This window comes from Tachysurus fulvidraco, chromosome 23 (genome assembly GCF_022655615.1).
Source record: "Tachysurus fulvidraco isolate hzauxx_2018 chromosome 23, HZAU_PFXX_2.0, whole genome shotgun sequence".
In the NCBI taxonomy this organism is placed as follows: Eukaryota; Metazoa; Chordata; class Actinopteri; order Siluriformes; family Bagridae; genus Tachysurus; species Tachysurus fulvidraco.
In genome coordinates this window covers 9,971,254-10,043,342 of record NC_062540.1, presented here as the reverse complement: position 1 = coordinate 10,043,342, position 72,089 = coordinate 9,971,254, and the positions used below count along the sequence as shown (strand labels likewise).

General features: G+C 37.3%; 1 protein-coding gene across 1 annotated transcript; it reads right to left on the bottom strand.

The window, feature by feature from the left end:
• Positions 1 to 19,834: 19,834 nt before the first annotated feature.
• On the bottom strand, positions 19,835 to 41,809 carry oprl1 (opiate receptor-like 1). The gene is made up of 4 exons (XM_027144731.2): positions 41,459 to 41,809; positions 40,932 to 41,153; positions 23,797 to 24,149; positions 19,835 to 22,167 (listed from the first exon to the last, which is right to left on the bottom strand). Exons 2-4 carry the CDS (start codon positions 41,141 to 41,143, stop codon positions 21,638 to 21,640), a joined length of 1,095 nt encoding a protein of 364 aa, XP_027000532.1. The 5' UTR covers positions 41,144 to 41,153; positions 41,459 to 41,809; the 3' UTR covers positions 19,835 to 21,637.
• Positions 41,810 to 72,089: the final 30,280 nt, after the last annotated feature.

The following is a 72,089-nucleotide window of genomic DNA, read 5'->3' as shown; positions in this document are numbered from 1 at the left end:
CATATGATTTCTTCTCTACAACATTAGAAGGACTCGGCCATTTTTGTCCACACAGGCTGCTCAGGTACTTGTTCAGTCTCTTGTCATTTCTAGACTGGTTTAATGCAAATAACTGCTGGCAGGACTACCTATGAACACAATCTGTCCTCTGCAAATGATCCAAAATGCAGTTGCCTGGCTTGGTTTCAACCTGCCAAAGTTCTCGCATACCACCCCACTGCTGCGATCCCTCCACTGGCTTCAAAACACTGATGCTGGCCTACAAAGTCAAAAATGGACCAGCTCCCTCTTACCTCAAAGCCCTCATCACTCCTCGCACTGCACCCCACACCCTCTGATCTACCAGCACTGCTCGACTGGTCCAACCATTTCTCAGGGTAAGAGGCAAGTATACTACAAGACTCTTCTCTGTTCTGGCACCAAGGTGGTGGAATGAACTTCCCCTAGAGGTCCGGACAGCCGAGTCACTATTTTCGAGCTGCAGTTCAGCAGCTTATTCAGGAAACACTTTGAGACTTTTTCATTGTAACTTTGAACAAATGTTTTAAACTCATGGTATCTTAAGTATGTAACCTAGTGAACCAGCATTAATGTATTCAGTGTTAGAGATTTAAGCACTTATGTATGTCGCTCTGGATAAGGGCGTCTGCCAAATGCTGTAAATGTAAATGTAAATATGGCATTGAGTTCAGTAAAGTTTCCAAGTTACAGAAGTCTCTTCCATTTATTCAAGTATCTTACACTGGTGATGAGGATATTCGAACAGACTGTGTGCAGATAGGTCTATGACACAACTGTAAAAGTGGATGAAATACACCGCCATCTAGCTGCAAACATGACTATGCTCGGCCATATTGAAAACTTTGATGAATGCTCAAGTAATCTTTTCAAGAAATATATAGAGACTGGAATATTTTTTTCCATGCAAATAACATCGAGGGTGAAGCAAGAAATGTTCTGTACTGCTCAGTGTGTTTGGTGCTATAACATATTCCACCTTATGTTCAGTGCCCCCCCCTAACAACCCTCTTCTGTGACTTATGCTAACAGTGTAACTGCCTTAAAACGTGCCTTAAAAAGCCCAAACAGCCCAGCACCATCAGAGATCATCCAGTGTTTTCATTTCCACAACTGTAAGAAGAAACCTATATCTAATTTGTAAAGCTTTGAAATTTGTCTATGTACTGCAATTTTGGAGATCAGCTAGATGCCATGCTGCATGATAGAATCATGTGCGGGGTTGAGGATGAGACACTACAACATCACCTGCTGACAGAACCCATTCTCACATTTAAAGAGGTGGAGTAAAGGGTATTAGTCACCAAAACTGCATTGTTAAATGCCCATCTACTTCATCAGCAACAACTTAAATCACTGCCTGAAGAAAATGTTTATTATGCAGCCCGTATGCATGCATTAGCACACAAGATTGCAGCTACAAGTGAAAATCAATCAATGATAAACCGTGCTACATGTGTGGAAGCCAGCATCGCTTTCTTGACCAGTCCACTACTTGGCAGTTGACTGTAAAACATGCGACAGTGTATGCTCAAGTGAAAAAGTTCACATTATAATAAAAAAAACTGCCAGTGGTGTGTGATGCCTCGCCCTATGGGCTTGAAGTTTTATTGTTCACATGGACCGGGATGGCCAAGAGAAACCCATTTGCTTTTTCTCTAGAACAATGACCACCACTAAGCAGACTTATTTCCAGATCGATAAGGAAGCATTGGCGGTTGATTTCACTATCAAAAGGTTTCACCAGTATCTTTAAGGTTGTCACTTCATGATTTTTACGTACCACAATCACTATCTTTGGCTCTTGCACCATTCAAAGCTAATGCCTGCCATCCTTTCACCACAAATGCTATGTTGAAGTTTGATTATAGGAGCTTACGATTATGAGCTGTGCTACTGACCTGGCTGTGCTGTGCTGCTGATGTGCTGAAATGCCTGAGTTACCACCACCTACAATAGAGGTAGACAACCCTGGTGTGGATCTTGCTGGGGCTGAGGGCATGACAGAGATCCCTCTTCCTCCTAGGTCATATGCCTGTTCTCTTGTCTCTCTATTTCTGTGTGGTGCCAGGCATATGCTTTAATGCATATCATGTCATCCCCTCACAGTAATATGACATAGATAAGGTTATATACTTTGCTGGCATGCTCTTCACATGACTTCCTTGGCCAATAGATTGGCATGATATCATACAGAAATGTGATTGAAACCTACTGAAAGCTTGTGATGAACCTTCAAAGCTTGTGATGATCAGACAACCTAAATGTGCAGTTACAATCAGTATTGATTATAGATTTAGTTGATCTGATGTGCCAGTGTTTTACATTACTTGGGTTGGGAATGGGGAGATTGGAGGCAGGCTTGGGAAAACTCAACTATTGCTGATATACTAGTCTGATTAAACAGTAAATAGATATTCTTGCCAGAGTCCCTCCCTGCACTTTGGACACAATGCACATTGTCTTGAACCATTTTCTCTCTTTCTCTGTTAAGCTACTTGCAACTCCTAACTCCCCATGTTCCAAGTTCTCAGTGTGACTTCTTTTTCTCTTCAGATCTGCCTGTTACACACTACTGTTGGGGTTTGCTCTGTATGGAAAGTCTGGAAACCCATGGGACTGTTATAGGACTGCTTGGAGACTTGTGCCAGCTTTGAACTTTCATGCACTTAAAGTTAGTGACAGATATAATAGCATAAACCAAGGCAGTTATCACACTAGCAAAATTTTATAACTGTCCTTTTTAAGGACAGTGATTTTTTCCCCTGAAATATAGTTGAGTGTAAATGTTTACTGCTGTTTATTGCTCATTCAGTAATGACTCAATGCTCTCAAATCTGTTCCTGACCATTTAAAAGCAATACACTTAAATTATATAACAATTTACATTTTACATATTAATTAATTAATAATGCTGCACTTAGTACTTTGCGATGGTTGATGGTGTTCAATGCACCATTTTGTTACACTTCACCTAATACTGTGTCCATGAAAAAGGGAGGAATCTAAGGACACTCCTATGTACAGTCATTAGTGTGTGTAAAATTTAGTGTGGAAGGGGGAAATATATTTTTCAATTATTGATATGTAAGATATGTATGATATGAGTCAGACTAATCCCTAACAAGTTTTTATAGACTCTGCATATTTGTCAAAATCAGTCTTATGGTCTGATTTATTTAAACATTTCAAATGCTTAATTTAGATTTTTTTACAGCAAAAACAGAAACTAAACACAATTGCAATCATTTTTTGAAGCTCCAGACACTGAAAAGCAAGCAATGAAGACAAACTTTAAGAGATTAACATTCAATAAGGTACAAAAAAGGAAAATAGGACTGAAATATCTACGTTTGTATTAATAATTTTCACTAGATGGCGCTCAATCCATACAAACTGCTGGTTAAATCTATAAGCGTTAGGAAGATACCAGTTCCTAAAAGCACAAAAGCACTATTTATAAATAAATAAATAAATTCCCAAATGCTAAACTGAATTTACCAATCACAAATCTACATACAGTAATTACATAAAAGTGCATGGAGAGAGCATTGTTAGACATTAATATTTACACTATATCAAACACCAGAGCTAACTGATATTGACTTTCCAAAAATGAAAACATGTTCCATGCCCCATCTCTTTTAGACAAACACTGGAACAGACACCATAAGTCATCGCCCACACTTTACCCCTTCGCAGGTCAGTGTCATTTATTTCCTATGGGAGAGACAAATATCCTAACAAATAAATCCTTTATAAATTTTCAGCAATAGCCATACTGTCAGATACTGAATTGCTCTTTTTCTTTTAGGTTTTGAGGGTGCATTTTGAGATGGCTGCATATCAATCAATCAATCAATCAATCAATCAATCAAATTTTATTTATAGAGCACCTTACAACAGCCAAAAGGAGCACAGGGTGCTTTCCAGTAAAACAACAATAGACAATAAATATATAAGAACACAATGAACATAACATAGCATAAACTAGCAGTTTAACAGGGGCTACGTGTTAAAAGCTTCTGTGAATAAATGAATTTTCAACTGTGATTTAAAAACACTCAGCACAGTGATGGATCGTAAGTGTGCTGCAGAGGTGGCAAAAGTACACACATCCTTTACTCAAGTAGAAGTACAGATACTCATTTTTTAAAAGACTCCACTAAAAGTAGAAGTAGTGACTAAAATCTTTTACTCAAGTTAAAGTAAAGAAGTATGGGCTCTGACATGTACTTAAGTAAAAAGTCGCCGTTCCTACTACCTGTTTAGTGTCATGCTGGTAAGTATAAATATATATATATATATAAAGAGGGTCTTCTTTAAATTTTGGAGTGTGCCGATGGATATTTGTGTTCATCAGCCACAAGAGAGTTACAAAAGTCAGGCACTGATGTAGGTGAGGTAGGGTGGAGTCAGTGTTCACTTTCATTCATCTCAAAGGTGTTCAGTAGGGATGAGATCAGAAAACAACCACATATAGCAGGAAAGGTCAGGTGACCCAATACTTTTGGAAATATAATGTATACCGTGTATCACCAAGGCCATATCCCAAATTGTAGGGAAATTCCAGCTCTGTCATTGAAAACAACTCAAAATGATTGTGATGTTTTACAAATGACAAAATTAATGAGAGTTAACCTGTGCATTTTATTGAAATTAAAACAGGAAAATTTTGAGAAGAAAAATTATTAATTTATACTTTATACTACCTCTATAGCAGTTTTACAGCATACTGTATAGAAACTATCGAACTCAGATTTCAGATAACAGTTCCATATTACAGAAATTAAGTAAATTACGAACATATTATTATAATAAAATAGCACCATGTGGCAGCATCCCTTATATAAACATAAACAAAATTGTAGGGGAAAAAACTTTAGCCACTCCAAAAACTGGGGCAAGGAATTTAAAGGCAAGGCATACACAACAAACAATGAGAGCCTTCTTTTTAGCCTTCTTTTTAGCCTTTTATAAACTTGGCATTAAGCCATAACTTTATTAACAAAAGTCTTTGTTTAGCTTGAGAAGCAGTTGATTTTCAAAGTTCTTGGAATCCATACATGCTCTTTTTGGTGTAAAAATCAGTCCTGCAGTACTGAACATTCACTCACAGGCAGCTGAGGCTGGAAGCGGAGTTTTTAAGCCTCAATGACAAGTGGCAGAGTGCAGAGAAAGACTTTAGTATCTCCAAAGTGTCAGAGGGACAGTTGAGGTAGGTCTCTAGTTGGCTGGTGTCATCTCGAGAGTGGAACTTTTTTCATCGCTGAAAAAAAGTCATCATCTTCTGAGGAATGTGTGGTCTCACCTTGATGCACTGCCATTTGTTGTTTCAGGTGGTTTTTAATATAGTCAAGACCTATCGAATACAAAATCAAGAAGGATTTTTTTTAATGCCAAGATGGTTAGGTAAAATCATTTTGTCCACTCCTGCATGAAAAACAATTGCTCACTATGTTTTTTTTTTTTTTAAATGCCAAAATGTATGTAGTTATCTTCAGCAGTAAAGCATAAAATAAACTGTTCAAAGCTTACCAAGTTTCAGGACACATTCATCACTTGTTCAGCACGTCTTAAATTTGGGGAGAAGAATCGCAGCAGCGATTAGCTCTGGATCAACAAGCATCTGTCCAAAACGTTTTTCGATTCCTGCTAGAAGAGCATCAACCAAAGGGGCACAGAACCTGGAGGAAAGGCGAATTTGCTGAAGCTTTGTCTTTAGAAGTGTTACTGTAGGTACCAACCACCCCATTTGCACATTGGTCTCTCCCTGAAGAACACTGAGTGCTTTTGCACATGTGCTCATTGTCTTTGCATATTCTTCCAGAAATGCAAGCTCAGCAGGAGTGAATCTGTCAAAAAAATAAATAAAAAAGACTGTCATTCTTTGTTGCAAGTTAAAACAAATATCAGATTTTATTTTGTAATGTTAATGAGTAGTACTATATCATTTATACTGTGTGTGAGTAAGAAATTAAAGTTTACTTTTTTTTACTTTTTTTATATAAGATCCAATCCTAAATAATGTATTAATCATACTACAACCAATAGGCTAAGTTCTGAAAATGACGTGGTACTTACATGGGAATTTTTAATGCACTGCAGACAGCTGTATTGGCTCTTTCCCTTGTTCCCTCACAATTCTCACAATCCTCTCCACAGCTAGAAAAAGGGAATTCCACCTAGTGTCATTTGGCCTCAAGAGCTGGAGTTTGCAGTTTTCTTTGATTATCTCAGCAGCTGTGGTGGATCTTGCACTTTTGTGCCACAGACTTGAGCACTTTGCAAATGCTGAGCGAGACAGACGTTTGTAAGCTGAATTGAAATTGGCTTCCAAAACATCAACTGTAGACACCAGATTCAGGAGGTGGCAGGCACAGCGATGGTGTTTAGGCAATTGATATTCTAGGCCATCATCTTGGTCCAACATTGTTCCAGTTTCAACAAACTCAACACCCTCATTGTTTTCTTCCTCTTCATAGTCATCATCATCATCACCAGTCTCTCTTTTTCCCACTCGACTTTGCCTGGCCCCTTCCACGGTTTCTGGATTATTGTTTTCTTCAAGCTCACCATAGATTCTGAATGCTTTTAGAAAATTTGAGCCGTTGTCAGTTGTTGTGCGAACAATCTTGTCACAGATGTTAAACTCAGTGTGAATTTCATACATGGCACATGCAAGTGCAGAAAAAGAATGTGTGCCTTTTAGTTGTTTACATGCCAGGGCACCATAACGTCTCTGTAGAGTTTCTGGATCTATCCAGTGTGCCGTGACACCTATGAAGCTCTGTCGGTGTGCTGTCCAACAGTCAGTGGTGGTTGCAATGAACTCAATTTCACTCATGGCTGCTTTCAGATTGTTCTTCATTTCCTGTGTTGCCTTTTGAACTTTGTTTTTTAAAGTACCTCGAGACATTACTGCAACACTTCGTTGTAAGAGATGCAGAAGGGATTTAAAACCCTCCTGTTCAACAATACTTAGTGGATGTAGACCTTGAATGACAAAGTTTACAATAGCTTCATCTACGCTCTGCTGTGAGACCCTCTTGGTTTCCCACAACTTCATTTGCTTTGATGAGGGGCCTTCATCTGACAATCTTCTTTTTAGAGCAGTTGAAGTGAGCTGGGTATACCTCTCCAAGTGATTGGTGTGCTTTCTCTAGAAGTGACAAGTAGATTTAAGAAACAGACAGACACATAGGACATAGAAAATTAATTCAACTAACAGAATTACAGTTCCTTAAAAATAACATTATGCACCCGAAAGTGATATACTGATGGTGAATTAAGTTAATTAATATTCCAATAAAAATAACAGCTAGCTAACATTACAAATGTATAGCAAAGTTAACTAACATTCACTAATCAAGCAAACACATGCCTGAAATGTGCATTCATAAAAAAATATGCTAACATTACAGACATAGCAAACACTATTATTACTGAAAACATTAAAATGGCTCATGACAAGAAAGATAACAATAAAACGTTAGATTACCTCTATGTGCTTTCTCAAATTTAATGGCGAATTCTTGAAAGCCAGCACTTCGTGTCTTTTGGGTTGACACAATTGGCAACGCATTCGCCAGGAATCCTTTTTGACGCCGACAATGTCAAACATCTCCCTCATATATGGCCATGTGTGTTCAGGAATGTCCTCGTTGTTAGTTATTTTAAGTTCAGTGACTCCCTCTGAATTAACCTTAGCCATCCCTTTTTTAGGTGGGCTGCTCATTGTTAGCTCCGCTATCCTATTGCTATCTATGTCTGATAGCCAGTAAATAATACAGTATACCAGTCACATGGGGAAAAAGCCACACAATGATAGGATGATAGGCTGGAAACAGCACCCAATGAGAAGAAATAATACTAAAAGTAACGAGTCCGTTTTGAAAATATAAGAAGTAAAAAGTACAGATATTTGTGTAAAAATGTAATGAGTAAAAGTAAAAAGTTGTCCGAAAAATACATAGTGGAGTAAAGTACTGATACCAGAAAAATGTACTTAAGTACAGTAACAAAGTATTTTTACTCCGTTACTTCCCACCTCTGGTGTGCTGGAAGTGCGTTCCACAGATTTGGTCCCTGGATGGCAAATGACCAGCCTCCAAACCTCTTATATTTGTATTTGGGAGTGACCAGAGAGGTATGTCCAGAGGAGTGGAGAGATCTGGCTGGTTGATAGACCTTTATTAATTCGCGATTAATTGACACCGTGGATCATGCCATCCTCATCTCTCGTCTTCAACATGAAGTGAAATTGACATACGGCTAAGTATGGTGACCCATACTCAGAATTCGTTCTCTGCATTTGACCCATCCGAAGTGCACACACACAGCAGTGAACACACACACACCGTGAACACACACCCGGAGCAGTGGGCAGCCATTTATTCTGGGGCACTCAGGGAGCAGTTGGGGGGTTTGGTGCCTTGCTAAAGGGCACCTCAGTCGTGGCTGGCCCGAGACTCAACCTTAGGATTACAAGTCGGTCTGCAGGGTGCGGTGCTAAATTGGTTCTCATCATATCTCACTAACAGAACTTTTTGAGTAATGTTTAATGATTATTCTTCCTCTGTTGCTCCTCTGTCATCTGGTGTGCCTCAAGGATCTATTCTTGGAAGTGCATACTTTTGTCAAAGATAACACCTAGGTTATTCACAGTAGGTGTTAGAGGACCAAAACTAAGAGAACTGCTGGGTGAATCTGGGCTAAACAGGATGTACTCAGTCTTTTCTTCATTCAGCTGAAGGAAGTTCTGGGAAAGCTACTGTTTGATATCCTGAAGGAAATTATGGAGCGGGTCCAATGCAGAACGATTACTCAGAATCACAGGAAGATAGATCAGCATAGAAATGAAATTGAACGTTGTGATTGGAGATGATTTGACCAAGTGGCAGCATATAGAGTGAGAACAGAGTAGGACCAAGAATAGATCCTTGAGGCACACCAGATGACAGAGGAGCAACAGAGGAAGAATAATCATTAAGCATTACTGAAAAAGATCTGTTAGTGAGGTATGATGAGAACCAATTTATCACCGCACCCTGCAGACCGACAACATGTTGAAGACGAGAGATGAGGATGGCAATAACACCAAAACCACAGAGTGTTTACCATCCTGGGCTCCAAGAATGTCATTATGGACCCTCAATGACGCTGATTCAGTGCTATGTCTCAACCTGAAACCGGACTGAAATGTATCACCAATGCCGTGCAGTTGAAGGTGAGACTGAAGCTGCGCGAAAATAAGCTTCTCCATCAACTTAGACAGAAATGACAGGTTAGATATAGGACAGAAGTTGGAGAGTATGGAGGAATCAGTTGGGTTTCCTGGCAGGAACAGCATCTAGAGGGCAGGTGGTGGGCTTCAACTCGTGGACAGTTTTTTTTTGTCCACGAGAGTAACTGCATCAAAGTTCTCTAGCACGCATTGCGCCGCACGAGTAGACATTGACAACAACGGGGACTTGTGTAATGGTTTGCCTAACAGACAAAACCTTGTCCAAAAGATGTTGCTTGAATGCATTACATGTGTTTACAGATACATCATTCAAGGTGACAGACACCGGATTTGTAACAGAATTGATAGTGCTGAATAAAATTCCAGGGTGGTGGCTATTGCTATTGATGAGAGCAGATAGGTACTGTCCTTTAGCTCCCTTCAGTGCACTCTGATAGGTGGCAAGACTGTATTTAAACATCTCCAGTGACACCTGCACCCTATCCTTCTTCCATTTTCGTTCAGCCTTTCTACACCGGCGCCTGAGGGACCGAGTTGTATCATTGAGCCAGGGGTCCAATGGACCATTGGTCGACTTATAGGGCGCAACAGAGTCCATAATCTGGGAGCAGGTGGTATGGAAGGGGGCGAGGAAACGGTCCGGGAAAAGAGGCGATGCCAATTCAACAGTAGAAGCGAGATCAGAAACAGAGAAGGCAGCAACAAAATCATCGACTGTAGATGAGGTAATAATGCGACGGCAATGGAGGGCAGTAGATGTTGGTGCAGGTGGAACAGCACAAATGTCAAACCGTATGAGAGAATGGTCAGAGATGGGAAAATCCATGACCTCATAAGTTGACACAATCACCCCACGAGAGATAATAAGGTCAAGAGTATGACCTAACCCATGGGTGGGACAGGAAATGGATTGAGCCAGATCTAATGAGTCTAAAAGTGCCTTAAATTCATTAGCAAGTTTGTCAGCATATTGCTATAGCTTTTTTGGCAAGCACGAACACAAATCTTTAATAAAAATATATCCTAATATTTACAGCATTATGTACATACAAATATATGTCAGGGCTGTCAAGTGTCACGCATTGAGAGTAACAGTCACGCATTTGGGTCTTTTCTCACGCTCTCCCGCCAGACATCATATTTCTCATGCAGAAAAACTTTTTGACTATTTATCATATATGTAATAAGCCGCAGTGCCCAAAATGTTTCTGTCTGCACTGTTCTCTCTTTGAAACCAAGCACATCTCAGTTCTTAGTCGAACCTGACACTTATCAGCCAATCAAAATAAAAGAGGCTACACAATAGCCAATCCAAAAATATCACGATAAAGATTTAACGCAACAACCAATGAAAAAAAAAATTTCAGTAGAGAGGGTTTTTCTTTCTTTTTTCTTCGGGGAGATGTCACGCTTGCCTGTCTTCAAAACTTGAGAGCTCTGATATGTAATGAATGATTGTTTACAGCACTGGCACAGTGTCCTGATTTTACTATTGTAGCCTCTTTTTTTTTCATTACTCCATGTACAGATTCATGGGAAGATTTGAGGCAGGCTTGGACAACACACAATCGCTTTTCAGCGATATAATTTAGTTTTGCAAATATGTATACATAAAATAAATTATATATTTATTTTGATTACCTTTCCCATACTAAATTTATCATAATATGTTGATCATTGTAACAGAGTACACAAATAAGTATGATGATTAAAAAAATTAGTAATTTTTAAGAACTACTGGGACAGTTCCATGCCAGACCACCAGGCAGGTGGTTTTGCTCACTTAAGGTTATGTGTTTTCCCATAAGTATTGTCACCTGTTTCTTGTTGTTCTTAATTTGTTGTTTATACCTGCTGTTTTGGACCTGTCTTTGTTGGTCATTGTTGCATATTTAGTTTGGTTCAAGGTACTGGTGTGTCATTTATTGTTGAAGTTAAGACATGTTAAATGTTTTATGTTAAATTAAAGCAAGGAATGCTGTCCTGCATATTCTGAAAAAAAAAAATCCTGTGTTTTATACCCTTCCCGTTGTTATGACCCAGTCTAGGGCTGCACAAAATTATTTGGTTGGATTTCAAGAAAAGAATATCCTTATACAGGGAACAGAATGACAAAAGGCAAAATGGTTTCCACAAAAATGGAAATGATGTTGTTTATAGTGTAAATAAGGCCAGTATACAGTATATACACAACTGTACAATGGTGTGATACCAGGGACCAGGGGAGGGGACGCTGAGGTAGCAGAAGTGTGGCAAGCAGGCGGGCATCTGTGCTAGGCTAAAATCCTAGCTGGTCCGCTCCCCCATACTTTTTTGTTTCAGGCCTTTGTTTCACAGTCCATTTTATTTACCACAGGAATTCAGCATGGTTTTTATTGTCAGAATGTACATTCCCCAGCGCTAAAGCTAAAGAGTGCTCTATGTGAACTCTATGGGGCTATTAGCGATCTGCAGAATGTTCACCCCAACAGAATGTTAATTATCTAGTGCTGGTTCAAAGTTGGTTCCACTGGCGAACCTTCTAGAGCCATCACAGCGCCAAGTGTGACGTCACTGTATATGTGTCACGTGTCCCAGCAACGTTAGCGCAGCAGCAGCAAACACAAACACAACAACAATGGCGGATATTGCTTTACTGTTAATGCTCATGGCTTTGCGAACCTACATTGGCATCCAAACGCAGCGAATAAAACGTGTACGTGCAGCTCCATGTAATCTGTATAAACGGAGGTTGTAATCGATAAAGTACATAACGTTATGTTATCGTTAACACAGAAAAAAATGTAGCCTTAGCATGTAGCTACCTACTATCATATGTGCTGATATCATATCACGGTAAAGTAAAAGTGTATTAAACATTAGTATACATAAGGTACATTATCAAATGCGCTAACAGTAGCCCTGCCGCCAGCCCCGGACACAAGCGGTTCTTAAGTCCAGACCAGCAACGTTTTGGTGCTACTTAAGAACCACTTTTCCTGGTTCGGAGCCGGTGCTTTGGCGGTCGAAACAGAAAGAACTGGTTCTAAATTAGGCTCTGGCTCTGAACTAGCACTCGAACTGCCTCGGTGGAAAAGGGGCACCAGACCACATCTCTGTTCTGCTAATTCCAGCATACAAACCACTCGTCAGACGCTCTTAACCGGTTGTGAAACAGGTAAAACCCAGGCCAGCAGGAGCCAGCTCTGCTCTTCTTTTGCTTTGAGTGCACTGACTGGAACATCTTCAGGGAGGCTGCAACCAACGATGACTCCGTCATCTTGGAGGAGTACACGGCATCAGTGTCCAGCTACATTGGCAAGTGCATTGATGACATGACCATCTCCAAGACCATCACCATACGCTTCAACCAGAAGCCGTGGATGACTGCTAAAGTGCATGCACTGCTGAAGACTAGAGACCTAGTCTTTAGAGCAGGGGACAGGGCAGCCCTAAGAATAGCAAGGGCCAAACTGTCCCAAGCCATCAGAGAAGCAAAGTGCACACATGCCCAGACAATCCACAGCCACTTCCAGGACAGCGGAGACACCCGGCGCATGTGGCAGTGCATACAGGCAATCACGAACTACAAGACAGATTCACCTGCCTGTGATAGTGATGCTGCCCTCACAGATCTGCTGAATGACTTCTACTGTATGCGGTTTGAGGTGCAGAACAACATAGTGGCAAGAAAGGCCATCCCTCCAATGATCCGGTACTCTGTCTATCCATGGCTGGCGTGAGGAGAACACTATGCAGAGTTAACCCATGGAATGCGGCTGGACCAGACAACATTCCTGGCAGGGTGCTCAGGGAATGTGCAGTAAAAGTTAGCTTCACTGACATCTTCAACAATTACCTGAGCAGCGTTTGTGTTCCTTCATTTAGCCCTCACCCACCTGGACAATAAAGACACTTACAAATACTATTCATAGACTTTAGTTCAGCATTTAACACGGTCATCCCTCAGCATCTGATTGGGAATCTGACCTTGCTGGGACTGAACACCTCCCTCTGCAACTGGATCCTGGACATCCTGACTGGGAGACCTCAGTCAATCCTGATTGGGAACAGCATCTCCAGCACCACCACGCTGAGTACTGGAGCCCCTCAGGGCTGCATGCTCAGTGGACATAGCCCAGCAGCATCTCTGTTTCTTAAAAAGGCTAATAAAAGCCCATCCATATGGACCATTGAGAGCATTCTGAGCAGCTGCATCACTGGTTTAGGAACTGCACAGTGGATCACAAGTCCCTGCAGTGAATAGTGAGCACAGCTGAGCAAGATCATTGAAGTCTCTCTTCCCTCTATCATGGACATTTACACAACACGCTGCATCCGCAAGGCCAACAGCATTGTGAATGACCCCACACACCCCTCACACACACTCTTCACCCTCCTGCCATCTGGAAAAAGGTACAGAAGCATTCAGGCTCTCATGACCAGACTATGTAACAGTTTCTTCCCACAAGTTATCAGACTCCTCAATAACTGAACTGAACTGAACAGAGCACAATACACACATACACACAACATGCACTATATGCACTGCAAATGACAGTCTTTACATACAGTATCTACACTGGTCGGCACTGTTTTTGTATATTGTCTTTTGTGTATTGTCTTTTGTGTAATGTCTTGTATTTTTTGTTTGCTCTGTCTTTGTGTTATGTAGCACCATGGTCCTGGAGAAACATCTCATTTCACAGTGTATTGCAACAGCTATACCTGTATTTATGCGCAGACACTAATTACAATTGGTCACAGGTGTAGAAAGTTCCCTTTAATAGCCCTTTAATTTGAAACCTCTGTGTGTCAGGAAGTGTATATATTTGTTACATTCTGTTAATAAATCTTCAAGGAGAATGCAAAGGTATGGGAAGGCGTCATGGAGGTACTCGTTCTACTTAGCTTCTCCATGGCTATAGGCTGCCACTATATCTCTATTTCCAATTTTATGCACTCCTCCACTATACGTAAACACAGCAGAGAGTGTTAAAGTGTCTAGACAGGACATTAGAAGGTGAAAACTGATCTATCACTGTTTGAAGTGGCAAGCTTTAAACAAGGTTGCACAATGTGTGCAAACCTAATATGTTGCTTACAAACCTTACACCTATCTGCCACACTAGAATTGGTGATTCCCACACCTGAATTTTTATTTTGGCATTGTGCATTTCACACTCACACTCCCGTATCAGACAGGACATGAGTGTAAAATATTAATAAACGGCCTCCAGCTCTTTGTAACTGGAACTCAACAAACTAAACAATTCTGCATTTATTTCTGAATATAAATAAGAGTGGATGATTGTGGTCTTCTTTAGACATACAATCAGTGGTACAGAGATATATTCACAGTGTCACTTTTATGTAAACTAACAGTAATACATTCAGCATCCAATACTTTCTTGTATTTGCAACTACCATAGACCTATGCCCTTTTTTGTTACCAAAGTATTACCAAATTTTCTATACAAAATTCCTGTTGTGATGACGATTCTTAAATGTAATACCAAGCAACTAGAGCATTTTCAGCACAGGGGCCATGGGAGAGAAATTTTATCAGTGTTCAAAATTCATTCACTACAGGCTGTGGAAAGAGAAAGGGGAAAGTAAGGGGGAAAAACACAACATTTTTTTCTGTAATGACAGCTGTACAGTACACTGCCGTTGTCATGACGCTGGCTAAGGAAGCGGACCCAAACGCAGGATAGCAAAACAAAACAGGGTTTAATAGCAAAAGAAACACTAAACATGACACGGACTAAACACAGGACAGGACAACAGTAGATTCCATGATGCACAAGGCAACGCGGCACAGTTATATAAACGGGGTGATCACAATGGTAAACAGGTGTGTAGACAGGGAGGAGCAGACGAAGGTGGGGCAGACACGTGACAAGGAACATAAACAAACAGCTGCACGTGGCCAAAGTCCGGGCTGAGTCATGACAGAGCCCCCCCCCAAGGCGCGGCTCCCGACGCGCCAACCGGTCTTGATGGTCCTGACGGGGTCCGGGTGGGGGGAGCAAGGCACACGGCGAGGCAGGTGGGGGGAGCAAGGCACACGGCGAGGCAGGTGGGGGGAGCAAGGCACACGGCAAGGCAGGTGGGGGTAAAGAGCGACATCCACAGCCGAGCAGGGGGAACGAGCGACGTCCACAGCCGAGCAGGGGGAACGAGCGACGTTCACAGCGGAGCAGGGGGAACGAGCGACGTCCACAGCAGAGCTGACGGGCTGAGCACCGCCCCCGACACACCGTGGCCAGTCCCACCTCTGACTATCTTACAAAACGACAAAACGACCATCAACACCTCCCCCTGCCTCCCCCCTACTGTTCCTCAGCCTGTACTCAAGATCTGTGAAGATGATGTGCGCAAAGTCTTTAGCAAACATAAGATAAGGAAAGCCAAGGGCCTAGATGGTGTCTCTCCAGCATGCCTCAAAGCCTATGCTGTCCAGCTATGATCCACCTTCACATTTATCTTCAACAAGTCCCTTCCTGCTACCAAAAATCACAGGACTAAATGACGACAGACCTGTTGCTTTAATGTCTGTCATTTTAGAGGCTGGGGTTGGACTACTTGAAGGACATCACTGGACCCTTGCTGGATCCCCTTCAGTTTGCTTATAAAGTAACATGGGACTGCACTATATCTTCCAACATCTGGACAAACCAGTGACTTATGCAAGGATCCTGTTTTTGGACTTCAACACCAGCATCCCAGTTACCATCCTGAATAAACTGACACAGCTGTCTGTACCCACCTATCTGTCAGTGGATCACAAGCTTCCTGACACACAGGCAGCAGCAAGTGAGGCTGGAAAAACTCACATCCAACATCCACACCATTAGCACTGGAGCTCCTCAGGGCTGCACTGTGGCTGCAGTGGAGTCATTCACGCCCCTTCTGTCAAGCTCCTGAAATTTGCAGATAACACAAAAGTCAATGGTTTCATCCAGGACATAGACAAGTCTGCATACAGACAAGAGGTTGAGCAGCTGTCTGTCTGGTGTAGTCACAAGAGCCTGGAGCTGAACATGCTCAAAACTGTGTGGATGATGGTAGACTTCAGAAAAAAAAAAAAAAACCCTGCCCTTCCCCCACTAACCATCATAGACAGCACTGTGGCTGCAGTGGAGTCATTCAAGTTCCTGGGAACCACCATCTCCCAGGACCTGAAGTGTGACATTCAAATTGAGAGATTCTATTGTGAAAAAGCCCCAGCAGAGGTTGTTTTTCCTTCGTCATCTGAAAAAGTTCAACCCGCCACAGGCACAGACAACAGAAAGGATCATTGGTATACACCTCCCCAACCTTCACCCCACCTCAGGCACAGATGACACAGTTTTACTCAGCTGTTATTGCATCGGTTCTGTGCTCTTCTCTAACTGTTTGGTTTGGGTCAGCCAGCAAATCAGATTCAAGAAGACTGCAACAGACTGTCAGGACAGCAGAAAGGATCATTGGTATACAACCTTCAGGACTTTTCTTAGAGTGAAGAAACGGGCAGGCAACGATATGGCTGGGTTTACTCATGGGTTATAATATGCGTAAATATACTATATATTCCATTTCTCTTTAAGAACTTTTTTTTTTTTTAATAAATCCTGGTTTTCCATGGGAAGACAGTTATGCATAGATCAGATCCATTTTTGAGTACCTACTCTTTATATATAACGTCCCTCTCCCATAAACAATATTTATCATAATATTTTTCATAAAACTTTGAAAATGTGAAAAAGGAACTACTTGAACAAAATGTCGTTTTCATTATCTAATACAATATAAACAATACACACATGAAGGCAGAAATGATCTATGGTATATTCACAATACAGGAGAAATAATATTTCAAATCCTGTTATAACTGCTGGCTCGTTAGTTTCAACTGTAAACTGCTTTGGATAAAATTGTAAGCCAAATGAGCAAAAATGTAAATGTACCACTTGTATGTATTTCCACTAACAAATGAGAGGTCCACCTAGAAATTATTAAAGATAACTGATGTGTAATTTCTTGAATTAACATGTTTGTATAGGTATCAAAAATTAATTATGCACATTAAATTAAGCACAATTTGAGAGTCTGTGCTATTTCCTGTACATCTGACCTGTCTGCAAAGGTTGACTAAAACTCCAGCTTTTTAAATTGTCCATAACAACCAGGATGTATGTCTAAAAAGATCTGAATACTGATTCATGGGCCCTCTTCAATTTGTACTGACTTTGGGAGTCTCAATGCATTACAATAGTACTATAGCCACTTTGGCTGCCAAAACCCTGTTTGTAGTTCCTTAAGGTTCTTTCTTGTCCTATGCCCCCCTGGTTAAAATAAAACAAACCTCAGGTAGTATAAATAGTCCACTTTGCCCTTTGTGCACAGCAGGCACACCATTGTTCCAGTAATGATGAGTTAGTTGAACATTAATTGGGTTTGTTGTGGGTACAAGAAAGTACATGGGATTGTTTTGGCATCTCAAGTGAGATTTCACTCTTCTCCCATATTGACCATGATTTTGTTTTTGCATCAACTTAGGATCAACTTTAGGATTTTGGAACTTGGAATTTTTTTCAAAGTACTCGATATCTGATTTTTAAGGCAGATGTGCTGCAACCTTCAAATTGATGATTATGCCCCTGAAGACAATTAAACCTGGTACACAGAGATGCCTTGAACTGAAATTGGTAGCATTACAGATGCCTGTACATTCCCAAATGGAATAAATTTTCCTCCAGTGTTCTACACAAATACAGCAGTCCCTCCAGAGCCACTGAGAGGTCCCAAGAAGGGAGACACAGTCTGCAGGAAAGCCTCAGCTGCCTGGCATTGTGGAGAAAGTGAGAGGCCAGAGAAAAGGCACATGACTTTCAGCAATGGCTGTCATGTATATATCAATGTAGAGGGTGATAGCTCCTCAAAGATGCATGTCTGCAGGAACTCATCCTGATGATGGTGATTACACCAGAGGTGAAATTTCAACATAGCCCCCATAACCTTGGTTAGGAGTCTAGGAGCTGGTCCCCCTCGGGGCCAGAAATGGAGCTTCCAAATCTGAGCAGAGTGGAGAATCGCCCCCTGTGCCTGATAGAGGAGGATTCCTAATAGGAATCTCCCAAGGAGCACTGCCCAGAATGGAAATTAGGTTTGCAAGCCAGACACAGGAGCCACCAGTATCAGGTTGTGGTGTACCCTGGCTATGCCAGTGCCTCGGCTACATTTGCATCATGGCATCCAGCCCCAGAGGGGCTGTTGTAAATAGAAAGCCACAGCGGGCTTCAGAAAATCTGCATGCAACCAGAGACAGAAGCTTTCTCTACCAAACAAACAATTCAGAGAAAGTGTGCGCTTTCTGAACTGTTTGCCCGACAACTTTTCTAATTTTTTATATGCATTCCTCTCAATTACATGACCTACCTGGAGTGATTTCACACAGAGCTTCAGACACAACTTCCCATATTGTCAGCCATGACGCAGTGTCAAGTTTCCTTGAAAGGGGACTGAATTTTCCACCACCACTTTGAGTACTGTGTCATGTAATATGGGCTTCAGTTCCTGCAGTATTTCAATGTCTTATCAACAATGTATTATCAACAATATATATAGATATATATTAATAAAATTAATCACAGTTTAGCAAAATCATGTTATCTATGTTATCTCATGACAATCCTATCTTATTTTAGGCTTCATTATATTCCAGAACAGACAGGATAGTATTATTCAGGAAAGGCATTATCCTTTAACCTATTATTTTTTTTGTGTGTATCCATCTAACAATGAATCCTGGAAAATTTTTACTTCCAAGATTAGCATATATGGTAAACACCACTGGAAATGAATAAAGACACATTAGAAGGAGCACAACAGTAAAAGGAAACATATACTGAATGCTAGGAAGCACTTGGCCCTGCTGCATTCGCCTATCAATATTTTATGTTTTCATTTTTGTTGCTATGGGAACCTTTTTACCAGCCCCTCCTTGTCTCATTTTTGCATGTAGATCTTACCAAATCTGTGTGATCTAAAATTAGAATAGTGTGGTCCACAATTTGATGTTTCACTAGTGACAAAAAACATCAAATTAAAGAGAAAGCATAAATAAAGTAATGCATGCAGATTTAATCAAATAAATAATTTATTTAATTATAGGGATTTCAATTTTATATTATTACATAAATGGATATTTATGTGACCTGGCCAATGCTATGTATAATAATATGAAAGATATTATAAATGAAATATCCTACACTCAAATCTAAAAATGTTCCACAGCAAGAAGCCTTGTTAAAAATGTATAGGCCATACAGACTGCAGCAGTTGTAGAGATTCAATGGCTTAACAGATTCAACGGACAAGATTCTGTATGCATGTGTAAAGTTATCTATGCTCTATAAAAAAGGTTAAGATTAAGATAGAGTTGTATACTGTATACTTCATGAAAACCTGTCAACAAGAAGCAGTTTTGTTGGCTAAAATTAATACATCATCAAGGGTATTCTGCTGTAATGTTCAATAAATCAGATGCAGAGTTTCTTAAAAACTAAATAAAACAATTAATCATATATTTAAATGGTAGAAATAACCAGCTGTCTTTTCTGTCACAGATTTTTTAAGTATTATAGCCAAAGACATGTGTACAAGTATGAACTTTTTTTTTAAAGCCAAAAATAATTAAAAAGAAAATAAACCCCAAAAGTTATGAATTGGACATCAGGCGATCAGAGGGCTAGAATGCTCTAAAAGGTTATACACTTTACTGCGATTATAGGTGGCCCAATTATCACACTGCTGCCTGATATAATTTAAAAAAAACTTTACAGTTTAGATTCAAGTACTTTCATCAGGCACCTCTACTAAAGAAAAGTCTGGCAAGATCAAATATAATATAACTTTCCTTATGTAAATATTAACACTACATTTTGAAAAAGTCTCTCTGTCATATTCTAGTAGATGGGTGAATAATATTGCAATACATGGTGCACAGCATTAAAATAGGGGCACCATTTAAGTTTTTACCAAGGAATTGGTATAGATGGATTTCAGCTGTTACACCCCATGTTTCACAATTCCACACATCAACACATCATAAAAGATGTGGACAATTGAACTGATTCATATTTAGCAATGCTATGATAAAAGATACCTTTTCCATTTTAAATACACTCCCACTTCATTTGCTTTTTATCGTGTTTTTGTACTTGCTGAAAAAGTGGTAAAAAGAAAACCGGATTTATAAAAAAGGTGTGACAGACGTTTGCAATACCATTTAATGCACATACATACAGAAAAAATAGATAGTATTTGCAGTATTAAGCTCAGAATATAGTAACTGTTTAGACTCCATAGTGATAACTTACATGACAATTTCATCAGCATTTGTTTGTTCAACAATTTGCTTGATTAATAAATAATTCCAGAAATAACTAAGTAAACCAATACATTTCAGCAAGTGAACAAATCATTACAACATTAAATACAGCGTACATGAAAAAACTCTTACAGTGTCATTTCTAGACTACTGTTCAGAGAACAATTCTACCTTTTTATAACTTTTTTTGGCTTCTTTAAAAAGTCATTTGACATTCAGTGGTCATTGATGTAAACTGATGAGAAAGCTTACTTCTTGTTTCTGACTCACCATAACACGAGGTAGCGAACCAAGATGCTGGGTACACTCAAAACATTCAAGAATATCAGAGGTATGATTGACAGATGACAGTAAGAATACAAAGACTCATGCTAATTAACTTCATTGTATGCACTGATTAATATAACACTAAATGCACTATAAATTTTCCTTCTATACAAATTATGCTAGAGGATAATCCTGCCAAAGATGTTTTTTTCTTTTTGTTGCAGGAAAAACAGGCTTTTCAACATAGCATTTTTAAATAAATATACATCTGATTTTAACAGAGAAGTCTCTGTTTTATGTTTTCAATGGAATGTGGTTATATCTGAAGGTAACATGTTTAAAAGCATGTGAGATAAGCTCCATCGATGTCACTCAGGCTTCGACTTGACTTTAAGACAGTTTATAATCTATTTAAGGCAAGTAGTCCCATTGAAATAAACAATAAATGCTGACAATATTCAAAAGCATCTCTTTTGTGTTACCAGCAAGTGACAGGGATCTCTTTTTAAAAATCAAGCAAAAAATGAAGATGTTAATATCTAATCTGCAAAAGACTAAAAAGTGAGCCCCTTTGCCCCCAAGGTTAGGTGTGTCATTGATTTTGACCTCACCCTGGGTCCTTGTACTTTCCATTCCTTCATGCCTAGACAGTGCTAGAGAACAGTGATCTGAGTGAGCTCTGAATTAGAATGTCCTGTCCCTGGATTTGGTGGCTGTTCCGGGCTGACCAGGGGCAGCTCCACGCCTAGTCATGCCGCATTACTGTTTGCCTCTGTAGTTTTGCAGTTGTAAGCAACATCTCGTGCCACGCTGTGCATGCGGCCCGACTGCTGCTGCGCATGCAGGCTGAAAGGTGATGGTGGTTGGCAGAATTCGCGGAAGCAGCGCTTAAAGTTCTCATCCAGAAAAGCATAGAGTACTGGATTTAGGCTGCTATTGACATAGCCAAGTGCAATGCAGAAGTGCATGAGCACCACAGTGTGCACACTGCCCAGGTTGACACCCAGTGACTGTGCAAGTGCCATAATCTGGATGGGTGTCCAACACACCACAAATGCTGCCACCACCACCAACACCATGCGCGTTATGCGCCGTAGGTTGCGATCCTTTTCCTTGGAACCAGACAAAATACGAACATTGCGCAGGCGCTTCACCATCAGGCTATAACACACACTAATAATGGCCACTGGAATTAAGAAGGAGAGCAGGAACACACATGTGCCGAATACTGGGTCCCAATAACTGCGTGGTTCTGGAAGGACCAAGATACACTCGATTCCTGCAGAAAGTAAGAAAAATAAATAAATATTTTGATTTGTGCATAAACAACTAATAAATAAATAAATGCAAACCATTCTTTAAAAGGTTGTGTTATGATAATGAAGTGTTTCAGAATATGACTAACAACATTATGTCAGAAAATATAATACATTTCAGACAGCCCATGAGCAGACAGTCTAAGAATGAGAGTAATCCAAATTTTTGTCAGCTCTGTTGAGTCAGAATATTCAAAGCTGAGGGAAAGAAGTTTAGCTTGCACACTATTTTAAGGCACCAGGATCACCTTAAATACTAACTCTTACAAACTGAAACAATTACTGCCACAATTCTGTCCAATACTCCATATTTGTAGTGACCTAATTTCACAGGAACAAATAATGGTTTCCTTATCCTTCATCTCATTCATCTTTACATACCCTCCTACCCTAAGCCACACCAACAGCTTCAGCACCAGAAAATGCTTAATGGAATATGGCCGATTTTGATACCTTTATTAAGTATAAACAATGGGTTTAGCTGGCTTACACATTGAACCCTCAAGGAACAAACCATTTTCCAAGATTCCCAGTATTTAAGCTAGGATTCTCTTGAGAAGAATTAAGATAAATCTCTATCAGGGACTATTTGTTTCATTAAATATATAGAATTAGATAATATATTGTTATTTTAAATCAGAATACAAAATGCATGTTATTAACAAATGCACCATTGAAAAGCAAAAAAGTAAAAGATTGAAAGTTTGTTACTTTTTTATAAAATATTTCAATGTGTTTATTTTCTAGTTTTATGGGTAAAACAGTATCAACAAAACAAACAGCTATTGTCATTGTGTCAGAGGCATGCCCAATTCCTTATTGTCTTTTGTCACCATTTAATGATTGAGCACCTTTTTATAAAAGAGCTTAAGTGCACGATGCCTAATGACCAAATCAATCATCAGAATCCAAACATAAAATTGTAATGCTTTGTGAGGAAATGACTGGGTGGTAAGAGGCAAGTATACTACAAGACTCTTCTCTGTTCTGGCACCAAGGTGGTGGAATGAACTTCCCCTAGAGGTCCGGACAGCTGAGTCACTGGCTATTTTCAAGCGGTGGCTGAAGACCTACTTATTCAGGAAACACTTCAACTAGCACTTCTTTGCTTATCTTTTGCATTTAAAAAAAAAAAAAAACACAACCTTTGACATATTTCATTGTAACTTTGAACAAATGTTTTAAACTCATGGTGTCTTAAGTATGTAACCTAGTGAGCCAGCATTAATTCAATGTTAGAGATTTAAGCACTTATGTACGTCGCTCTGGATAAGGGCGTCTGCCAAATGCTGTAAATGTAAATGTAAAACATGAAAAATTAAGGTTTAAATAAAAATTTCAGAAATTCATGTTGTCAGAAATTCAGCTTTTTTTAAAGAAATTTAAGGAGCCATTCATTATTCACAAAAAAATTTATCCAGGCATGATATGATATGCAGCACTTGGCATGGCAGTTCCCTGACCTTCTTGCATTAGAACATGTTTTAATGGAGATGACAAAAGTCACTAGTTAAAGATGTTTGCCAAATGCTGTAAATGTAAATGTATTTCTACTAACAAAGGTTCATTTATACACAAGCGCACACACTTACCATGGTCATACTCAACATCTCCAAGCACCATGGCCGGTACCCCAATGGCAGAGGCCAATAGCCACACACATATGTTAACCACCTTGGCCTTGTGGGGTGTCCTCATATCCAGGGCTTTGACAGGATGACACACAGCCACATAACGGTCCATGCTCATTACAGTAAGGGTGAACACACTAGTGAACATGTTGTAGTAGTCGATGGAAACCACTGCCTTGCACAATTTATTGCCAAAGGGCCAGAAACCTAGAAACACATCTGTGCCCTGGAAAGGGAGTGTAGCCAGGACCAGAGCATCAGCCAAAGCCAGGTTAAAGATGTAGATATTGGTGGCTGTTTTCATCTTTGTGTACCTGATAGCCAAAGAGATTGAGAAAGAGAGTAAAGACAAGAAGTAGACAAGTTCCATTAATTTAGAATTGTCCAGCACACAAAAATATAAGCAGATATTTCAAGGGTCCTTGTTCTTTTCAAGTAAATTATTTCTGTAAATGTTTGCATAATCCAATTTTGAAAAAAATGTGATTTTGTCATACTCACATATGATGTATATACCATAACATATCTAATATCATAACATTTAATTAACACTTAAAACTTCAAAAAAAGACAGGTGGAAATATTAAATGCTGCTAAATGGTTAAAGAAAAGCAGAGTGGAAGATATTTTGACTTAAAAATAGGGCAGCATTACAGCAGATGAAATGTTAAAATCTAGAAATAAAGGTAAAGTGACAAGAAAATGGTGTGACATACTGTAAAGGAGAAAAAAGATCTACACAGTACCAACATAATTATATATTGAATTATGTATGCTAAACACATCATACAAACAGCCATTTTAACTGTAACAAGAGCACAAGCACTGCAGCAGAGGGACCCCTTGCCAGAATTCTAACCACGGCCGGTTCACGGAGATGCACATCCAGATGCACATTCTACTTCTGGGATTGCGAACATTTAATCTATGCTTGATGTGGAACCAGCCCCCATGTGCTTGCACAAACTGCACACTACCTGATCTTGGAAAACTGGAACCCATGCAGATCGAACGTACCTGGGTTCCCCTGGAGGAACGCTAACACCTTCAACAACAGCAGCTATTCTTCTTCTGTGGCAAACCCGGACACCACTTCTCCATCTGCCATGAGAAACCTGCCACCCTAATACATATAGTGGTACTGTTCATCTTGTCTCAGTCATAATAGACTCTAGGTCGGCTGTCAACATTATCCACCAAACAAAACAATGAACTGACACATAAAACTTCAAAAAAGTACAGATGGCTGGAAATATGAAATGCTAAGACATTTTAACTCAATTCTATGCCAGTAAAAATAGGGCAGCATGACAGGTTACATACTGTAAAGGAGAAAAAAGATCTACACAGTATATGCTAAACACGTCATACAAAGAAACTGAGAAACTGCCATTTTAACTGTAACAAAGACACAAGCTACAGGTAGCAAACACCAGAGGGACCTCTCATCGGAATTCTAACCAGTTGTGGTTCACAGAGATTCGCATCCGTTTTCTACTTCCGGGATTACAAACATTTAAATCGTGCTCATGTGAGGCAAAGTATATATACAAGCCATTTGTTTATGCTCTCAATTCAATGCTCTCACAAAATGTGCATTTCAAATGACCCTGCTCCTGGGAAGGGCTCTGGCTTGGGCTGCTCCTGTTTGGGATAATGACACACAAACATGGACCTTGTACTGTTCCTGTTATTGTTCCCAAGGACCCCTTCAACCTTCCTTGTTGCACTACATCAATGGAAGCTCCCAACAGCTTATGAACTGTGAACATTCCTGAGAAATACCAAGGACCTCAAGGAGACCTTTCAGCAAGAAACACGCAGCCCAACTACCCCCTTATCACCCATGGGACTGATGTCCTGAATCATAGCTTACATGAACTATATTCTAATTTACTCTGAGGACTACAATTCTCACGTTTCTCAGGTTCACCTAGTATTGAAACTCCTCCTACAGCATAAACTCATTGCCAAGGGTGAGAAATGCCTAAACTTCCTAGGATACATGATAAGCAATCGGAGTGTAGAAATGGATTCAACTACTGTACTGTACTAAAGTACTGGCCGTGGCAGACTGGCCTAACCCTTCCACCACCGACCTGCAGCATTTACTCAGGTTCAGGTTTACTCAAAGTTTCATTCAGGGATACCATTGATTCATTCAAGGTTATAGTTCTGTTGCCACCCGTCTTACAGCCCTGCTACAAGGAAAGCCTAAAAAACTAAATTGGACCGAGGCAGAACAGAAAGTGTTTGAGCAGTTCAAACAACGTTTCACCATTCCAATTCACTCCAATTCACATCATAGGTGGGCATTCTGCAAGAAACGGAATAAATGTCATCCTGACATCCAGTTATCATCCCGTGTACTTATGAACATAATGCAGTCAGGAACAGAGATGGAGTGAGTTTCTACCATGGGAGGAGTTCAAAATTCAAAACTCACTCACCCGAACCTTCACCAGCCTCATGCCTTTCAAGTGCATTCTAGGCTATCAGCCTTATTTCCTTATTTATAGGGTTCTGTAACAAGAGCACAAGCTAGCAGCTACCAGAGGGAAACCTTGTCAGAATTCTAGCCACTTCCGGTTTCTATTTCTGAGATTAAGAACATTTAAACCACACTCATGCCACGATACAACGCAATGATGACTACAGAATCACAAATGGCTTACTTCTGACAGTAATGACAGCAATAATTAAATTCTTCCAAGGTAACTATACAATGTGACAGAAAATGTGTATTCCGTCATTAAATGCTAAGGTTTCGATTGATTTTCATTATTGGGTGCCATATAAAATTTTATTTTTATTTTGTAATGTAGCTAATGTATCCCATTCAATGTCATAATGTTTAGGTTTAATATATAATTTATATTAAATTTTAGTTATTTCTGCATTTAAGCAAAATATGTCAACGTTCTATGAGAAACTGGAAAGTTTTTTAAGCTTTCAGCAAAGTCAATTGACATTAACAAGATAAGTCTATTTTATAAACCAGTTGCCTGGAAAATCTGCTTTGATTTCCATGCAGTTTCCTGGACTGACTCTATTTTGCACGTCTTTATGAGTTTGTGTTCTACTGGCAGATGAAAGCTGAGAAATAACATTTTTATGAACAACTTTTTACGACACTACACGGTCATTCATGGGTTACTGTACTCATCCTCGCTCTTCTCTACTTGTCTGATCATTTGAATTTCACTCTTTGCTTCTTGGGTGCTGTGTGAAAATGGAATTAAAAGGATATCATCAATCATAGATGACCATCATTCCAAAAATAAAGCATCTTTTTGAAACAAATTTGACAGACAGAAATGTGGATACGGAATTTGTGTCTATGTCCCATACCATGGATTTTCTAATATGCAGTATTGCTCTATTAAGATTGTAACGTCTGTGGGGTCAGACAAAACAAGCTAGCTTTGGCTCACAAAGCATAAATAGACATTGGATGCCCATGACAGTGTCAACAGTTGTCCTTTCTTGGACCATTTTTTGAAGGTACTATCCACTGCATCCCCCACATGACCTGCTGTTTTAGAGATTTTTTGAACCAGTCATCTAGATCCTACAATATGGCCCTTGTCAGATCCCTTTTTTATGTTAACATTTGTTATGTTAACACAACATTTTAATGTTATGGCTGAACGGTGTATTCTAAAATGTATATTAGTTAACCTAGATAAAACATGTTTGATTACAATAACTAATTGAAGTCTATGTAATACTGAATTTTATATAGTTACTGCAAATTATATACTTGTATGGATAAGGTATATCCGTAGGCCTACACACAATTCCTAAAATATAATACAGTAAGGTTGTCAACTAGATTGATGATTTATCCATCAAACAATATCATATTAGAACAGCTCTATAAGAAAATACAAAGATATAGTTTATTATCATGCTACTAGTTAAGAACAAACTTTTCTATGGATTGTTAGTAAATGTAAACAAAATACAGAATAACACCTACACAAAACACCTCTCTGTCTCTCTATGAAACATTTATTTCCAACATACTTCATGGATATCTACAGTCATGGTCTGAATGTGAGGGCAGGTCTCAGGTCATTAGCTGCTGCTAAAGAAGGAAAAAGAGGGGGAAGCTGATGAAAAAGGATATGAGATTTGAATGATCTACTGGGGTTATAATAAAGATGCAAGCTGTGCCCAGGGAAACCAAATAAGCAACAAAAAATAAGGAATCAATGTGGGTGAATTGTTTTAATCCAATTCATATCCCTTAAAAAAAAGTCTTGTATGCAAAGTAAACAGCCTGCATACATTCATTGTCAAAATTATAAGGAACACCCATACATTTACAGAGTTCACCACAAAATACAAACAAACAAAGAAACAAACAAAAAATTAAATACATCACCTAATATTCAAACAACGAAAATGAAAGAAGGGTGTGATCTATATGTGATGTACGCACTGCCTCTATGTCTCACAATATCATAAATTGAATGAAGCCAGTTTCAAAATAGCACTTTTGCTGGCAGATTACATGTCAGAATATGTGTCAGTCACTGCTTTAGTAGCCAGTTGAACTGCTGATAAAATTAAATGGTTATTCTGAGTGATCATCTTTATCATTTAAAGAAACACTTCTATCCGTATGGTAGTGGTCTCTTCCAGGGACCACTGGATAAATGATACAATTGAAAACAAAATTAGGGTCTCTGAATCTGTTTTAGTAGTGGAATCTGGTTGGTAGAATTCATTCACATTATTTCTATGTCAAAGTAACAAAGGCCCTGAATGTAGCAAATGTGGTTTTGAGGCAAACTAAATTTCTGATTGACTACATAAAATCATACCACAGATTTGTGTAATATTAATCATTTTATAAATGAAATCCGCTTGTTTAAATAAGCAGACTAAAATCCTTCATCTACTGCCTATTGATTCATGAAGACTGTGGTAAAAGATTAAAATGTCATAGGTTTAAGATAATGTTAAGGTTTAATCTTTATGTTTTATGGCAAAGAGCTGCTAGGAAAGAAAATGTCATTATTACATTACTAACCCTTAATCAGCAGCCAGCTAACTGGCTAATAAGTGGTTGACTACAAGCAATGTCAAGACAGATTAGATTTTCCAATAAACAAAAGACAGGCAATTTTTTCATCATGGAACATAAACATGGAAATACAACCTAAGATTGTCATGACAATCTGTGCAGGATCTATATGTAGATTATAATCACGTTATATGTGTTTGTGTGATTACATAGATTTCCATTCAGTTTATTTATTGCACAAACTGAATGAAAAACTGGCAGTGAAAAAATATAGACAGCTACCTTAGATTAAACTGCAGTTTGTGTTGTGCATTGAAAAAAATGCTTCAGTGAGAAAATCATCCTTTCATCCTTTTTAATGATAATAGAATTTCGTAACACTTGGTGAATATTCCAAAATAAATGTCTGAAGAAAGCAAAGTATACATGCAGTGTGTACATGATGTATAGAGCCATTATTTTTTTTTAAATTAAAGATATATTGCAAAGACTGAAGGAGAGAAAGCAGGATTTGGGGGAGGACACTGTAAATCAGAAATGTGTGTATATCCATGCAAAAGCTTATAAAAAAGAAATATGTGTCTCCTGTTTCCTGTACCTGAATATTTGGGCCTACTTTGTGGTCTTTTGTCTTTTATTTAGTTTTGAGATTTATTTAAGTTGGAAATTTTGCTAGCAAACCAGGTTAATGCTATTTGCTTCTATGTGCACCTCTCACATAACAATAAAAAGAGATCTGTAGTATCAAAATGAGTCATTAGTTGCTGGATGACTTTGCATGTTCTAGTTACAAAGGGGATAATCTCAAAATTCACAATGGGCTTTAGTTTCATGGGCTTTAGTTTCCAATTGGTGCAAAATATTTGTGAGCATCAATTCGGAAATTATTCTAAGTCAAATATTGTTTCAAAAGCAATCTGTGGGGGCCAAGATCTCCTGGTAAAGTGTAACCCTAGTGGTCAGTTCTTTCCAAGAAACATAAAAAGCCCATACATGAATATACTTATCAGGTTTTGTGAAGATAGCTCAATGCTAAACGCAAACACTTGGCTCATTACAATAGGAGGCAAAATAACAGCCAGCAGTAACATCAGCAGTATCTAGAGAAAGACAGGATGAAACAAAGGAGCTTAAATAGGATGAATAATGACATAACACAAAACAGATGAGCATGCTAATGAGGGGAAATGGAAAACAGAAGAAGATATTCAGACATATGTACAGGGCTGCCCTCTGGAAGTCTGGGTGGGAAATGGCTGGTCTCCAAAAGGAAAACAAGCCATAACACTAATCATAACATTATTAATTAAGCCATAGATGCTTATGGTTCTTAAAAACAGCTAGTTTGACTCAAACCCAACCTCCTATAGTACAACTACTTATACAACCTCACCGTGTTATTGGTGTTGGTTATTGGTTTATTTTTATCGATTTATTGGAAGAAATGGAATATAATGGGTAAACTGATTATGAGGACATCTTTTTTCCTCATATTGTCACTCATGGGAGTATAATTAGGAGTCTAAGCACCTTCAGATACCTAACAAAACTTGATTGGTCCTAGGATTTGTGCCCGGATTTCACAAGTATGCTGTTAAATTACTCAACAAAGTGTGAATTAAGAAATAGGACCAAAACAAGCATATCTCTTGAAAAAAAAAGTGTTTATTTATTTGTATTTATTTATATAAACTGGCCTTTTGAAACTAACTTATAATTTATGAATTGTCCCATGGATTTGAACCAAACTGGAAATATGTGCTTGCGATCATTGTCTTGTTGTATGACCCATTTTGTCTTGCGATTTAGTTCATGGACAAATTTCCTGATATTTTCCTTTAGAATTCACTGATATAATACTGAATTAATGGTTCCATCAATGATGGAAAATCATCCTGCAGCAATACAGGCCCAAACCATTATACTACCACCATCATGTTTCACAAATGGTATAAGATTCTTATGCTACAGTGTAATGTTTTCCTTTCGCCAAACAAAGCAATCCTCGTTTAAACCAGAAATATGAAAGATTCTAAAGGATTCACAAACTTTCAAATGCCACTGTAAATATATGCACATCCTCATGTTTGATCCATGAAATCCTAAATTGTAAGAATTTTAAAAGATTAAACATTGTTACAAAAATATCGTATAAACATTGAGTCTGCACTAAGTGTAGATATCGGAAGGCAATACCACACTTTTTTTTGGAACAATATAGGTTAGATCATACGGAAGCATATTGCATTCACTTGAGGAAAAAAAACCCTACTCTGTTTTTCTGAATTAACGACTTAATTATCTCAAAATTATGAGAATAATCTTCATGAAAAAAACTATTTTGCTCTGTTTTTCTGAATTAACGAGATCCCTTAAACTTGAAAGGCGGGACATGTTTACTTCCATGCAATCCACCTAAAATAGAGCTCCTGGCAGGATTTTGAGAGATCAAGCAGATCAGAACGTTCTTTTCGTCTGAACAGGCGCAAAGTCTTGAGGTGTCTGCGCAAAGTTGACGCACTAATAACATTACCATTTATATTACTTAAAGACAGCAGTATCTCCCAATGTCCCAAACCCAAAGTAAAATAAAACCGGATTAAACTTGAAAGGCGGGACATGTTTACTTCCATGCAATCCACCTAAAATAGAGCTCCTGGAAGGATTTTGAGGGATCTCATTAATTCAGAAAAACAGAACAATAAATTTTTTTTTATGAAAAATGATCTCATAATTCTGAGATAATTAACTCGTTAATTCAGAAAAACAGAGCAAATATATTTCATTTCAAGAAAAAAATATCTCATCATTTTGAGATAATTAAGTTGTTAATTCAGAAAAACAGATCAAAAAACTTTTTATTCATGAAAAATTATCTCATAATTCTGAGATAATTAACTCGTTAATTCAGAAAAACAGAGTAGATTTTTGTTCCTCAAGTGAATGCAATACGCTTCTATAAGATGATGCCACTGCTTCAGCAGATATTAGATATTACACATCCTTTCAGCACAAAGCATTATGCAATGGCAACAACAAGCAAATAGAAAGAAATTGGCTTGTACCCAAACAACATACAGTGTATATAAAAATCTAATTCAAATAGCAGGTTTCTTTACTGTAAAAAATTAAACAAAAACATCGTCAGCTCTATTTCCACATTTAATGTAATATAGCAAACAGTCTCCCATCTTAACACATATTGAGTAATTTTATTCAACTCTTTATTACAAAAATACATGCTTCCACATGGGTTTGGGTGATAAGCTGATTTGTTCTTGTGCCAAACATATATTTTAGAATTATGCTTAAAATGTTCTACTTTGGTCACATCAAACCAGTCTTTCTAAAAGACGCTTTGATTTAGAAACCGTACACCATAGCCCAGACATATGAGCACTGCAAGAGATTTTTGTCATAAAATGAAAATAAATGTTTCATCACATTTTACTTGATGAATAACATTTAAAAAATATATTTTAAAATAAAAGACAAAAAGATTTTCTGAGTTGCTCAAAAGAAAAATATGTGACCATCAGCAAATCATGCATTGAATCCCAACTGAGAATAATTGGACTTGATTTGGGGTCAGGATGTAGGACATCCTTAAGGCAGCAAGCCTTGTCAATTAGAGTAAATCTGCACATGCTTTGGGCTGCGCATTGTCACATGCCTTGGAACAGTATGAAAACATGTTATCGTATTGCTGCAGATATTAAAGCATGCACAAAACTTGAGCAACAATTTACTGTAGCAAATACTCTGTATAAAAACACTGGGGTAGGTTGTTGCAGTTTCACATGATGCAAAATTTATTATTTTTTTATATCAGCATGTCCTGAATTGTTCCATTTTTCACATATATTTGCATTCGTATTAAACTTAACTTACTATTTAACATTTTATAGTTATGTTATGCAACATCCATGACAGGGAATCATTATCCTCAATGTCCTGTCTTTTTATTTTAGGGGGGCTTACACAGATAATTTACCTTAAAGTTAATAGGACAAAAAAATGTGAAGTCTACTATGTTACTAAGAAACCAGAAAGTGCAAATCTTTTTGAAGTGAAGATTCTTCTGTGGCAGAAAACTGACCAACTGGTATAAATTTCTGACACACGAGAAACCATCTATAAATGTTAAACAATGGTATTCTTTTAGAAAACATAAACATACCAGTTATTATATTTCTTTAAATTCTGATTTGAATTACAGTGTGCACTATTGTCCAAACTGAAGCAAGAAATTAATCAACACCTTCTGACCAATCGCATTCAAAATGTCAAGAGTACTGTAGTGGTGTCAAAAGTGCACTAGTGGCACACAATGTACTTTAGTTAAAATAACTGCTATCCCCCCCAAAAAACCCCTCCCCCCAAAAACAAAAAACAAAAACAAAAAAACACAATTATCCTAAATGTCTCTGCCCATATACAATAAAAATAGGCTAAAAGTGGTTTTAAAATTGTATGAATAAAAGATTTTTGTATTCTGGGTATAGGAAAAGAGTCTGGAAGTTAGGTGACAGAAAAAAAGAAAACATTTCCCCTAAAAAACAGCATACATTTGTACTAAGATTCATATTAATAATTAACTGTTAAAATAACCTTAGCTACATGGGTTAGATGACAAATATCTGGGTTTTTTGATGTGGGTAATATAACCCACAACTTTATAGCATTAGGAAAGAGCACAAACTTATGAGTGAACACAAAAATGTATGCTGGTCAGTTTAATTTTAAGACATACTAATAGCTCAATCTTGTCTGTAATTCATTCATCTTATAAGTTCTTCTGTCTTAATTTGTGGTATCAAAAGTTCATAAAAGCTCAAATGAACACAACTGAACACAGCTGCAGCTCCAATCAGCTACAAGCTTCATGAGGGGATGACTTTTAATTCTCCACCACCAGTGAGCAAAAAGATTGGGTGGTAGCAGGTGGCAAGAGGACTTGTGAGCAAAGATTATGGAAAGCTTTGTTTTCTGTGTTTTGTTAGGTACAAACATAACCATCATAAAAAGGGAATGCGTTTTTTTTTTTACTACTGCTTCAAACTTACATATGATAAAAAATGTGAAATTTCTGGGAAGGGTTTAGATATATATAAATAATAGAGGAATCACATGTAAAAGCTAAATTTGTGGATAGAATCACCATTGATGAGGAGACAGTTAGACTGTAGTTGTTGGTATCTATTAGATGAGATTTAGTTTTGGTTTTGTCTAGAGTGGCAGAATAGAATGTGGCTGCCATACGTCAGGCACAGGATAGATTAGATAAACAGAAATATAACAAAGACAACGGGAAACTGCAAGATAATATATACCCCTTAATTACATGTCCTAGGCCTGCAATGATGCATATGTGAGGAGTTATATATACTCAAGTAGAAGCATGTAGAAAATGTGAGTGCATTCATTCAATATTAATATTGGAGAAAAGTTTATTAGAAAATCTCAACAAATCATTTTAGTAGCACATGCAGTGTATATCATACAGATAATGAGTACCAAATAAAAACCACCTTACAACATTGATTTAACAGTTCTGTAATGTTTGTGGGCATTCATATATGCACAGCTTTCTTCAGATCCCACCAAAGGTCTGGACTTTGACTTGGCCCAGTTTCAGTCCAGCCTAAGTTGATAGATTGCTGATTGCATTTGGCTCAAGAATATTCAAGTATAAAGTAGCATCATCAGCATTATCATGGTCACAAGTCTGCATGTTACACAGGTTTTGTCGATGAGAAACCAACCCAAATCGTCACCTCTTCACCACGCTGTTTAACTGATATGAGATGTCTGTTGTGATATGCTGGGTTTTTTTTATTTTTGCCAAATAAGGCACTGGAGTAAGGAATGATGGCCAAAGCAAACTCCACCTCTCTATTCATTAGTCCAAAGGATATTTTTGACCAGCTTTGGTGTTTGGATAATTTGACCTGCTACATTCATTTCAAAGAGAAGGGTTTTTTCAAGAACCCCCTCAATTCAAACTATATATGTATTTTTTCTGATTGTGTTGACCTTAACATAAACATTTTATGTGCTTACATGATGTATTTTGGGTCAAAAGATGGGTCATCTTTTCAGCTCTAAGGCCACGTTCACACTGCAAGTCTTAATGCTCAATTCGGATATTTTGTTCAGATCTGATTTTTTTGTTTGGCTGTTCACATTGGCTTTTAAAATGTGGCCTATATCAGATACCAATGTAAACAATAACAATGACGTCACACGCAGCACGCCGTTGTGCTAAAGTTGGCGAGGTTATGGAGGAAGTAAGCATTTTCACTTTTTTCAATTTTCACGTTTGTGTGCGTTTGTGTGCATAATTGTGACGAATGTCGATGTAGATTGACGTAAAAGTCGCATCAAATCCGCCTTGGTTGTTCACACTGCAGCCACATTGGAAAAAAATCAGATTTGGGTCTGATTCAGGACCAGATATGGAAGTGGTCTGAAACTGATTTGAAAAAATCAGATCTGGTCTAGATTTGAGTGTTCACACTACTCCTGAAGAAGTCTGACCTGGTCACTTGACCCCAAAAAATCAGATTTGGGCCACTTTTCAGAGAGTCAGAGAGTCCTGACTTTGGACTGAATTTCCTAGGATGCTCATTCCTGCAATGTTTGGCAGCTGTCTTTAATGCTATTCATTTATAAACAACCCTTTTCACTGTAGAGTTGTGAATTTCAAACTGTTTGAAGAAGGCATTATTTAAGTGCAAATGCTTAAATGCTTATACAGAGATAATCACATTTCCGGATGATTTACTTATCTTGCACATTTAAGTAGTAACACCTGGCTGCTAATTGCACTCTTAATAATTCCCACCTGATTTCTGAGTTTTGGTTTATTTTTTGGGGGGAAAATGGCTACATATTGAAATCATTTGTATTTTTTTTGTTGACACCTGAGGTGATTTATAGATGTGGAGGACCACAGAATTTCTCTTTAGGCCTTGTATACATATTAAAAACAGATATCCAACACTGTCTTGTAAGTAGAGTCTAATGCATATTTTATTTTGAATAATGAATTGGGTGTTAAAAAAAAAGTCATTTTAAGAATGGCCTTGAAGTGCATTCTGTAAGGTTTGAAGAACACAGTGACACTAGGAAAATGTCATTTACTATTACTTATGCCATTTGGTATCCACACATAAACAGCTCTGAAACCAAATACAATGCTTGAATGACCCACAATCTATGCATGGACACACACGTATACACACACAAACAACCATCAAAGAGCAAGAACTGAACATTATAAGACTGTGCACTGGGTCCAGTGAATGGCAAGGGGAAATTATCCTTGCAGACATAAATCTGCAACCCCGTAAAATGCCATCTGAGGGTTCATTAGTGCAAATGGTTGTGATATCCTGGTGAGAGCAGCAGCCCTATGAGCACTTGTACAACAGCCATTAATAGATGCAACAGATGCACCATAACCATCTCTGGCAGAAAACTTCATAAATCCACAAACTTCATTGCAAACATAAAACCGTAAACAAATCTTGCCCTGAAGTCCAATTAAAGTTTTTTTTACCAAGCTGTCAATTAGAAATAAATAAATGCACTACAAAGCATGAATGAAGTAATTAGCCACATCTAAAGTTAGTTAAAGATGATTCTGTTGCCACTGCCATTTTTCACTTAAGATGCTTATGGTGGACGTGTTTTGTTTTCACTCTTTCAACTTTCTTTATAGTGCAAGAACAGCCATCTGGCACATATTTTACCCCAGACACAGTTCTCTGCTGTGTCCAGTCACAGCAGTGCAATACAAAACCAGACATCCTTCCAAAAAGAATTTGGCTAATTACATTCTGTATGATGTGGTTAAAATTGCAGATACTTTAGTTGGTTTAAAACAACTGCTAAGATCATAAAACCCAATAAAACACAGTATGAAACCAGAATTAATGCAAATACTAATACAGTGTTAGATTAATAACAACAGTGTAAGATATATCACATTTTATATTAAAATGCAATTAAGGCCTTATTGATTTTGATATAATAACTACTGAAAAATAGTATTGTTTGTAACAAAGACATGTAATTTCATTTCAGTGGGTTTTAATTTGTTAGACAGAATGTCCTCCCTAAAAAAATGTGTAAAGGCAGTGAAAAGGCTTAATAATCTCTGGCTGACACCATTTTCTTTAGAAAACATTAATGCAATGTACCTATTAACATTTGCTAATGTAGTAGAACTGCTCACATTGCAAAGTCAGTCCATAATGCATATGTGCTACGCTCTATCAATAATATTATGCAACCACTGACACCACAGTGCCCCACAGTCAATGTACAGACACCACCCCACCCCCACCCCTGCCTGCTACTTAATTGGCAGCAGGCAGTCTGATAACGGTGGAATCACCGGATGAGCAGAACAAAGCATCATGTTTATAAGAGGAAAGACTGTGATCAAAGTTAGGCCACAATAAGCAAGTGCTCTCATCACTCGTTACAAAAGCATTATGTTCTTTTTTTAGTCACAAATTCAAAAAAGCAAACCACTTTTCATTATTTTATCAATTCAGCCAATTTTTCAACAAAACATTATCATAAAAATTATATGCAGAACACAGTAAAGAATCATAAATATGCATTCACTGTGCTTGTAATAATCAGGATAAGCATGCAAAGCCTTCAAAGGTCTTCAGAAGTCCATGACTTGATGGTCAAAGCTATTTTGCTATTTTGAAAACTTTACACAATATTAAGCAAGTGGTTTTAAAGTTTGCTGATCAGTTTGTATTCGCCACCTTTTACTAAAAGGTTAAACTACAAATGACAGCTGTTCCATGATCTGGTATGGGTTTGCCTAGAGATAGTTGTCACATTTTCATTTAGTATCAGCTGATTTTAAGCAAGTCATTATTAGGCTAAAAAAGTCAACACAAACCCATCAGAGATGGTAAAAAACATTATTGACAACTTAAACATTAAACATTTTGACAACTTAACTATGAGGAAAATTCTTATTAAGAAAGAATGCATTGGTACTCCAAAAGCCCAGGATGTGGGGGGGTTTGACAGAAGTATTATTTCCCTGGAGAAGACAAGCACCTTCACAACAGTTGGCAAGATCAAGAACACCCTCCAGGATGCAGGCACATCTGCCATCATGTCAACAATCAAGTGATGTCTTTAAGAGAGTAAATACAGAATACAGATTGAATAATTAATTCTTTACAAAAGGATATACAAAGCATTTTTCACAAGATGTAAACCAGTGTTAAGCCTCAAAAACACTAAGAACAGATTAGTCAAAAGCAATTACTCAAGTAAAAAAAAATGCACCATTACGGAAACGGAAAAAGATGGAAAAAGATCAACTGGAACAGAATGAATGTAAGAAAAAGATGGGTTGGACATGCTCATGGCTTAAAAGTTCCACTTCATCTAATGGCATAGCTATGCATGGCTGACAATAAAACTGGTTTCCTTGTATTTATTGATGATTTGAAAAACCAGGAGGGTAAAATCTAAAGTATATATGACTATATTATGTGCTCCGATTTAACCAAATGCTCCAAACCCCTTGGACACTGTCAGGACTCAGCCCGGACTTTGGCCACGTGCTTTTGTTTATGCTTTGTGTCACATATCTGCCCTGCCCTTGTCTCTTCCTCCCCGCCTCTGCACACCTGTTCCTCATGTGTCTAATTGTTGTGATTAGTATTTAGTTGAGCCGTGTTGCCTTAGGCAGCGTGGAATCCTCTGTTGTCTTCTGTTGTCGTTGTTCGAGTCATGTCTGGTTTTGTCTTTGTCTTTGTCCTTGTTTTGTGTTTTTATTTAATAAAATCTGTTTTTTAATGCTATCCTGCATTTGGGACTGTTTTATCCCCACGTCCCTGACAGACACAGTGCAGTTGGATGACTTGAGGCATACTTCGAAAGTAACCCAAGAATTCAACATGGCAAGGAAGTGGAATGTTCTGCAATGGAAAGTAAAGCACCTGAACTGAATCCAACTGAACATGCATTAAACTTGCTAAAGGCAAACCTGAAGGCAAAATGCCCCAAGAACAAGGAGGAAAGCAGGAACTCAACTGCAGTAAAGGCATGGCTTTGCAGAGCATCACCAGGAAGAAATACACTGTCTGCTAATGTTTATGGGTTTCAAGCTGCAGACTTTCCACTGGTGTCCCACAAGACTTAGTATCATTATTTTATTTTAAGTCCATTATACTGTATGAAAGAAAGTTGAAATAACAACACTTGTAGTATCCAAATATTTATGAATCTGACTGTATGTTCATTGAATCTGACTTCCCAATTAATAGATGAGAATCTTATGATAATTGTTTTATACATTTTCATTTGTGTTAATTAATTAACCATGGTATTTTCCTCATCATCATCATCACCATCAATATTTTTAAGCAGGAAAAATACAAAGTATGTCAACAACTGTAAGAGACATATATAGACACAAATTAGCATTTCAATTAATACAACTGTTAGTAAAAATGAATGGGTGAAAAGCAAAATATACTTGTATGTATAGAAAATTCTCAAAACATATGCTTCATCAATGAACGGTATTGTAGAGTGACCTTACACAGTTCAACTTTGTTTACAAGCAATCGCTACAGCTTAAATGTGAAAAAAAACAACAATGCAAACTGGTTGTAAAATATACAGATTGACCTACTATACAGATTTTGTTTACTAGCAATTATTCAATTTACAGTTAAAACCAAAACCTTGCAATGAATTGTTAACTCGTGCATTTACACATGTCAAATATTATGAATGCAGCAGCTCTGTTTCAGAGACTTAACAGTGATGTCATAATAAAACCATATGTAAATGTTTTCTGGGTACTTCACATAAGTCCATTTTGAATTAGAAAATGTTGTGACCTTATACAAATATTTATTTTCATATCAACATACTTTATTTTTATTTATTTATTTATTTATTTATTTATTTATTTATTTATTTATTTATTTATTGTTTATTGCATATAACTACAGGTCAATTTTTGGAGGTACTACAAATATATGCCAGAAATAACCATGGAAACCGATGGGTAACAAAGAACCAAATAAGACAAGTTTAATGAATACTGTATGTACAAAAAAGACCAACGCCTGAAAAAAACACAAATTTCAAGGCAGGATGAAGAGGTTGCAGCCTTCAACAAAACAGACAAATGTTGTGTGGGTGGGGGTGAGGGGGAATTGGGCTGTTTGCTGATGAATCATTCATAATTTTTTGATAACCACTCAGATGAATCAACTAATTGTTAATCTTGCACTACATAACTGTAAACATGGCCATATAGGGTGTGTAGCCATGTTTTATTGAAAAAAGATAGACAGATAGACAGACAGACAGACAGACAGACAGACAGATAGATAGATAGATAGATAGATAGATAGATAGATAGATAGATAGATAGATAGATAGATAGATAGATAGATAGATAGATGTGTATATATACTATTTTTATAGTATATTTATTTAGTATATTTAATATTACTTTTTTTGCAATAAAACATGGCAGTTATGTAGTGCAAGATTAACAATTAGTTGATTCATCTGAGTGGTTATCAAAAAATTATGAATGATTCATCAGCAAACAGCCCAATTCCCCCTCACCACTACACACACACAGACACACACACACACACACACACACACACACACACACACACACACATATATATATATATACATATATATATATATATATATATATATATATATATATATATATATATATATATATATATATATATATATATATATATATAGGTACGTTAGGTAAGAAAGAAATTAAATACGTATTCTTCAGTTGCTTCACCAGCTTGGCCTGTGTTTTGGTAGCTGGTCAGCCCAAGCTGGGTGTCTTTTCTCAGCAGGGTTAGTGTCTCTGGCTTCAAAATCCAACAAAATGATTTACTTACTCGAATTCACAATAATAAGTTTCCTTTGCATCATTTTAACAACTGTTTTTCAGTCAACTGTTTTCGTTCCAAACAAGTATTAATTAGTCATGTGTATAGACAAACCGGCTTACCTGATAATGACATACATCACCAAGCAGTTCCCCACAAGTCCCACCGTGCACACGATCATGTAGACCAGTGTGATGGTGATCCTCACGCTGCGCGGAAACAGGTCGTCGTCCGTTTCGTTGAACTGACTTAAGTTGTTTTGGAACAGCGACTCGTTATAAAGGGTAATATTCCTTGCATCCTCAAAGCCCAAAGACCCGTTTATGGAATCCATTTGTGGAAGCCTGTGGGTTAAGAGTGAAACAAGCGGGCTTTGAGACAGTCCTTACCATGTATAACGTTTGCTTTTATCCGAATAAAATCACTCGTTCAGCAAGCAGGCTGCTACATTTGGCTATTTGTCGGTTTCTAAAAGGCGTCAATAGCGCAACAAAACAGTACAGCTATACATGAGCATGCAAATACATTGCAATTCAAATGCTTGGAACCAAATGTCCACGTTACACCATTACAAAGAATCATTTCTGATCTCTTTCCAGAGGAATGTAAGAAAGCTGCAGTAAGACCTTTTTTATAACACGTTACATACCGTGAAGCAGGAAGAATTAGTTAAATCTGTAGGATCTCCTGGAGACGATATTTACAAATACGTATGTTCATTACGGATGCATCTGAATCCAAGAAGGGGTGGTTAAATGGCTAAATGCATCTGATATCAATCTCCTGCGGTTTTCAGAAGCTTGTAATTTAGCGGGAAGCAATTCCGAGATTACTGCATACGGCTCAAGGATGGGAGCAGCAGTGTGGGTATTTTTTTCACCCTCTCTCGCGCGAAATGCAACGAGTACCAAGGGGAAGTACCAAGAGGTGCAGTAATGGGTTTTTGCTTCTTCTTGCGAATCTCCAGTGGCGCCTCGGATCTGCAGTCAGCATCTCTCTCTCTCTCTCTCTCTCTCTCTCTCTCTCTCTCTCTCTCTCTCTCTCTCTCTCTCACACACACACACACACACACACACACACACACACACACTCACACGCGCGTTTGTTTGTTTGTAAGAAAATTAGTTCATTTTCCTTTTAACCAACCTTGTGGCTGAAAAACAATACTTTGGGATTAAATCTTATATCTCATAGAATTTTGAAATGACATCTTTGCAAATTGGCCCGGTAGAGACAACAAGAGCAGAATGCCTTCACTGTTATATACTTGCGATATACAGCTGTTTATAGCAGTTGATCTGATCATTTCTTTTCAATGCTCGCTTATAATTCATACTCTACCTTCTTATTCACTTATAAATTGCCCCGATACTAAAAATCTGCAGAGATGCTTCTTGATGGAGAATCTACAGGGGATGCTCGTTCTCAGCTATTAAGGATAAGGCAACCAAAACACCAACACATTCCACAAGTCAGGGATTGTATATTCATCAGTGCTGTCTGAAGGGCCATGTAAGAGCCACTTACTATCTTTCCACAATTTTGGACAGAACATAAAGGATTCGCAGTGCAGGTGAGTCTGTGGTTAGAGTTTGAGTGTTTCTTTTAAAATTAAAGGAGCTGCTAGTGCCACCAACCTTTGCAAAAAGTGTCTGAGAAAACCCATTTGGAAAACTGTGCTATAGTCTGGGAAAAAACACTTGTTGAATTTTAGGAGTGATCAAAGTAAACACACAAGAAAACCTGCCTTTTTCGAAAACCCTTCGAAAACTTTTCCGTACACAGAAAAACAGGACTGCAGAGGCATTTGACCATTCTCACAAATTAATATGATCCAAATGTTTTGTATTTACTACTGTCTTTACAACAACTTTGCTTACAAGTAGATGAATGGCCTAACTCATGTAGCTAACAATGCTAATACTAAAGCTTTGGTTTTCAGGAGACCACATTACAAAAAGAAATAGGTCAGTGATTTCACTTTTGTGTGTTTCTTATATTATAACTCGGCTTTGAAGCACCCATATTACTTGCCTAACAGTGTTGATGATGCTATTACTACTGGGGTTAAAATGTCATTAGACCATATTATAAAAAACACAAAGTAAAAAAATAAAATTCCAGAATGGAGAAGGCACTTAAGAATTTCATGTGTTTATAGTGTTACACATTTCTGGCAGCTGTATGACCAAGTGTGCTTGAAAGTGTTTTCTTAAAAGTCCATGCTATTGCCAGTTTTATCTAGCCTGTTAACTTTAGTACAGAAGTGTCCGATCTAGGGCTGGTTTGGGTGCAAGTTCCAACCAAGCATGAGCCACACCTAATTCCAACTGCTTAATCTTGATCTTGGCTTTCAGTAGACTCAGCTGTGGCTTCTTCTTGGTTGGAATGAAAACTGTCACTTTCCAAATAAGATTGAAGATTTAGTTGAACTTTAGAAGAGACGGATATACATGGAAGGGCTTAAGAAATAAAAAAGCATTTGAATGTTCTTGAAGCCATCTACTTAAACTTTATAGACCTAATCATGACTTATTTTGATCTCTGAGCTATTTTTAACCTTTAACAAGACTTTGAAATACTAAAAACATTACCAATCATTAAACATTAACTCAAGTTCTTGACTGGTATCTGAATGATTTAATACATTGTGCTGCTGTTACATGCTGTTTTCAATCGTTTTGGATTTTTCCAGCACAGCAGTTCTGGTTTATGACAGTTCTTCAGTCCAGATATGTGCTTAATTTATATAGTGTAAATTTCTTGGTCTTTGGCTGAGAGTAGCACACATGGGGCTTGGACTCCCTGGAGAACCTGAAAAAGCTGGAAGAAAGGTAGCAGTAATTATAGTTGAAGCCCTTTGAACAAGGCACTCAGAGCTGTTTTCTTTATCCATGTGTCTCAGAAGAGGGAGCATTATAGCAACAAAGGTTTGGAATTTCTAGAGGTTATACAATCATGTTTACTTCTTGGCACATGTTTAGAGATTAATTTAGAAACAGACTTTTAAGAAAAATGAAGTTTGAAATTATTATAATTTAAGTGTAGCAATAACATTATACTTTTAAACTTATTTGTTTTTCTGACTAGTATTGATGGATCTGCCTACAAGTGTATGATAAAGAAAAACATAATCACAACTATGTGATTATACAATGCTTATGATTGCTCGGTTACAAATAGCAGTTGGATTTATTTAAGTGAAATTACTTGAATTATACTCAACAGCTTTTAGTTTCACTTTGTCTTTTTTTCACTTTTTATCTTTTTTTCTTTTCCCTCTGAGGTAATAGCACACAATCCCACTTAAAAACAATTAATTTGTGTTATTTTTAACACAACAGGAGATGACAACAAAACTTTCTCTTGTTGTATTTGTATTGTGATACAGCTCGCTAGGTTAGCTCGCTAGGTTTGCTCGCTAGGTTTGCTCGCTAGGTTTGCTCGCTAGGTTTGCTCGCTAGGTTTGCTCGCTGGTAGCAGGTAGGTAGCAGGTAGGTAGCAGGTAGGTAGCAGGTAGGAAGAAAGAAAAAATGGCAGAAATTGGAAAAAACTGAAAGCAAAATTTCAGTAGTTGGGAAATTTGTATAAAAACTTAAAAAGAAGGTGTTAAACTGTTCCAACTCTAATTTACACTAGCATATGAGCTTTATCATTTGTTAGTATCTTATTCATACATGGAGCTGGCTCTATCTAATATGTGATGTGAATAGTTTGACAACCACCAGGGGGCCTTTTAACAAATGTTGTTCGATGACTATCTGTCAAATTAAGGTTTAATTTGTTATGTGTATACCATAGCTACATGTATGTTCTGAATCCATTAAAGATAATAATCAATGTCAAGCATATACCATACCATCTATGTGATCAAGTATTATAGTGGTGTACTATGTAAACTCTTTTGGCACAATTCTTGAAAAGCATCTGACAGTTTGAAAGATAATATACTCACACCTACTTTATTTTACCAAGAGTTTCATAAAGGAATGTCTTTAGCAACCATAATAGTCTATCTGGTCATTCAAACATTATGATGATTTACTAGAAAGCTTTTAAAATAATAATGGGTTTTGTAATTAAGTTTGTTTAAACAAAACAGGAAAAGCAGATATTTTCATGTATGAAGAGAGAGTGAGTGACGATGAACAAATCCAAACTGACACTGAAGACCAAGAGTGAGAAAACAAAATCATTATTTACACCTCACCCCTGTCCAGATAGTTATGACCTGCCCAGTGTACAGAACGCAGAAATTGCAGTCTGACGAACACATGTCCTACCCCATTCCTACTGTAGATAGATCAGGACCTGTCCATCTGCTGGACCTACAACTGAGCTATAAAATGAGATAAATCAGATAAATATGAACCTTTTATCACATTCAGGGCTTGACAGAAAACTGAAAAATCATAATTATGGTGGTCTGATAGCAGACCTATAGCATTTCAGAAGCTTGCCATTGCACTAATAATATATAATATAATATATATGAACTTATACCTAATGGCATTATCCCTTTGATTTAGATTTTTTCATTTTGCAGTTAGGTATCTGCTAATACTTACTTGATTTATTGGTGTAAGTTAACATTGCCTAGCTACAGGATAGATTAGGCAGATATGGAGGGTAAAAGGAGCCACAGCAGTGGAAGTGAGTCAAGGTCAGCTACTGCCATCACATTCGACAGTAGGTATACAACAGAGAGCATGATAGAAATTGCAAGAGCTGTTATGGAACATTTGTTGATTGCCACACAGGAGACAAGTGTGCTGGATGAATCACACCTGGTCTGTTTATTTTGCTCTCTGGTTTTTCGCTTTGTTATTAGTTATACACAACAGGTGAAAATAAGCTGATATGAAAACAGCTACAGCTGCATGGTGGAGAATGCAAATGATTGTTATGTCTTTCTGTTTATTTATTCGAATCTTTTCAAGCTAGTATTCTTATAAACCTTGGTTTGAAATGAAAAACCATTAGGGCCTTCTTTCAACAAACTGGCTAACAGACTGACTATCAGTTGTCAGAAAGACTAACTTCATTTACTACTTTATGCTGATCATCCTGGTAGGCAAAACTTTCACACAGTTCTTGAAAACTATGTCTTGCATTGGCAGCCATCAGATTAACTTTGTGGGGAAGGGGCACTCATGACTGACATATATAAATGAAATTTCAGTATCATTAGCCAATTTGGTTATCAGTTAAATAAAGTGAAATTTTGCAGTAAAGATCTAGATGGAGGCCAAATGTAGCCTGGTAGGCATAGATGTGCTCAGTGAAAATGGCCTTTATTCATGGCACCTCCTACACATGACATAGGAACATAAAGGAGATGAAGGAGATGTACAGTATTTCACACTGGCAAAAGTACATCAGCCGTGAACTTCGTAAGTACACATGTGGTTTAGCATGCACTGAGTCAAGAGTGTAAAGTACTGTCTGAGGCTGTAAGCAGATGAATGTGATTCATGGCTTATGGCTGAAATATACTGTAAATCATATGAGAGATGACACAAAGCATTTGTCAGCCAGAGGTAGCCAGGGAAACAGGGTCCAGTAATCTGTCTCTCCCTGAGGAGCAAGTGCTTCTATTAGCAAGTGTCAGCAGCATAACAGGGGCTTACTGAAAGTCTTTAGATAACCGTTTCATGTTGTGAATAGAGAATTGGGTGTTTTGAAATCCAGCTCAATGCCACTATAAAACTAGACCCAAAAACTGTCAGATATTCGTTTGCATATTCGTGTGAGTCAACTAGATAAAGTAAAGATAAAAGGAAATCCCACTGTTACTAATAAGAATGCAAAACAGTAATCATATTTTTGGGACAAAGTCTCAAGTCTTTTGGGATTGTCCTGGTTTCCTATTGACAGCTCTGAGACAAGATCTAATTATGAGACAAGAGTGCTACAACATGTACTGTAATTAATTCATCTATCTATCTATCTATCTATCTATCTATCTATCTATCTATCTATCTATCTATCTATCTATCTATCTATCTATCTATCTATCTATCTATCTATATAATTCTATATATATATTTAGATTTTTTTTATTTAAAATTCTCGCACTCTTGAAAAAAAATATATATTCTCACACTCATTTTGTTTATAAGATCTGTCCAATCACAGATCCTATAACACAATCTCTTTGACAATAATGACATCACTCAGTCTGACAGGCAGTTAGTTTATCAACTTGCACCTGCTAAACAATATTAACAAGCTTATTGACAAAAATAAAATATCACTCATTGCATTGCCCAGACAAGAAAAGTAGGCAGTGATAATGTGCTTAACACTAATGCCACAAAATAGAGTAACATTTGCTGATATCTGTTTAATGTATAAAATAACATTTAGCAGACATCTGTGATATGTTTATTCTCAGAATGCACCCAAATCATTAACTGAAGGACATTCATTACAGCACAGATTCTTCTTCCTTTATGCAATGTTACTGAATATGTAAGGAATAAAATATGGCATGATGTGATGTTATAGACTCAATTATAAAGTAGTCGTAAACTAGCATGTATATCGAGGTTTCCAGCCCATTAAAAAGGCTTATGGGATAATGTTTTACAACAAATAGAAATATTGTTCTAACTACAAAGACAGGTTTAATGTGTAACTAACCTATTTTTAAATGCTACTGGGAGTTGGATTCAAACGGCATATGTAGATTAAGTGTCTATGGTATCTTGTTTAATTACTAACCTGACATGCTGCACTAGCCTTGGAACTCAGCAATAAAATTGAAATAAAATGCCCTTGTCTATCCCCACAGAAAAAAATAATAAGCAACATTTACTTAATTTTTCTTTTGCAAGGTTTTACTTAAGGAAGTTGAGTAAAATTTACAAAGTGAAAAAGTAAACATAACATGGCTTGTTAAATTGAGTAGTATTTACTTACTGATCTGATGTAATTTGATATAATTAAGTAAACTCTATTTTCTCTTTTAATTAAATTTTACATGTTTTAATCAGTGTTGTTCATTATTTTAAGTAAAGTAAAATGAGTCACAGTGATGAGTCACAATATGACAAAATAGCACTGTGACGATAAATGTGCAATCAAGAGTTATTTATTAAGAGCTTAATTTTAAGGAATAAACATGCCCTTACAGATCAATGCTTAAAAATAAGATTAAAAATTTAAACAGCTCAAACAAGCTCGTACAAATGTCAAGTGCAATGACATTTTTGATTATACAACTTTTGCTTATTCAAGCCATTCTAATGCAAAGACTGGACAGAATCTTCACCTAAGCTGATATTAACAGACTGCTGTTGCAAAGAAATCCTGTGCTCTTTTTTTTACATAGTTTAAACATAAAAAAAAAAAGGTTTCTTTAACAAATGTAAATGGTAACAGCAGCAATCATTCTGCATGTTTCAGGCTCTACATTTTCTCACAATGTGACAATGTTTAAACAAAGTTGAGTAAACAAGACGGAATAATGCCTATGAACATCCAGATAACAAAACATTTCAAGTGTGCAGCTTGGTTTTCAAAGACCATCATGCATGCAAAGATTACCTAGAGTCATCTTAAATTCTACTTGATTTTTTAAAGGAGCATAAGTATTCTTTTAATTCGTTTAACTTTGTAAAGGAATCTTAAGTAAAATTTACGTGACTGTTGGATGTTTAATGTTTGAAGGTCTAAATTAAGTACTGTTGTAAACTTTTTCCAGAGAAGACCAGGAGACTTGGATATCCTTGTGCAGTAGTCTTTATTGTAGGTACACGATGAAACAAGTCTGCAAGTCAGAGCGTACTGGCACGGGTGCTGCAGTCATCAAGTCTGACTTGAAGTTGTAATATATTGTAATTATACACTTTTAAGGTGGCAGTCCCATCAGATAGTGACAAAACACTCAGGTGACAATCAAAGCATGAAAGGATGCAACAGCCCCCTACCCATTAACATAACAGTCTTACTCAGGCCCCTTCATTATCATAGAAATGAGTTCACCTCTAATGCTTGGCATTCCTTCTTGACTCAGACCTTGAAACCCATTGCCACCTTAAACAATGGGACAAATGAATGAATAAAACAATGACTTAAAATTATTTTCCCACAGTACATATATAGATATTACTTAGTATTCTACAGTTTCCACTTTAACAAAATTATTATTTGCAAAAAATGAATTTTTTGTTTTGTTTTATTTACTTAGCCTTACAATCGTTTTTTACAGTGTTCCACTGCTAAACAAACTACTGTGGAATTGCATCCTTGTGTACTGTTCTAGACTGTTAATGAGTGACTCTAACACTAAACTGTTTTAATTTATTATTTATTTTAGTAAATTGATTAAAAACTCACATAGCCTTTAAAACCACTGATAGATTTATTTTGCACATTAGTGTTCTTAATTTCCAGACTAATACACACTGTTCTACACATTCAGCAAATTCTGTTGCATGTGCACACCAATTCATGTGTTAAGAATGAGCCAGGTTTGTTTCTCATAGTACCATATCACCATATATAGCATGGGATGTGTCAAGAAATTTCCATTCAGCTTTTCTCATAGGTCAGTAAAACAATAGCATCTTGACGTACACATTTAATGTTGGATTTTTTTATTCTCTCACATACTTTTGGAAAAATATCAGTGCACTCTTCTTTACATTGCTTCAGTTTATTGATGCTTGAGGGAATTTGTTTATGCACAGCTCTTTTAAGATCCAACCACAGCATCTCAGTTGAATTGTGATGTGGACTTTGACTTTGAGCGGCTGGGCAGATGTCGTCAGATGCAATTTTTTGTTTTGCTAACTAAGATTCAATATTATTTTTGGAGAGAAGGTGCTTTTCCTAGCAACCCTTCATTTTAAACTATATTTGTTAATTCTTTATCATACATAATTGTTTCAGACTCATTGTTGCAGTGAAGACTTGTTTTTAGTAAGGTTAAAAAAGGAGAGAAGGTGATTTAATGAGTGAGTACACATTTGTACTGTATGTAAGGAATTGTGCTCTATATTTACCTTATTTGTCTTGAAGTGAGGGGTGCAACGTTGAGCTGAGAAACATAGTGGCATTGGGGCAAACTGATTTCACTGACAGCAACCTGTTAAGCAGGTATTGAATTGTGTGCAAGTGTGAAATACTTTTGAATTTAGTTGAGATTATTTTGAGTTATTTTAGAAGACCTTACTGAAAACCAAGTGGGAAAGAACCTTAAAACTACAGTTCATTATTACACCAGCCTCTGCTTTCAACCCCACTGGGGTGCTACAATTATATACTGCAGCTATAGTTGTGTTAATTATGTGGATATGTCCTTAAACACTTCACATCACTTTGTTGTTTGTTGTTTCATAAGCATCCTCTCTTTTCCCCCTCTTTTGAAGTTAAAAAATGCAAAGACTTTCCTACAGCAGAAAAGTTAGTTATATTGACCGTAACAAAGCATGACACCCGACACATTGTACAAATGTCACCATGTCAACAATTATGTTATTAGGTGTTTAAAATTAATCAAAACTTGTGACCTGCCAAGTTAGAGAAAAAGGTTACAAAGAGCCTCATAATTCAGTATTAATGGCTTATGCATATTTTTTTAATGGATAAGTATTAACACTATTTGCTTTTGTTCCATATGCTTTTGCTTGTTTTGCAGTGTGCCTTTGTTTTTGGTTCTAGTCCTGTTTACCTGTTCGATATTGACTACATAAACTCTGATGTAAACCTGTATCCAAGAAAAGAGATATCATCATAGATGTTTTCCATGCTAGGGAATTGTCCATTTTATAAGTCATCTAACTGCCTGCAAGCCCTGCAAAGAATTCTTGCACTCTAGTGTAACAGTCTAGTAAGCCTCCATGTCTTTACTGTGGCCTCACTAATCTCACAGTGACAATATCTATCCATTAATTGAACATTAATAGAATATATAACCATTAACTATTTTCTCCGGCCGATGCCTCCTCCAAGCCCTTCAGGGTAGCTAACTATTGCATGAATTAGAATTTTTAGTAGGTAAAACAAATAATTGGAGTGAAATCAACAGTGTAATTTATCAGACTGTTATAATAGTTGCACTAGCTGAATGTTACTTGTCTAAATATGTAGACCAGAACAAACTGTTTACAGGTATATGGAACTAACTAATAACAGTTGTTTTTTTTTTTTTTTTTTTTTTTTTTTTATAAACTGGTCACATCAGATATCTTAGGTGATTGAGGTATGTTCAATTTTGGTGAGTATTGTCACACTCATGTCAATATGTTGGCTCTGTTCTCAAGGTCAATACTGGCTGGATGTCTGCTCTCTGTTTATAAGAGGAGAAGGATTAAAGAGATTACTAGCAATGCCCACTGAGAAAAATAAAAGAGAATCCAGCAGACAGGTGAAAATTGTGGGCTGTTTATTGATTACAGCAAGGATTACCTACTACGAGGCATTGCAGGATTACTTTCATTCATAATCCACATTGAGGATGCATTACCATCGTAGAAGAGGCAATAACAGTAAAGTCTGGGAGGAAATGTTTTGGACGGAATGAGACCACCACCATCAAGGTAGAAACAAGCAGTACTTATTTAATTATCCATGTCAATGAAGAATGTACTGTATGCATTCCTTTTTACTTCAGGCAGTACCATTATTATGTACACTTATTAAAGTATATTTATGTACTTTAAGTGACTCATGGCTTTAAAGACTTTTTCCTCTGTAAACAAATCCAGAGTTTTATTAACTTTAGTGTCTTTTCTCATAAATTCAAGTGTATATAAACTTCTACAAGTATTATTCCATTAATGGTTCAAGACCTTAAAACTGTAGTAATACTCAGCTCTTTAAACAAAATGCAAGGTACTGCTACAATTAAAGGAATCTTATTTTGTCTGACTGAATTGTAGTACAGTAGTTTATGAAATAGTTTATGCATTTGTTTAAAAAAAAGGATAATTGCTTTTTGTTAAAAAGGATAAATCAACATGTTGACCAGAAAGGTGTATATGGGAGAAAAGCAAACCATAGTAAAGCTGAGAAACGAGGGAAAATCTATCAGAGTCATTGCAAGAAAGTCGTGAAAAAGAAACAAACCACCGGGCCCACGTGAAAATCCAGAACATTTGATATAAACATTGTGAGAGTTGTGAATAAAAACCTGAAAACAACAGTCAGTGATATCACCAACAACCTCCACAGTGTAGGGCTGAAGGTATCACAGCATTTGAAAAAATAATTTGAGGGCAGAAATATAGAGGCAATACCACAAGATGAAAGCCAATCATCAGCAGTTGAATTGTAAGACCAGTAACACAGAAATACAGCGATGAACCCCTAGTATTGTGGAACCAAGATCAATGTCTGCCAAAATAATGGAAAGGCGAAAGTATCATCTAAAACCTACAATCGGCCAGGTCTCATTGATAAAGTACAATGGAGGTAGTGTCAAGCTTGAGCGTACATGGCTGCTTCTGAAACAGACTCCTTAATCTTTATTGATAATGTACAGTGGAAAAGTATGTGAACCTTTTGGAATTTCATGGTTTTCTGAATAAATTTGGCATAAAATGTGATCTGATCTTCATCTAAGTCAAGGGTATTGACAAACATAATTGATGGTGCGTAATCACTTCCTCACGTGTCCTTTCTGAGCCATTAAATTGGCATGTGTGCACACAGAGCTTCAGACATCACTCCCTCAAAGATGCATTCCCATCTGTAGGTTTTTATAACTTAAGGAACTTAATCTGGAATAAGCATCTGGCTGAACAGCTATTTGAATTAGCTTTTACAACATGCTTCATGGGGGGCATGGTGGCTTAGTGGTTAGCGTGTTTGCCTCACACCTCCAGGGTTGGGGGTTCAACTCCGGTTTCCTCCCCCGGTCCAAAGACATGCATGGTAGGTTGATTGGCATCTCTGGAAAATTGTCCGTAGTGTGTGTGTATGTGTGTGCGTGAGTGAATGAGAGTGTGTGTGCCCTGCGGTGGGTTGGCACTCCGTCCAGCGTGTATCCTTTATTGACGCCCAATGACGCCTGAGATAAGTACAGGCTCCCCTTGACCTGAGAAGTTCGGATAAGCGGTAGAAAATGAATGAATAAATGAATGAATGAATGAATGAATGAATGAACATGCTTCATGTCGTAATTGTAAAACATTAGGGATGAGCATGCCACAAACAATAATTTTATATTTGTACATGGTCTTTTTACTCATTATTCAGATTACTCAGATCTTTTTGCAACCAGCTGTGTGCATGTCTCTTTTTTGTTTACAAATACAAAAGCATGAATATTTCAATGGATCATCCATTTCAAAGAAACAAACAAACTGGTGCATTTCCCACTTTAATTTAAAAACAACCTGTTATAGTAGCACCCTTGAGAAATGTGGCAGGTTATTTACCAGGACTCTTCATAAGCTGGTGAAAGTAGGAACGTCAGGGTTTCACTTATATTTTAAATATATATTTTTTGGAATATGCAAGGTGACAGTGTAATAATAAAACAAGAATACTTTCAGAAAATATTACCAGAAAAAAATTAAGTATACGTTTCATTTTAAAGCGTTTCTGAAAGTAAATATACTTCCATATTATGATTACCTGAAATGTCACAGGATCCCATATCTATTGCAGCATTTCCAAGGACAGTGTTGTAAACATACAGTGCCAAATCTGCATGATGTCTATGTATAAATATCTGTGAAATTTTCATCAGTGGACAAATCTGAATAAAAACATCTATCTGTTTCGGCTGACTCTTTCTCCTTCATGCATCATTCATGAGCATAAGCTGATTCAATTAATTTGAAAGGACACATGGAATGGATGGGCTGTCAGAGAAGGCTGGGTGGTTAGGACAAGACTCTACATACAAAGTGAATGAAAAGCAAGCACTGTAATTGCAAATCTTGGGAGTGGATATACAAAATGAAATGCATGTTCAGGAGGTGCACTACTTTGCATAAGTTGAAATACTTGTGTGTTTACTTCCTCTTTACTTTTTCTCAATTTGTAGTCTTACAAACTGGAATTCAAATGGACTTCTGAATATTTACTACATGATTTAAACAATATGTCCAATATATGAAGGTGCCATTTTGTTATTGTGATATCCTGTTATACTTTTTTATGATTTTTTTTTTCATTGCTTAATTATGTGCAGATCTCACAGAATATAATGCATAAAGGAAAACCCTTACAAGGTTGGACTTTTTTAAATTCTAAAAAAGTTTAAAAGATTGTGAATATCACAATGGGTTTTTAAGTGGTTAAATATTCTATTTTTAATACTCACATAACTAGAAAAGAGGGTTGGGGCAGAATTTGCATATGCATTTGTGGAGAATCAGTTTTTTATTGTTATTACTCACAAGGTAACCTCCTAATGTAATTTTATTGCAACCATCACCTCTGAATTGCTCATTAGGGAAGATTTTTCTATAAACATTACTGTATATTTGGATTTCTGGAAAGCTGATTTGTATTTGTATAAATAAAGTTTAATTGAATTGAACTGCATTTTTCTTAGTTCACCCTCTTTGAGTTTCTCATATAGATTAAATGGATTAATATTGGGCTTTTCCATTTCAGTCTTAATAAAGCCTCAAGTTAGTGCATGTACCCATTAGAGTCCTGGGGGATCCATTTAAGCTGTTATTAAATAGTGATGATAAATGACTGGTGAAATCAAACATTTCCTAAGGGAATAAGAAATTATGTAGATAATGTGTATTTTTTTTGTAATTGATTTAAGCTATTTTGTGTGAAACTTTAATCTAATTTACTCAAAAATAAATAGGAGGATTTCCAAAGATGTATTGTCCAGTTAGTGGTGTGGTCTTCTGGTAGCACAGACACTTGGGGCTTTTCAACTTTGAGGATTTTTAAAAGAATTGATTTTTTTTTAATAAGCCTACTATTTTTATGTTTATTTACTATGTAAATGCTATAATATTTAGGCAGTTGTATAGTGTTTTACAATCATAATAGCTCCAGTCGTATTGTCCATTTTATCTCTGTCCCACAGCTTTGTTCATCAGCAGCAACCAGCACCAACAGCAGGCTTAATACTCTACACACAGAAACATAACAGTGTCCTTACTAATCTTCTAGTAGTCCACAGTCTTACAGAATTAAAACTATTTATTTATTTATTTATTTATTTATTTATTTATTTATTTATTTATTTATACTGATTGAAACATTTAATTTTTCTCATCTCCTCCAAAATTAATTAGATATTCATTCATTTTGAATATTTGAGTTACATCAAATAAAAAAAAGAAAAATATAAAAATGGAAAGAAAGAAAGAAATATTGTGGAGACCACATTTGCTTTTGACACACATCACATGCTTGCTTTTCATACTGTTAGCAATTGCTTCCCATTCTCTTTTTCCTCCCATACTCTAAGTTAGATAACAAGAATTTGATCTTTATATTTTTTGAGAGGTTTGGAAGAATTCTTTTAAGTAAAAAGAATTGAGCCTGCATATCATTAAAGGAAATATAGTAGCATATTACTTAAATGCTTACTACTTAAATGTAATACTACATATTACTTAAATGCAACTTAAAATGCTTAAATGTCAGCTTGTCTTCTCTCTTGAATTTGGTGCTTTTTCAAAGTAGAATTCTGTCTAGGCGATTTTGTCATTCCAAAAAAAGGTGTTTCCCTTTTTGCATTATTTTAGGAGATGACCAGCTGTAGACAGAAGACTAGGGCCAAAGAAGAATAATTTCTAAGTAAATAAGTGTTACTAAGACTTCAAATAATAAATCACAGTATGCAAAGATATAAGAAATGAAAGTATGCATAGATATAGTAATCATTAAGGAAAGGCAAAGATGAAAGGCACAAATGCAGCTATTAGCTGCAGTCCTTTTGAATTCTAATGTGAATTCTGCCAAAGTGCGTTTTCCTTGTGAATGAATGCAAACTTTTCTTCTAACCCAAACATGTCTCCCGGATGCCTGAAAACATTCTGGAAAAGAGTTTCCGCAGAATCTGTGATTTTGGATCTCAAAAATGTCCTACAATAAACCATGACAACTGAACTATTGTGGCAGAAACCCATTTTCAAATCTCCATCAAAATTAGAAGTGTCTCTAGGGAAAAGGAGGCTATACAATAAGAGTAGAAAGGAAACTATTTATTCGCTAGCATGCACTTTATATCTGTCTTTTTCTCTCCCATTCCCTCTCCTGCACACTCACACACATACAAACACACACAGACACACACACACACACACACACACACACACACACACACACACACACACACACACACACACACTCACACACACACACACACACACACACACACACACACACACACACACACACACACACACACACACACAATTACTTCTTCTCTGTCTTTCAACACATATCAGACCTGTCCTTGTGTTTAAGTAGTGATCACTGATGACAGATGCTTGTCAGAAAGAGAGGCTTGTCTCCAGAATAATAAAGTATTCCTTGGGAGGCTCTTTTTTGTTACCTACTGTACCTGTGGTGACTTCCTATAATGTGATTGTATAGCAAATTTGAAGACATTTGTCCCAAAAAACTTAATTTCTCCCCATAACTGATGCAGAATGTTTTTAACATTCTCTGTGTGTGTTTGTGCATATTGTAAAATGCGGTACATGCACTAAATGACCAAATGTATATGAGCACCTGACCATCATGTACATACATCATTCCATTCCAAATCCATGAAATGGGCATTAATATGGAGTTGGTCTTACCTTTTCAGATGTAATTTTAGCCAGCTACATGGCCAAAAGGTTGTGGAAACCTGGATTGAAATGTGTTATGTAGATCAGGCACTCTAACTGACACTGCACCAGTATCTACTTCATTCCAATCTGCAGGCATGTAGAGCTAAATGAAGTTGTTTAAGAGACAATATTTTAATCAGTTTGAACATCACTGCAACATTCTGGGCATTAATCCTGTCCATCCTTCAATTCCTTTGAGGCTTGGTAGAAGAAACAACTTGCCCTTTAGTGAAAAAATACACAAAAGGTTAGAAGATCTCACACAAGACATAACCTTATGAATGTTTTACATAACTTACAGTCTAACAATGATTACGTATTCAATAGTCTGATGCAAAATAATCTAATCAAGAGGTAGGAACTAATTAGGGACACAGGCAATAAAGATACCGGCACAAGAACATAATCTGTGATTGAGATCTGGGGACATGTTTTGCAGTGGCAGGGTGCATTAGCCTGCTGAACGAGGCCATTGCCATTAGGGAATACCGTTGCAATGAAGACGTATACATAGTGTACTGAAATGTTTAAGTAGGTGGTATGTGTCAAAGTAACATCCACATAAATTCCACTATACAGGAATTCGCAGCAGAACATTGCCCAGGACATTACACTGCATACTCCAGCTTGCATTCTTTTGCATAGTGCATCCTAGCGCCATCAACAATTAAGCGAAATAAACAAACCCTGCCTGCCAGCTACATGATAATATACAGTACAGACCAAAAGTTTGGACACACCTTCTCATTCAAAGAGTTTTCTTTATTTTCATAACTATGAAAATTGTAGATTCACACTGAAGGCATCAAAACTATGAATTAACACATGTGGAATTATATACATACATAACAAAAAAGTGTGAAACAACTGAAAATATGTCATATTCTAGGTTCTTCAAAGTAGCCACCTTTTGCTTTGATTACAGCTTTGCACACTCTTGGCATTCTCTTGATGAGCTTCAAGACGTAGTCACCTGAAATTTACATTTACATTTACATTTACAGCATTTGGCAGACGCCCTTATCCAGAGCGACATACATAAGTGCTTAAATCTCTAACACTGAATACATTAATGCTGGTTCACTAGGTTACATACTTAAGATACCATGAGTTTAAAACATTTGCAATGTTACAATGAAAAAGTCTCAAAGTTTTTTTGTTTGTTTTTTTAAATGCAAAAGATAAGGAAAGAAGTGCTAGTTGAAGTGTTTCCTGAATAAGTAGGTCTTCAACCGCCGCATGAAAATAGCCAGTGACTCAGCTGTCCGGACCTCTAGGGGAAGTTCATTCCACCACCTTGCTGCCAGAACAGAGAAGAGTCTTGTACTATACTTGCCTCTTACCCTGAGAGATGGTGGAACCAGTCGAGCAGTGCTGGTAGATCGGAGGGTGCGGGGTGCAGTGCGAGGAATGATGAGGGCTTTGAGGTAAGAGGGAGCTGGTCCATTTTTGGCTTTGTAGGCCAGCATCAGTGTTTTGAATCTGATGTGTGCAGCAACCGGAAGCCAGTGGAGGGATCGCAGCAGCGGGGTGGTATGCGAGAACTTTGGCAGGTTGAAAACAAGTCGGGCAGCTGCATTTTGGATCATTTGCAGAGGACGGATTGCGTTCATAGGTAGACCTGCCAGCAGTGCATTGCAGTAATCCAGTCTAGAAATGACAAGAGACTGAACAAGCACCTGGGCAGTCTGTGTGGACAAAAATGGCCGAATCCTTCTAATGTTGTAGAGAAGAAACCGACATGAGCGAGTCACATTAGCAACATGAGAGGAAAAGGACAGTTGATTGTCCATGGTTACCCCAAGGTTGCGAGCTGTGGCTGAAGGGGAGATCAGATCGTTGTGCAAGGATATAGCAAGATCATGACCTGGGGATGAATCACCTGGGATGAACAGCAGTTCAGTTTTGCTAGGATTGAGCTTTAACTGATGAGCAGTCATCCATGATGAAATTTCTGCCAGACATGCTGAGATCCGGTCAGAAGCTGTGGCATCTGAGGGTGGGAAAGAGAAGATAAGTTGTGTATCATCAGCATAGCAGTGGTAAGAGAACCCATGTGAGGAAATAACTTCACCAAGAGAGTGAGTATACAGGGAGAAAAGAAGAGGACCAAGTACTGAGCCCTGTGGGACGCCAGTGGAGAGTCTGCGTGGAGCAGATGTCACTCCCCTCCATGTTACCTGATATGAGCGTCCTTCCAGGTAGGAGGCAAACCATTCCCGAGCTGATCCGCAAATCCCAAGACTCTTGAGGGTGGATAAGAGAGTCTTGTGGTTGACCGTATCAAACGCTGCTGAAAGGTCAAGGAGGATAAGGACGGATGATAGTTTGGCTGATCTAGCAGTATGTAGTTTCTCAGAGACATCCAAAAGGGCTGTCTCTGTAGAGTGAGCTGCTTTAAAGCCAGACTGTTTGGGATCTTGGAGATTGTTCTGTGAGAGATAGACAGACAGTTTATTATAGACAATGCGTTCAAGACTTTTTGAAAGAAATGAGAGAAGTGATACCGGTCTGTAGTTACTGATGTCTGATGGATCCAGAGCAGGTTTCTTTAGGATGGGAATAACCCTTGCTCTCTTGAAAGTAGTTGGTACCTGACCAGATGCTATGGATCTATTGATGATAGTGGAAATGAGGGGCAAGAGGTCTTGTGAGATGGTCTGGAGCATAGTGGTAGGGAGTGGATCCAATGGGCAGGTGGTAGGATTGCAGGACTGGATGAGTTGTAAAATCTCTTCTGCTGCCACAGTTGAGAAATGTGACAACGAAGGTGTAGGGGAATGCATACTCTGAGATGTAAGTGCAGTCGGGGGTGAAGTGAAGTGAAATGACGTGAAGTGAAATGGTCTTCCAACAGTCTTGAAGGAGTTCCCAGAGATGCTTAGCACTTGTTGGCCCTTTTGCCTTCACTCTGCGGGTCAGCTCACCCCAAACCATCTCGATTGGGTTCAGGTCCGGTGACTGTGGAGGCCAGGTCATCTGGTGCAGCACCCCTTCACTCTCCTTCATGGTCAAATAGTCCTTACACAGCCTGGAGGTGTGTTTGGGGTCATTGTCCTGTTGAAAAGGTGGTGTGTCCAAACATTTGGAAGGTGTGTCCAAACTTTTGGTCTGTACTGTATGTGGTTTATCAGACCTGGCCATCTTCTTCCATTGTTCCATGTGCCTATCATAAGTGCTTTTGGTGGTGGACAGCGGTCAGCATGATCACTTTGCCTGACTGGTCTACAGACTATTGTAGCCGGCATTCAATTTTTCAGCAATTTGTTCTATAGTTGTGCTTCTGTGGGATCAGACCAGATAGGCCCATGACCCTGTATTGTAGGGACTAACCACATACCTAGAACCCCACAAGAGCTACTGTTTTAGAAATGTTCTTACCCAGTCTTCTATCCATCACAACTTTGGCCCTTGTAAAAGTCACTAAGATCTTTACAGGTGGCAATTTTTTTCTGCCTCCAACACATAAACTTCAAGAACTTACTGTTCACATGCCAAAAACATCCCATTCCTTGACAGATGCTATTGTAATTACATAATCAATGTGATTAACTTCACCTCTCTGTGTTAAAGATGCTGTGTCTTTTATCACTAGAATTTATGTATAATATGATGTATTAGCAAGCATATCTGCCATTTTAAAGAAACATACTAAATTCCTATGACAAAGATCTCGACTCACAGTCACTTGTTTACTGACATTTCACACCTGTTCATTATTACTCACTGCCTTTAAATAACAGAAACCTTTCATCATTTATTGCAGAGTATTTCTCCTAGCTCTAGTTATAGTCCCAAGACTTTTGTCTTTGATAGCATTTTAAGTATTACATTTACATTTATTCATTTAGCAGACACATTTGTTCAAAGCAACATAGAATGAGGGATTTGTATGAGCTTGCTTACTTTGATTCTTATTTGCCTAGTTAAGTTTGCTTGCCAATCGTCAGCATATCACAATATTGGATTTGCCATTTTGGATCGTTTGCTGCATGTTTTTTCTTTTAATTAAATATTGCATTTGCATTTATACAATAAAATCCTTACTGAAGATGTATGAATGAACGAACGAACGAATGAACGAACAAAAATGTAAAGTCACGTTGAGGCAATATTAAAACCATTTTCATATAATTAGATGCCCTTATACAAGCCTATACATTCTGACTAGAATAGTAAAGCAGATGAGTAAGTTAAGGAAACCAAACACCAATTCAAATCTGCATAAACAGGAGAAGGAATCTGAGAAAGTATAGAGTGTAAGGGAATGCAGAAGCTGAAGGGGGCAGAGCGAAAGAGACAGCAGGGTCACAAAAGGGGTTGAGTAAGGGTGAAAAATGATGGCATTCAGATTGTGTTCTGAGCTCTTAGGTGCATACTAATGTGCCCCAGGCATCTCTCTTTCTCATTCTCTCTCACAATTTATCTGTAGTCTCTTCTATGATTATCCTATGAATATTCTATTCTATTCTATTTTCTATATCTTTATTCTGAATAGATCAATTATTTCCATCATCTTATATATCTGTGTTTACATTTCTTAGCCCTTCTGTTACAGTATGTTATTTTGTCTTTTTTTATTATTATTCTGTGCTTGTTGTTTTTGTCGACATTGAATGCTATGTGCCCTTTTCTAAATATGCAGTCAGCTCTATTAATTGGTTAATTCATTACAATTTAACCTTAATTCATTCTAATGACCTCTTCTGCGTTCTCTATCTATCCCTCTTCATCTAACTGTCATTAGTTTCAGTGCTTTAAAGTATAATAAAATAAAATGAAATATACTAGTAATGTGGTGTGGGTTAGAGTAAGGTAGAAAATGTTTTATTTTATATGTACATCAAAATATTGCTTTTTTTAAAAATAGAATATTACTTACTATCATTAATTTTTTTTTATTGATTTGACCAGAATAGATAGTTGTTTTCTGATATTTTTGACTTATACCAAAATACTGGTTTAAGACAAATGGCTCATATGTGTATGTTATAAGATGGTTTCTGTTGAAATGTTTGACCTAAAGTGAATGGAAACATAAAAACACTTTGAGGCCCAAAAACTTGACTTTCTCCAGAGAACACAACTACATCTTCCTTGATGGATATAGGGTTTTTGGGCAGGTTTGCTTTATGCTGAGAGATAGAGAAAATGTTTTTTAATGTGAAATAGCCTTGGTATTTTTATTTAAATAAAGAAACTATTTATAATCTTTAATAGAAAACATTATGTAAGAAATTTTATATTTATTAAAATATCCTAAATTTTGTATCTGACAATAGCTCCTAAGTTTGTGTAACTTTAATTATGAGTAGAATCAATTATGTAAACCTTGACTAATTGACTTCAGGTCAGTTACAGTTTGCATTTTTATATTTGCAGATTAAACTCTCAAGTCCAAATTGTTTTTATTATTTATAGTATGAATTATTATAGTGTAGATCTTTCTTTCCTTCATTTTTAGATCAAATTGCTTTCTTTTCATATCCAGCTAATGAAAGCTATGGGTTAAAATGCTGACAATAAACTGTCAAATTGTCAATGTAAATTATTTCATGTTCTTGTCACCTCATTGATTACTATGTCATTATTCAATACCAAGCCTGAATTTGAATTCCAATATAATCTAGTGATGCATTATGTTTTGTATTCAAAAATGTTGTCAATATATACTGTTAAAATGCAGAGTACAGGAAAACTGGGAAAATTAGTTAAGGTGGCATTGCTATAGTTTTATTCAAACCTTTAATAACCAAATGCCTTTTCACATTTAAGCCATTGACAGTGATGCAACTGAATAATTGCAGATAAATGTATGAATGTCTAGAATTCTTTACTTACTCTGAATGTCAGACCCAACATCAGATAGTCAGAAGGAATTATTTATAAGTCTAGAAGCATTGACACAACAATGATACAATATACCCACGAGGCTCTGCAATCACTCTGCAATCTCCGTAAGCAGACGCCATGCCTGAATAAACCATTGTTAAGCCTTTCTGTGTTTGCATAACAATAGTGAAAGTCAGTCTATATATAATAATTAAACAAATGATCCCTACTTTCTGTGTGGTCTTACTAATTAAAATACTGCAAAATATAATATTTGAGCAAAATTAATTGCTATAAATATATACAGGAAAACTGAGTTAAAACCACAACCCACATTATATGGTTAGAAGCTGCTCAGATGCTCATGCAAGTGAAGAACACACTAGAAGCCATTTAGAAATAGATCCATTTAAACAATTTAAAATTTAAAGTGAAAAATTAAATGATCCTCTAGGACATTGTTCATTCAGTGGTTTTCTAGGTAGTATGGGGTTTTTCTGTAGCATGTTTGTGAATAATACCAGGTTTCAAAAGCAAGATTGCAAAAGATGCTTAAAATATGTTGCATTATTAATGCAGTGTTACAGTTACACCGAATAAAATTATGTTGGTGATTTATATGCTCAAATGCAATTGACTTCATAATACCAAAACAAAGTACACCATCTCCATCAATTCACATTACAAATTTCAATCAAAATCTTAAATTTCTGGGGTAAACTTTTAGGAGGTTTATTGATCATACCTTTACATGCAGTTTCAAACACATAAAACAAGACAAAAAACTAATTTTAACATAATCAATATTTAATTTTTTTCAGGGGTGCACGGTGGCTTAGTGGGTAGCACGTTCGCCTCACACCTCCAGGGCCGGGGTTCGATAACTTGTGTGTGCGGAGTTTGCATGTTCTTCCCGTGCCTCGGGGGTTTCCTCCGGGTACTCCGGTTTCCTCCCCCGGTCCAAAGACATGCATGGTAGGTTGATTGGCATCTCTGGAAAATTGTCCGTGATTGTGTGAGTGAATGAGTGTGTGTGTGTGTCTGTGCCCTGCGATGGGTTGGCACTCCATCCAGGGTGTATCCTGCCTTGATTTACTAGTGTGTCATTTTGGATCGAAGTCCATTCTCCAGAATGCACCACTGGCTACAAACATGGTCACCACTAACTTCCCATTCTCATTGTCAAGCTAACCCCTGATGAGTTATCAAGCACACCAGGACTCAATTACAGGACTCACACACACACACACACACACACACACACACACACACACACACACACACACACACACACACACACACACACACACACACACACACAGCAAGTGAACTAATCAAGTGAACTAAAAGCTGAGTCAGGCAAATTGTAGGTTACTCAGAAACTGCTCTGCTATATTATTTTAAATACAATAATTCCACGTGAAGAATGTATAAAAGAAACTGTTCTAAGTTTAATGTTAATAGGACCAAATAACTCCAATTTACTAAGTGCAGGTGCAAGTGCAGCCTTTTCCTACATCTTTGCATGTATTGCCTGTTTACAACGTGCCAGTTAATCAACAAGAGCTTACAATGAGTACATCTTAAGTGTGGTACCAGGATATGAAAGTGAAGATGTAGACAATGTTTGCTATCTTCATGCTAATACTTGAAAATCAGCTGTGTCATTAAAGTACTTCACTAACAAATTAATTTGTGTATGGTACAATCTCCCTGTGAATACACCTGATCTCCCTGTGAATACACCTCACTTTCACTTCCAAAACCTCTAAATCTTGAATCAGGCTTTGGTAGATTGAGGTTGGAACACTGCTAGAATCTGCCATGCCCATTTATATACCACCTTAAGTATTAACCAGCACTCTGTATAGTAGATGCATTGGATGCTCCCTGTGTGAAATTTCATTCAAGCTGGCTCTCCCCACCAGAACCTGGGGAAAGGCATGCCCATGAGACAGGCTGAGAGAGGCTTCCAAGGTGCTTGGGTTGGAAGAGTCCATGAGGTCAGCAGAATAATCTGCAGTGAGCATGTGGTCTCCAATGAAGTATATGACTTTAGCCAGTGAGGTTGATTATGTAGTAAATAGCCTTCTGTAGTATGGGTAGTCACAGCCAGAATTTACTGGTGTAGGAGTTGTAGCGTCTGGTACCAGTCATTTTAGATTTCATGTCCCAGGCACACTAAATTTCAACATTTACTCCTCAATTAACCGATGACCACTCAGTTTTACGATTTTATTGAGGGCTACACACACCTGGCTCCAGAATGACTGGAGCCTACACAAAGACCAGATAACCCCATGCGGCTTCTCTGATTAGGGGTCCTCAACACACACACACACACACACACACACACACACACACACACACACACACACACACACACACACACACACACACACACACAGCAAGTGAACTAATCAAGTGAACTAAAAGCTGAGTCAGGCAAATTGTAGGTTACTCAGAAACTGCTCTGCTATATTATTTTAAATACAATAATTCCACGTGAAGAATGTATAAAAGAAACTGTTCTAAGTTTAATGTTAATAGGACCAAATAACTCCAATTTACTAAGTGCAGGTGCAAGTGCAGCCTTTTCCTACATCTTTGCATGTATTGCCTGTTTACAACGTGCCAGTTAATCAACAAGAGCTTACAATGAGTACATCTTAAGTGTGGTACCAGGATATGAAAGTGAAGATGTAGACAATGTTTGCTATCTTCATGCTAATACTTGAAAATCAGCTGTGTCATTAAAGTACTTCACTAACAAATTAATTTGTGTATGGTACAATCTCCCTGTGAATACACCTGATCTCCCTGTGAATACACCTCACTTTCACTTCCAAAACCTCTAAATCTTGAATCAGGCTTTGGTAGATTGAGGTTGGAACACTGCTAGAATCTGCCATGCCCATTTATATACCACCTTAAGTATTAACCAGCACTCTGTATAGTAGATGCATTGGATGCTCCCTGTGTGAAATTTCATTCAAGCTGGCTCTCCCCACCAGAACCTGGGGAAAGGCATGCCCATGAGACAGGCTGAGAGAGGCTTCCAAGGTGCTTGGGTTGGAAGAGTCCATGAGGTCAGCAGAATAATCTGCAGTGAGCATGTGGTCTCCAATGAAGTATATGACTTTAGCCAGTGAGGTTGATTATGTAGTAAATAGCCTTCTGTAGTATGGGTAGTCACAGCCAGAATTTACTGGTGTAGGAGTTGTAGCGTCTGGTACCAGTCATTTTAGATTTCATGTCCCAGGCACACTAAATTTCAACATTTACTCCTCAATTAACCGATGACCACTCAGTTTTACGATTTTATTGAGGGCTACACACACCTGGCTCCAGAATGACTGGAGCCTACACAAAGACCAGATAACCCCATGCGGCTTCTCTGATTAGGGGTCCTCAACACACACACACACACACACACACACACACACACACACACACACACACACACACACACACACACACACACACACACACAACACAATGAGACATTCCTTTTACTAATAAAACCTGAAGATAAGGTACTCTAAGGTTCTCATTCTTATAACCCTTTTTGTAATGGTTTCTTCTTTTAAGGAAGGCTTGCCTGACTTAAAATTATTTGCTCCTTAAGTTCCTGACAAGGGTGTATTTTATTCATGTGTCAGAAAACAACATTGTATTTTAAAATCAGTTATACTCTAATTACTGATCATGGCATGTTAATGTATACCTGTTCTAATGCCGTATGCCCCTTCAAGGTCTGATGTCAGAATGTATACGAAGCTATTGTTTTCTTTTTACTTCCCTAAGGAAAGTGCATTTTATTCTGTGTTTCATTTTTGTTTCTTTGCCTTTATAAGAACACAATATCGTATTGACATCAGTCACCCTTCGAGTACTGATCTGTGTATGTAATGTACCACTGCCGTTATGCCGTCATTACCCTTCATGTTTAGTATCCAAATGACCACAAAATTATTACTCGTTTTTCAAACACTGGTGTATTTTATTTGAGCACGAAAGGTGCCATACCGTCTTAATACACCCTGGATCAAACTTTAAAGTCATCTAAAAATTTGATAGCTAAACCACGCCCACAGACACCTGAAACAAAGGGAGTTTTTACCTCCAAAATCCTGACCAAAGTATTGGTCATCTCCCCAAAGATGGGTGGAGTTTGCGACCTTTAAATTGTCACAAACACCACTAATCCGTGGTCAGACTTTCGGGAACAGCTTCAAGACGACTCCATCTTCCTTCAAACACGTTATAGTTACTTATAAATATTTACCTTGCTTTGCGAGCCAAAATCGCTACAGAGTATTAGAGGTGCTGAGTCTATGTGTGAACGGACAAGCCCCATCCACCATACTAACTAGTGCTGATGATGATGTAGTGACAATCCTTCCTGCTTGAATCTGAACATGCCCCCTTCAATCTTCTCTTAGCCTCCAAAAGCCTATGAGTATGCCTTAGTGTCATTTTGGGCAGAGAGAAGTAGCTAAAGGATTGCTCACAGGAAAGGTGTAGAAGTAAGAGGCAATTAACAAGCTCTTGGTGGTAGCTTGGCCCACATCTTGCCTTTCCAGAACTCTGGCCAGAAACACCTGCTGTTGCAGACTCATGAGAGCTTGATGACTTCACTTCTGTGCCTGTGCTAAAGACTGGATCACCTGGGTAAAAGGACATGAAAACCTTGTCTGAGCTGCTTACTCCAGGTTTTTGGCAACAGTGTGACAGTACATCACTCAAGGTAATCAGGTAAAAAGGTAATCAGGTTGAGATAAATGGGGAATGTTTACTTTTTTGTCTGTACCTATGCCACAGAAAGAAAATCCACACTTGAAGAACACTGACAGCTATCGAGCAGCTTGTTTCATTTTGGTTTTGTTCACATCCACTGTTACAGACACATAAAACAAAACCACTCCTCCACACACTCAGAGAGAGAAAGTGGGGCATAGCATCTACAAATGAGAGCAGGGTATGCAATGTTAATTTGCTCATGCAACCCCACTACCCCTGCAGACTCTCTCTAAACAATGCCCCCACCTGCCAAAAATACAAACTGTGCAATTTAATTGTTTAATATACACTGTAGCCATGCATGTTGGTCCAAAAATGCATGCAATATCCTGAATATATATTACAAGCTCATAAAGAATTTATTAAAGTGGCCTTTTCTTTGCTGAGAGTGAGAGGCTCTGAGGGAGGCTAAAGGTTAGATTTGACTTAGCAACAGGGCATTAGCTGACAGCCAGACATTCAAAGACGCACCCAAATATGTCACCATTTTTGTTCCTAGAATGGCATCTGACAGTAATAAAGGAGAAAAATGTTTGCCTTTACAGCAGATTAAATGCAAGTGTACTTATAATATATTAGTAAATAGTCAAGGCTGACTAATATATTGGTTAGTAAGATAACAAATGTTATCAAATTAAAATGATGTTGTCTGATTTAGTATTATCTAGTAAAATATTATATAGTAAGATTTATGTCTCAGTTTCCATCTGACATAATTTATTTTTATTAATTTTGACTTTGCATATTTTTTTTAGCAGAAGTTTAAACTAATCTCATTTTAGCTAGTACTCAAATCACATGACTTTGTTTCTGAGAATAACAACAGATTTACAATAATTACTTTAAATTAGCTTCTGGAAGCTTATAAGCAACTTAAATGTGTTGGTACTCTATCTACACATATTCATCATGCAAAACAGTCCACAAATTTTCCCTAAACCAACTGCTGATGTCCACAAATTTTAAAGTTTAAGGGTCTTTATTGACTTGCTGCCTTATTTACATTGAGTAAGTGTCAATGTGCAAGTTTGTGACTAGCAACATTGATTTCTGTACAAGATTCTGCCTCAGTGGTCTCATTGCATAATTTTTTTTTACATATAGTTGTTTCTCCAGTAGAATATGCTGTTCAGACTTTTTAGCTTATTGGATAATTGTTCAGTCTTAAATGGTTCAATCTTAAACCTTATTGGTTAATTATGCATTTTTATTCAGACCTAAACTATCTACGCTTATGCTTAAAAGTTATGTCTGTAAATGACTAATACCAGCATTTAGCATGAAAAGACATAAATTATATAGGCAAGGCAAGTTTATTTGTATAGCACATTTCATACACATAGGTCATTCAAAGTGCTTTACATAGAAATTAGAAAACAGTTTATAAAAGAGAAAAAGAAATATATATGAAAAATAAGAAACATGATAAAATCATAACAAAAACAAATAACAATTAAGGAAAATAAATTTGATTTTAATAAAAACAGAATAAACATGTTAAAAAGAATAAAACAGGAGTAAAAGTGATTTGGATAAAAAGTGCATATACACAAATACTACATTTATTTAATTAGAAATTTCTAACATACATATCTTTAAATATTTTCAATATCATATTTTCTGATTCAACAAGGTGCTTTATCCACTTTCCTTATGAACAACAATATTGGCATGTGTGAGAGAATCCATTATAGACTTAAATCTCAAATCAGATCTTTGGAAAATTGTAACACTTGTACTTCAACTGGCCTGTGGTTGTGGTATATTATGCTCAATTTATTGTGATATATGTGGGAAAAAAAAAAAGTAAGGTGTGATATTTCAAAGGTGCCATAAGGTCCTGCAAAATACACTTTTGTCTAACAATATATCTGTAAGTCTGAATTTTAAAAAAATGTTTTTGTGCTAATAATTTACTTTGACATATCTAATTAAAATCATTTTACATATATGCAGTTCAACTAAGTCTGTTTATGGATAGATATGTAGTGTATTATCCCAATATTATCCCAATCATTTGAGATTATTAAGATGCTAGCTGTAAGAATATCTGTAATCAACACGATTTACCTTTTCTAGGGCCTAATGCTTATGATCTATGATTAACACAACTGTACAGATATTTTCAAAATATGTAGTGCCTCAGGGGTTTCCTCCGGGTACTCCGGTTTCCTCCCCCGGTCCAAAGACATGCATGGTAGGTCTATTGACATCTCTGGAAAATTGTCCATAGTGTGTGTGTGTGTGTGTGAGTGAATGAGAGTGTGTGTGCCCTGCGATGGGTTGGCACTCCATCCAGGGTGTATCCTGCCTTGATGCCTGATGACGCCTGAGATAGGCACAGGCTCCCCGTGACCCGAGAAGTTCGGATAAGCGGTAGAAAATGAATGAATGAATGAATAAATGAATGAATGAATGTTTACAGAAATGACATCTAGAGGATCTTTTGAATAAATTAAGCCTAGCTGGTTTAAGGTACATAAGACATACACTATACACAATAATTTGAATCCTTTCGACAATTTTAGGAAAGATTCCATCCTATATGAAGAGGCATCGCATACTAATATTATGGGAAGCTACAGATCAAAAAGAGTATCAAAGGCAGCAGCTTGGTGTCTGATGCCCTAATTAGATTTTCTTTAGTAACTTGGTTAAAGGCTAAATCAGTGTAAGCAGCAGGGGCAATTCTAGGGTCAGAGCTTTAGGGGTGCTGAGCTCCTTTTTAGGGGTGCTGAAGCTAAGGATATGATCAAAAGGCACACAGAGGCATGTCATTTTAAATGTTTATTATTATTATTATTATTATTATTATTATTATTATTATTATTATTATTAGGCTTTTAACTTTTTATTAAATGACAAATTCCTTTCACAAAATCATTATGGACTGTCCCTATAGTCTGAATCGGTCTTTTTTCTTTTAAAGAACTGTCGTATGTCCATTGCTCACTGGCAGGCCACACACAGACACACACACAGAGAGAGAGAGAGAGAGAGAGAGAGAGAGAGAGAGAGAGAGAGAGAGAGAGAGAGAGAGAGAGAGAGAGAGAGAGAGAGAGAGAGAGAGAGAGAGAGAGAGAGAGAGTAATGCTAGGAGTTCAGGAGTTAAGCCTGGTTCAGGTTAAATCCTCTGTGTGTGAGGAATGAATAAATACAGCAAAAGAAAAACATTAAACTTTCTTTTATTGTCTACTTTGATAGTCAGCCACAACTGAAAAAGAACAGATCTAAATCTAGGAATGAATAACAATTCATTTAAAAAGCCACAGTGTGTTTTCACACATACTGGTGGTATACAGTGATATGTCGTTTATTTTCACTCTGGTCCAAACGCCAGGGCTTCATGTTGCCATGACGACTGACCAGAAAAGACGCACGTGACATCATGTTTACAGTACATGACTCCCGATTGTTAAAAGGAGTATCAAATTAACGATAAACTTTACCAACAGAGACACACGTACGCACTTCACAGGTACCCAGTTTATTTGTTGCGCTGCTGTTTTCGTTTCACGCTCTAGCAGTTAATAAACAGAACTGCATGCGTCTTGCGGATGAACATTGTAACCGGCGCTACTTTTCTCTGTTTATGACTATGGACGAGTCACCCAGGTCCTGTGCTACTCAACAGCGGCGGCGACCCGCTGAACTAAAATATTAATAAATGTTTTAGGGGTGCTGAGCTGAAGCACCCCTAAAAAGGGGCTAGCCTCGCCCATTAGCAGGTTTTCCATGAATTGTCCAGAAACTGTTGAGAGGTAAAGAAAAATAAAGCCCTTCATTCTGTTACATTCTTAAGAAAATCTGTTTTTTCACAATGCTAGATGCAGACCATGTTTGTCAATGTGAACCCTGGAGGAGTTAAATAAAAAGTTAAATCCTGATTTACCCTAATGCCTCACTCCTCTAAGCACTGTATTAAGCTTTAAGTGTAGTATGTTCCGCCTTTTGTCTACTCATGTTGATCTGGTTGTCATTTAAATAATACATTAGGCTTGCAAAACTCTTCTTGTGGCAGAATTGCTATTAACATTTTTTCTATTTGAGGGAGGCAGTAGAGTGCCCATTTTCCAGACATGTACTTTGTCCAGCCTTCATTGTGTTTTCCTTGAATGTTTTAAGTTAGTCACAGTGCACTCAAAAGAATTAGCAATATTCATCAAAGCCAAAAGTCTGTTGAATTTGCCTCAATAAAATTAAAGGCAAAATGGTGAAAGAGCAGAATTATGTATCGCTGTTGGACACTTAGCTACTAAGCATTAGAGGACTGTGTGAATCCTGGACTATCTTGACTTCGAGCATGCCCCCAAAATAAACGGGAGTTACAGTTAATATAAAAGTTCCATTACAATGGATGTCACTTATAGATAATACTTACTCAACTTACTCAATCTTAGCACAGTATATTAGCAGAGTGTTCTTTTATTTGACTTAATGTATGTTCCTACCTTTTAATTTCATTTTTTTATTCTTTTTAATTTTTTTTATAAACCTACCAGTCCTGTTTACATACATTACATACAGTCCTGTTTATACCAATCAGTTGTTACATACATTTCTTTTTTAATTACACAACTATAAATACACTGAATAAAAGGAATAAGAGGATCCAGTATTTGCTTAGTATAGAAAACAGGCTCAAGCACACCAGCTTTAGTCTTTATGTTGCTCAAATGTGTACGTACCAAAGTTTGCTCATTTATTTTTTTTCTTTTACACAAATATTATTCTACCTTAAAACAGTAAAAGCTGTAGAAGCAGTTGATGCCTCAAACATAATAAAATCTTCTATCCACAAATTATTCTGGAAAAAAGAGTTATTAAGTCATGGAGGGCATATGAACATAGTAAAAAGACTGGAAAGAT

What these genes read in the sequence shown, in the direction of transcription:
- oprl1 (XM_027144731.2), bottom strand. Translation starts at nt 41,143, where the DNA reads ATGGATTCCATAAACGGGTCTTTGGGCTTTGAGGATGCAAGGAATATT. An exon ending in GTGATGTATGTCATTATCAG is followed by an intron (nt 24,150 to 40,931) that starts GTAAGCCGGTTT and finishes TTTGGCTATCAG; the next exon opens with GTACACAAAGATGAAAACAG. An exon ending in AGATGTTGAGTATGACCATG is followed by an intron (nt 22,168 to 23,796) that starts GTAAGTGTGTGC and finishes TACTTTCTGCAG; the next exon opens with GAATCGAGTGTATCTTGGTC.